Source organism: Phodopus roborovskii, unplaced genomic scaffold (assembly GCF_943737965.1).
Source record: "Phodopus roborovskii unplaced genomic scaffold, PHOROB, whole genome shotgun sequence".
NCBI lineage: Eukaryota > Metazoa > Chordata > Mammalia > Rodentia > Cricetidae > Phodopus > Phodopus roborovskii.
Genome location: NW_026125059.1, coordinates 4,451,437 through 4,521,076, shown reverse-complemented (window position 1 = coordinate 4,521,076; position 69,640 = coordinate 4,451,437). Strand labels below are relative to the sequence as shown.

The 69,640-nt window shown below is 50.2% G+C and overlaps 4 protein-coding genes across 5 annotated transcripts in view; 2 read left to right on the top strand and 2 right to left on the bottom strand.

The window, feature by feature from the left end:
* The first annotated feature begins 17,159 nt into the window (after nt 1-17,159).
* On the top strand, nt 17,160-26,988 carry Nelfcd (negative elongation factor complex member C/D). 2 transcript variants are annotated; one of them, XM_051185287.1, is made up of 15 exons: nt 17,160-17,306; nt 20,065-20,177; nt 20,367-20,476; nt 21,579-21,688; nt 22,488-22,595; nt 22,936-23,088; nt 23,256-23,386; nt 23,894-24,059; nt 24,465-24,599; nt 24,911-25,050; nt 25,615-25,729; nt 26,045-26,140; nt 26,221-26,361; nt 26,685-26,814; nt 26,904-26,988. In XM_051185287.1, the coding sequence occupies exons 1-15, from the start codon at nt 17,220-17,222 to the stop codon at nt 26,936-26,938; spliced, it is 1,770 nt and encodes a 589-aa protein (XP_051041244.1). In that variant the 5' UTR covers nt 17,160-17,219; the 3' UTR covers nt 26,939-26,988. The 2 variants fall into 2 exon arrangements, with proteins under 2 accessions (XP_051041244.1, XP_051041235.1); XM_051185278.1 differs by having other exon boundaries at nt 17,167-17,306; nt 20,062-20,177.
* A 424-nt stretch (nt 26,989-27,412) lies between these two features.
* On the bottom strand, nt 27,413-38,271 carry Ctsz (cathepsin Z). The gene is made up of 6 exons (XM_051185382.1): nt 38,018-38,271; nt 37,421-37,584; nt 32,387-32,566; nt 28,525-28,675; nt 28,025-28,190; nt 27,413-27,793 (listed from the first exon to the last, which is right to left on the bottom strand). Exons 1-6 carry the CDS (start codon nt 38,164-38,166, stop codon nt 27,683-27,685), a joined length of 921 nt encoding a protein of 306 aa, XP_051041339.1. The 5' UTR covers nt 38,167-38,271; the 3' UTR covers nt 27,413-27,682.
* A 10,132-nt stretch (nt 38,272-48,403) lies between these two features.
* On the top strand, nt 48,404-56,931 carry Tubb1 (tubulin beta 1 class VI). Its single transcript, XM_051185301.1, has 4 exons — nt 48,404-48,535; nt 53,544-53,652; nt 54,026-54,136; nt 54,245-56,931. The coding sequence occupies exons 1-4, from the start codon at nt 48,479-48,481 to the stop codon at nt 55,339-55,341; spliced, it is 1,374 nt and encodes a 457-aa protein (XP_051041258.1). The 5' UTR covers nt 48,404-48,478; the 3' UTR covers nt 55,342-56,931.
* A 5,788-nt stretch (nt 56,932-62,719) lies between these two features.
* The window catches only part of Prelid3b (PRELI domain containing 3B), a 7,325-nt gene continuing 404 nt past the window's right edge, over nt 62,720-69,640 (bottom strand). The window contains exons 2-6 of the mRNA XM_051185396.1: nt 66,076-66,244; nt 65,097-65,186; nt 64,172-64,242; nt 63,957-64,059; nt 62,720-62,932 (exon numbers count right to left, since the gene is read on the bottom strand). Coding sequence (XP_051041353.1) covers nt 62,810-62,932; nt 63,957-64,059; nt 64,172-64,242; nt 65,097-65,186; nt 66,076-66,244 — 556 coding nt within the window. The 3' untranslated portion in view covers nt 62,720-62,809. The remainder of the gene's footprint in view (nt 62,933-63,956; nt 64,060-64,171; nt 64,243-65,096; nt 65,187-66,075; nt 66,245-69,640) is intronic.

Genomic DNA, 69,640 nt, shown 5'->3' with positions numbered 1-69,640 from the left:
GCTGCCATGTTCATCCTTGTTGGTGTGAGTGTGTGAGGGTGTGGAGTGTGGTGGTTGTGTGTATGCATGACTGTGCATCATGTCTACTGCCCTGGTGGCCCAAAGACGTTGTATCCCACGGAACTGGAGTTATGAATGGTTGTGAGCCCCATATGGATGCTGGGGATCAAACCGGGGTCTTCTTCAGGAACAAGTGCTCTTAATCACTGTGCTGGCTCTCCAGGCCCTCCCCCATCTGAACCCAGGTCCTCATATATGTGCTGCAGGCACCTTGCCCACTGAGCCACCTACCAAACCCTGTGTTTAAACTTTTGTTGATGTGGGAAGAGTATAAAACAGCTTAAAGTGACTTGTCAGTCAAACGATATGGGTAAAGTCAAGATGCCTTTGCCGAAATGTAGGATTTGCATATATGCATGGATTTGCCTTTCTAATTAGTGTGGGGCCATTGAAAACATTTTAAGTACACAGTAAAATCCAATCTCCAAACATTCATTATAAGATCGAGTGTACAAGGGCTCTTCTTGTTTAGAGAGACTTAAATCTTCTCTCCGAGTGCAAACCATCTCAATATAACTTCAGAGCTTTAACAAGCCCTCAAAAATCTCCATGGTAAAACGAGTCAAGATGCTTTACCCGATGTGGACGGAACATCACAGTAGTGATTTAAGTCCACAAGACTAAGCCAGTGTTAACAGCGCTGGCTCAATGCACTCTCGAATGGTTCAAATATTTTCCTGAGAATAACTACTGATAAATGATACAAGTCCCCTTAGGCTTAAAGACCTCACATTTCCGCAGACATCATGTGCCCTCTAAGCTAAGCCTGTTTTGTAGGCACCAGCTGTCGCCCATCTCAGTAGAGTCCACTTCCAACTATATCAATTAACGTTTTCTTTCTCGGCCCTTCACCCTCTTCGTTTTGAAGCAGAGTCTTACTTGTGTCAAACTGTTGACTTAAGCAATCCTCTTTCTTCCGTCTTCCGCAGAGGGGATTATAGACATCCGGCAGCATGCCAGGTCTCCAAGTGTGTGCGTGAGGTACCGGGAAATGAAACCAGGCTCCCGAGTTCTTCACCAACTGAGCGCCAGCCCCAGCCCCTCTTCAGCTACTTTAAAAATACCCTCACCTGTTGTTGTTCCGTGCAAACTATTCATAGAAGCGAATTCCTCAGCCTACACTTCACGGTCCGAATGGACATCTAAGGGAACAGCTGGACATCAAAGTAGACCTTGTGTTTAAAGGACTAGTCGCCATTTTTGATGTGTGCCTGATACTTTCAAAACAAGCTTTGTTTCTTCTGGATACATTTATCTGGCTGTTGCAATCAAATAGTTTTCCATGGACTTAAATGTAGTCTTTCTTGGCTGGCAAATAGATGCTTGCAAACTGACTCTCATGGGGGAGCTTGGTCATTTTTAGGTGTGTATGTTTCTTTATGATGTGCATGTGTGTATGTGTGTTTCTATAAGATGTATATGTGTGTGTGTGTCTATTTTGTGCATGTGTGTGTTATATATATGTGGTATATGTGTGTGCACCTGTATGTGGTGTGCCTGTGTGGTAAGTGTGCATGTTCCGTGTGTGTGTGTGTGTGTGTGTGTGTGTGTGTGTGTGTGGTGGATATGTGTGTATATGTGTACGTGTATGTGGTGTGCATATATGTGTATGGTGAGTGTGCATGTTTGTGTTATATGTGTGTGCAGTTTGCATTTATGTGTGTGTGGTATGTGTACATGTATGCAAATATGTGTAGGTGCACTTCCAGTATGGGTGCACATTGAAACCAGAGGTTTCTCTTCCTTGGTCTCTTCTCCACGTTATGTGTTGAGACAGGCTCTCTCGTTGTACCTGGAGCTTGCTGTTGTTATGAGTCTGGGGACTCATAGCATTTACCCGTGTTGTTTCATCTACTGGTGGTGTTCCAGGCCTATGGTGACATGCCCAGGTTTTTCTGGGCGCTGGAGATCTGAACTGGCTCGTGACTCACTGAGCCATCTCCCCAACCCTCATTTTTAGTTTTGTGAAGAAATCCCACCATGATTTGGCCTTCGATGCTGACGTCTCCAATACCCTATTGGGTCATACTGGCTACACTCCACAAGCACAACAAAGTCTACTTTGGTCTCTTCTTGTTCTGAAGTGAAGGATAGCTGCTCATCTTTTCTAACATAGGGGACACCCAAAATGCCATTAACAGTGACTGTAATGGCACAAGATCGAAGCGGGCAAAATCCAAGCATGGATGGAGCATCCTCAAGTCCCACTCCTACAAAAATCCCAGCATGGATGGAGCATCCTCAAGTCCTGCCCCTAGCTGAGTAGCTAATGGCAACTGAAGGCTGCTGGGATAGTTTTCTTCAGGAATGTGAGCCTGAAATGCTACCCATGCTCCAGGAGACTGTCCTACACCATACCATGTCCGTGCAGCACTAAGGAGACTCGGTGGTCATTAATGTTTGAGCAGGGGATATTGAAATCTGGAGGGAAAAGTTGGGGGCATAAGGGAAGAGCTGGGGCGGGAGAGTGGGGAAGGAGACAGGACTCAAACCCATTCTATGCATGTATGAATAGTAAGTAAAGTACTTAACTAGAAACAAGCAGGCTTCAGTTGACTGCAAACTGAGCCTGCTTGGACGTCCTCCTCCAGTGAGAGTGTAAGGCCCACGGTGGAGCCGGTGGCTAGACCGCACGTCTAAGAGAAGCCTATGGTGCTTGTCTTTCTGGATACAGCTACCCTGCTGATGTGGGGACCTCAAGCCCCACCCCTTTTCCTGACACAGATTCAGTTTGTCTTCAGAGCCATGGTTGAAGAAGAAATAGAGCTTGTCAAGATGGAGTACCCAGGAGCAGAGACGCTGCCACCCCTCGCCCCCACCCCGGTCACCTCGGTGCTTTTCCTTGGGAAAGAACGAGAGCCACCCTCCCACTCCCGCCTAGCCCCATCTGTGCTTGGCTATAATGAAACTCCAATCCACCAAGGCTCTGGAGAGACAGCCACACTAGAGAAGGGAAGGGCAGAGTTGAAGGAAGAGCAGAACCTGCTAATACGGTCATAGGTCTTGGGTTCACTTATGAGGCTGGACTTAGAGGGAGGCTCCGCAGATGTCCTTGTAAGGACACAAGAGCAGCTGTCCTGGCACTTGGCTGTTTGAGTTGATTGAAGGCATCTCTGTGCGAAATGACACAGCAAAGCCTGGCACACTTTGGCTTGACATAGAGAAAAGAATCCGAAGACGTCAGGAGGCAAGAACGCCAAACTGCAGCTGCCCTGTGGTTCCCGCCCACCCCCTGCCCCCAGCGTGGTGTGGTCCTGCCCATTTGCCTTGAGGATTAGATTGGTGGGCTCTGGTTGAGATTCTTTTACCCTGGGACCTGGAGATCATGTCACTGACCTCGTGGAGATGTGCAGAGTGGGTACCTTGGCCCAGGAGGCCTTTGTCTTGTGCCAGAAGCAAAGTAGGCCTAGTTATCATGATTGGCAACAAGGCAGGCAAACTTATTTGGTTTCACAAAATGGTAAAACGCCCAGAGAGCTTCCGCTGTGGTTAATTAATTAAAGAGTTCCCAGGAATTAAAGCCACAGGTGGCTTTTGTCTTCTTCTGACCGTAAACTAAAGGCCAGATCAACTGAAATTCGGCTTCCATTGAGAAAAACAAAACAAGGACGCTAGGACCTATTGTTTAATCCCTTGTGATGGGTTCCTTTAGTGTCGGTTCAGGTCCCTTCGGTGTCTCTAGGTGTCAGGAAGCCTTGATATTCACATGAAGATAAACAAATAGCAGAGTACGTGTATGCATATATCTGTATATCTGTGTGTGTGTATGTATGTGAGTGTGTGTTCGTGTGTGTGTGTGTGTGTGTGTGTGTGTGTGTGTAGATCAGAAGTCAGCCTCAAGCATCATTCCTCTGTAGCTACCAACCTTGCCTTTCCAGAATCTCTCATTGGTCTGGAAATCACCTGGCTGACCAGGGGTCCCCAGGGCTCCGCCTGTCTCTTCTTCCCCAGGGCTGGAATGGAATTACAAGTGTGCCACTGGGTCAGTCTTCTCTGAGGCTGTGACAAGTGTTTTTTCTGGCCCAGCCATGTTCCCAGCTCTGGCACGCACCTTTGTTTGAACAAATACACTTCCCTCACCCAACACAGAGAGGATGCCTGAGGACATGTTTTCATTGGTAGCTTTCTCCTTTACCATCTGTTCTCAAAGCCCCTTCCTCAGCATGGAGCATAAATTGGTCCCAGTGAGCACGAGGGACCGCTGGTAGATGGAACAAATCACACTGGAGGTCAGGAAGGAAAGAAGTGGCGGCTGCCCCGAGAGCTTCTGAGGCCTTTCCACAGCAAGGCGGCGTCAGAGGGGCAGCAATGTGTCTGCTCCTCATCCACCGCTTGGCACGATTTGGGCGGCGCGGCGTTCTAACTCGTCCAGGGCAGTGTAAATTGCACTTGGCTTGGAGTGGGATTACAGTTGAATGCCACAACATTGCTTCCACTGGGGAAAGGAAGATCTGAGTGTTCGTGGGGTAAACATGGGGAAGGTTTTAACATCGAATATGTTGGGATTATGAGGCCATGTCTGTGGGCAAACCTTGGAAGTCCAGGGCAACCAGCTTGGAGCATCAGTGGTTTTGCTGGTTGCCGCTTCTGGGAAATTGTCACCTTCATCTACAGTCAGGGGACACTGCAGACAAGGTTGGCCAGACCTTCTGATCCTGTCACCAGAGCCAGGGCTAGTACAGGTGAGCCCTATCAGCAGGGACACTGTAGAAGGAAGGGTATAGAAAAACCTCAATAAAATGCCTCGTGGAAGGAGACAAAGGTGCCCCACCTCAAATACTCTCTACAAAACATAATGCAGTCAGGTGTGGCTTGCACACCTGTCATCCCAGGAGGCCAAGGTCATCGGAAGCCATGCAGTGAGAGACTGAACTAGCCTGGGGATTTACAGGCCCCATTTTACAAACAAACAAACAAACAAACAAACAAGAAAAGCAAAACCTACACTTAATTTTCAAGTTCATGTGCAGATGACCAGGTAAGGTCATACACAGGGAATGAAGCAGACGCCAACAAATTTAAAAGAATCGCAGAGACGTCCATCAGACTGAAAGTTAATAAATAGACATTCAGAATATTTTTGCAATGGTATGTTTTGTAAAGTTGACATGTCTATTTGAAAATTAACTGGTTTCTACCTAACCCACAAATCAAAGAAAAGTCACAAGGGAATTACAAATATTTTTCAAGTCATTAAAAGAACATACAAACTGTCTGTAGGAGTCTGTTCAAAGCTTGGGGGATCAGAGAGATGACTTAGCGGGTAAAGGTGTTTGCCATCCTTGTCCTGACGTCCTGATTTCAATCCCCAGAGTCCACATGGTAGGAGAAGAAAACTGTTTTCTTAAAGTTGTCTTCAAATCTCCATGTGGGTGCACGTGTGCTGTGGCGTGCATTCCCTCCACACACACACACACACAGTAAGTGTGAACATTTTTACTTTAAATAGCTTAGAGGAAAATGGAGAGCATTAAATTATATTGAATTATCTCTAACCAATGACCTTAGCTGTCAACTCACAAAACTATAGAAACAGTAAACTAAACTCAAAGTTGGCAGAGAGCAGTAAACAATATAGAGTGAAATTCAAGGAAATTGACAACAGACAACAACATAGAAAAATCAATCGAACCTAGAACTTGTTCTTGGAGAGCCTGATGAAGTCTATGAAGGCCGGGCATGGCTATCAGCAGTAGAAATCCTTGCACCTCAGATCCCAGATGCTAAAGGGTCAAAAAATGTTGGCAGCACTGTCTGAGGAATTAGACAAGTTGGGACAGTTCATGAGAACCCATGAACTTCCCTAGCTCCTTGAGAGAAAATCCATTTGTTAGGGAGTTCTATACATGTATATAAAAGGAATTTAATTTGTTATTTCAAAAAGTCCCCAGTAATGCCGGGCAGTGGTGGCGCAGGCCTTTGATCCCAGCACTTGGGAGGCAGAGGCAGGTGGATCTCTGTGAGTTTGAGACCAGTCTGGTCTACAAGAGTGAGTTCTGGGACAGACTCCAAAGCTACACAGGGAAACCCTGTCTCGAGAAACAAAACAAACTACAACAACAAAAATGTCCCAATAACAGGAAAACTCCCGGCCTCGCTGGCTACAGAGATGCATCTATTAAATACAGAGGGAACAGAGAGCACAGATTTTTGTACTTTCTATATAATTAGGACGAATGCTTGGGGCCTGTTGGGATTGCTCAGTGGGTAAAGCCTGTTGTTCAAGCCTGATAGCCCATCTCTGATCCCTGATATCATGGTGGATGGAAAGAGATGATTTGAGGGTTTTATTTTGACCTTTACATATGTGCTGTGATGTGTGTTTGTGTGTGTAAATGAATCCAACTTACTGAAATCAGAAAAAGCAATGCTTAGTGGAAAATCGGTCATATTAAATATGTATTAGAACATCATAAATTCTTCTTATAAGAATATTAGGAAAATGTAAATCAATACTCTTATAAATTCTTCCAGAAAATTAAAGAGAACGAAGTGCTCATCAACCTATTTTATGAAGCTATTATACAAATGTCGGACAAGTAAACACGGCCAGAACGAACCCTCCAGACCATGATCCCTCATGAACACAAAGACGCTCAATGAAATACTGACAGATTATATTCATCAATCCATTAGGAAGGACAAAACATGGAGCAGATGAGATGGCGTGTGAGTAAAGGTGCTTGCAGCTAAGGCTGACGGCCTGAGTGCGGACCCCGGATCTGCGTGGTGGAAAGAGAGAACCAATTCCCTATGGCTGTCCTGTGACCTCTACACCACTGGCACTCACGTTACACACCCCTCCCAAATAAGTTATAGACATTTACACGTATATGAGTACCATGTCAAAGTGGGGGCAGTTACGTCAGGGATGCAAAATCGGTCCAATGCTCAAAAATCAGCTAACGTAATGTAATCAACCAGAAATGGGGGAGAGGGAGGGGACCATTTCAAAAGAAAAAAAAGAAAGATAAGTTAGTAAAATTAAACATAAAGTCATTATTTTAAAAACACAACTCTACAAATTAGGAATAGGAGAACTCCCCTAATCAAAAAGGGGGCAATTGTGAAACCCCATATTTTGATGTTAAAACAATAACGGAGAGATTGTTTTCTAAAGTCAAGAACAATATAAAGCACCTTGGAATGGAGCTCAATGTGCCAGGCCTTCTGGTTGGTTCCGCCAAGATGTTGTCTTTGTCGATACTACTCAGCTTTACATCTTGTGTTAAACATGGTACTGGAGACTTTGGAATAAAGCAAGCAAACAAACAAACAAAACACTAAAATGATAAATGTTTTGATTTATAATGGTAAATAACATACTTTCCATATAGACTGGTGATCAATTAAACCCTTGACTCGTAGATAACGTGACTGTTTACATAGAAAACACCAAGAAGCTTCCCTTTTGAAGCTTCTTAGAACTGGTGCATGCACTTATCAAAGGAACTTCAGTTAGATAAATTTCTAGTCAGTCATGGTGAATAAAAAAAATTAAAAATTTGAAGTACCATGTCCAACAACTCTGGAAATAAAGAAATACACAGTCTCAATGTAAAACAGAAAACCACTAAATACTGGTAAATGCAATACATTGAGACATAACATTGGTGGTGTTCATTTCTCCAAAGAAGCCTAACTTCACATTTTTTTTAAAAGACCAGTTGTCACTGTGTATCCCTGGTTGGTCTAGAACTTGCTATGTAGAGCAGGCTGGCCCCACATTCACAGAGAGCCACCTGCCTCTGCTCCTCCAGTCCTGTGATTAAAGGCACGGGCCACCATGCTTAGCACCTTTATCTTTTATGGATGACTTCCTTGGTGTTATAGCTTAGGCAATTTTTTCTAACTGGTGGTCACAAAGATTCAGTCTGCTGTTATGGAAGAGATAGTCTGTATTCATGATTAGACTATTCAAAATTATTAAGATGTACATTCTCTCAAAAAAACATGTAAGTTCAATGTGATGTCAGTCAACTTCCTAGCAAAGATTCTGCAGAATCAAATAAGCTGGTTCTCAGACTGGTATGTTGATGCCAAAGAACTAAAAATGCCCAAATAGTTCTAAATTAGACAAAGGTAGGGAACACAACTTCATGATCTCAAAAGTTACTTGCAAGCTCTAATAGCCAATACTGTCAGCTACTAATGTAAGGATAATTGGGTGGATGGGTGGGTAGGTGAATAGGTGAGTGGGTGGATGGATGGGCGGATGGATGGGTGGGTAGGTGAGTGGGTGGATGGATGGGTGGGGGGATGGGTGGGTAGGTGAGTGGGTGAGTGGGTGGATGGAGGAGTAATGGGAAAAAGTTACACAGAGATTGCCAATTTATTTTTTTATGCAGATACAAAAGGAAATTCAATGGAGACATGATTGTCTCTCCAACAAATGATGCTGGGATAATTGGCATTTTATGAAGAAATATGAAACCTCAGCTGGATCTTACATCATAATCAAAAATTAACTCAAATCGATCACAGATATAATCACAAGACCCAAAATTACAGAAGTCCCAGAAGACTTAGGAGAAATTGTATCTTTCTAACTGGGAGCCAGACACAGAACACAGAACCTGTAAAAGAAGGTTGGACTTCATCTTCTTGTCAGACTTCTTGAGAGTGAGTGTTTAACAGAGAGGGTGCCGCAGACTTGAGGAAATATTTGCAAAACATGTATACGATATTTAAAAAAAAAATCTTGCTTGTGGCTATATTTTTTAAGCTCTGCCATTTCAATAATAAGAAAGCAAATCCCCCATTATAAAAATGGACACAATGTTTGAACTGAGTGCTCAGATTACAGATCCTGTACCACCACACTCCACCCATTGCATCCATCTTGTTTCTGGTGGATTCGTATACACTAGTAATCATGTGTCTGACATGTGAAACCGCTCCTGGCTGTGATTTGTTGTTAAGTCTTCAGTTCTGCCTGTCGGACACTCACGTTGAAACTGGATTCTACCACTGATACCTGCATCAGCAGATCTCCATTTGTGTCTTTGCGTTTTCTGGGTTTTCATTACAGACAGCATACTGTTGGATCTTTGAAGTTTTGGATGTTTGCTATGCTCGCTTCTAATAGGAGCCCTGACGTGGTTGGATTTATGCTGCCCTTTGGGTCTTTGTTTTTATGTGTTGTGTCTCTTTTGTTCCCCACACTGCTTCACGTTGAATGTTTTCACAAACCACTTCCATCTAATTGTTGAGTTTAAACATCATTTCAGTTTTTCCATTAGTGATTACTCTAGAGATTCCAACCTTAACTTGGTGTGGGCTCCCTCAGAGCAGTGCTAAATTAATCTCCGAGAAATGCGGAAACTTTTCCTTCATGCATTGCATTTCTCCCCGCACGGTCTTGACAGTATCCACGCGGCAACACAGGCCTCCACATACTACTGTGATCAGCATCTATGTATGCCATTATTTCTGGTATTCGTTAACTTGTTGCGATTTGAAACAAGAGCTTGAAGAACTGCCTTATCTTCTTTGTAAGGGGCGTTCAGCACTGCTTGCTCCAGGCTCGTCTGTTCTGCCCTCAGGTGGGATATCTGCTGGGCATGGCATTTGGCAGGCAGCGCCCTTCATCCAGTGTGGGGTGATGCACGCGCCTCTTCCTTTAGCCTCTGAGGCTTCTGTTGAAGCTCTCATCATCTGTCCCTACGTGCTCTCCAGAACAGGCGCCTATGCGGCAACAAGGCCACTGTTCCTTCTTGAGTTGTGTTTGGTGCAGGGGCAGAGCCATGGAACATGTTTGGAAGCTCAGAGAGGTCAGCGCCCTTTCCTTCCACACTTACCTGGGTCCAGGGATCAAACGGGCCACTGGGCCTGAATGGCAAGCATCTTCACCAGTTGAGCCTCTATCACTGGACAAATTCACATTTTTTTTTATTTTTTATTATTATTATTTTTTTTTTTTTTTTGCTAAACCTTTAGTGGTTTTGATGAATTAATGCCTCTTGGTGTGTACCACGTTTTGGTCCACCCCCAGAGGTCCAAAATGCTAAGTTTTGAGTTTCCACCAGTCCTTATGATCGCTGATTTTGAGAGGCAGAATTTGACAAGCTTATAGGCATCCTGCCAGGCAGAGACACGGTTTGTTTCTTCTAAGTGACATAGGGAAGTCACTGAGGTGAATTTAACACATGGACCATAATCTCATTCCTGGGTTTTGTCTCTCTGTTTGCACCACTAGGATTGAATTACAGGCTTATGTGGATAGGCAAGTGACCTATAACTGAGCTATAGTCTCAGTCCCCAAATTGTGTTTTACTTAACATTTTATTTATCATTACTACTGTATTGTCCACACATAACACATGTGTGAAAGTGAAGACACACATCACAGGGCCTGTATGGAGGGCAGAAAATGTATTAGGGTTCTCTCTGGAGATAGATGTATAAATATAGATGATTTAGATAAAGGGGATTTATTGGAATGGCTTATAGGCTGTAGTCCAGCTAATCCAACAATGGCTGCTTATGAACAGAAGGTCCAAGAATCCAGTAGGTATTCAGCTAGAGATGCCTCAGCTGGTCTGCAGAATCCTGAACAAACCGGGAGGTGGCACATGCCTTTGATCCCAGCATTTTGGAGGCAGAGGCAGGTGGTTCTCTGAGTTTGAGACCATCCTGGTCTACAAGAGATAGTTCCAGGATAGGATCCAAAGCTACACAGAGAAACCCTATCTCAAACAAGCAAGCAAGCATACAAACAAACAAAACCAGGATCCTGAACAAGTAGGCTCTAATGCCAAGGAAAGAATAGGCTTCCTAGCAACGGCAAGAGCAAGTAGGCATACAGAGAGGAAGTCCCACATTCCTTATATAGGCCACCAGTGGATGTGGTTCAGATTAAAGGTGGATCTTCCTACCTCAGAAAGGTCTGGATGAAAGGTTAATCTTTTCACCTCAAAGATTCAGATTAAAACTGGGTCTTTCTACTTCAAATTTAATTTAATTGAGAAAAGGGTCTCTTGCATGTGTTCCTGTCATTTGGGTTTAGTTCATTCCAAATGTGGTCAGTCAAGTGAGGATGTTTTAGAGGACAACCCTTGGCAGTCAGTTCGCACCTTCCATGGTGGGTTCCTGGGTTTGACTCAGACCTCCAGGCTTAGCAGCAAGCACTTTTAGTCCCCTTGCCAGGTCTATGGTTTGGTTTATTTGTTTTGTTTTTGAGGTAGCTTTCCATTATCTATAGCCTAGTCTTTCTTTGAGCTCACAGTAATCCTCCTGTCTCGGGCTTCTAAATGATGGAATTAAAGGTGTGTGCCACCCCCACCTAGCTTCCGATTTATGGTTTAAACAAACACTTTAGATACCCATGTGAGTAAATTATTGATGCATAAAAAATTATCCCTAAACCTATCTGTTTAAAACAACAAATATTTTTATTACATTATTTCTGTGAGCCAGGAATTTGCAAGTAGCCCAGCTGAATTGCTCTGGCTAAGAGTCTCACAAAATTGCAGAAAGATGTCAGCCAAGCTGCCACCAGGTGTGGAGACCCATCTCAGGCATGCTTAGGAGTAGGGGCTAAACTTTCTGGATGCTTCTCAATGGGTTTTTTTTTTCCCCACAAATATATCTGGCCTCCTCTGACTTGACTAGTCCAAGAGTCAATGGCCAAGATGGAGGTCACATGTCTCTATATGACCCAAGCCTCCAAGGCCTTTCTTTGCTCTAGTCCAGCAAGGGGAATTTCTAGTCAGCACAGGCGAAGGAGACTGAGATTGAACACCCCCCCCACACACACACACACTTGAACAAGTAGGTAAGGAATGTCGAGGGTCTAAGTTGTAAGTCACTATGTGGCTGTTAGGAGCGTGGAAAGTAATAAAGCCTAGCTTCTCCTTTGTAATTATTTCTTCCTTTTCCTAGGTTATAATTTAATTACACCATTTCCCCTTTCCGTCTCCTCCCTCTAAAGCATTCCTCCTCGAGCCTTTTTAAACCCATGACCTTTTCTTTCATTTCTTGTGGTTACTTACATTTATGTATATGTACATACACACATATGTACATACACACTTCTAAATGCTCAGTCTGTAAAATGTTACTAAGCGTATGCTTTCAGGGCTGACTGTTTGGTATTGGATAACCAGCTGCTGCGCCCTTCCCTGGGGAAGAAGACTGTTTCTTCTCCTCTAACATTCTATAGTTGCCTGAAGTTCTTTGTATAGGGTTGAGGCCTTTTCTGTCCACTCTGGCTTGTCTGTCTGTCGTCCTTGTTCAGCCCATGTTCAGGCAACTATGTTGATGAGACTTTATGGGTGTAACTTCTAACATCACTAGGAGAGACAACCTCACAGCAAGCTCCCTGACCCTCTAGCTTTTTCTGAAATGCTCCCCAAGCCTTAGAAGGGGGGTTGTTTTGTAGATGTATCTGTTAGGAGAGGGAGACCAGCTCCTTAAACTGCAGTAGGTCATGTGCTGTCAAGGGGATCACATAACTGAAACTGGGTGCCATGAAAATAAGGGTTTCAAGTTCTCGACGGCCAAAAAATGGAAGTCAAATTTCGAATGAATCTGATATTTCTCACAGACTTCACCTGTACTGCGGCCTGCAGCATCGCTCTGGCCTTGAGTCTGAGCACATGGTACGTACCTTGTCAGCCATTGTGCCCGGCGCTACACAGACACACGCTGCTGTAACAATGAATCCGGCACTACACAGACACACGCTGCTGTAACAATGAATCCCAGTTTGAGACTGTGGTGTTATAACTGCAATGTTTTTACTACCCATACAACGTTTTCTGCTTATAGAAATGGAATGGTTTAATTAAGGAAAATAAAGACAGCATTTTTCTATGAACATTCCCTAGCCTGTACCAGATTAACATATTTGGGGATTGTGCTGTATTAGAGTATTTCATTTTAAAAATTACTGCTTAGGTTGCTGACCTGAGTCTCTTTCTCTCTTTCTCTCTCTCTCTCACACACACACACTACTTGAAAGATTTTGAGATGGGAATAAGACGGAATTCACTACAACTTCTGAAATGGCCCTACGCATACTTCCGCCTCTTTGTACTATGTATTTACATGAAGTGGTGTTCTTGGCATTGACAATTATGAAATCAAAATACCAATCAACTCTGGAAACACTTAAAGATACTCTACACCCTGTAGGATCAAACCTTCAGCCCAGATTTAATTTCCTATGCAAAAATCAACAAGCACAGAGATCATGTTAGCATGCAAATTTGTTTTCATCTTAACAAATGCTAAAAATCACAGTACACCAAAGAATTGTTTGTTTCCGAGGCAGGGTCTCACATAATCCAGACTGGCCTTGAGTTTGCTGTGCAGCCAAGGGTGACACTGAGCCTTCTATTCCTCTAGTTCCATCTTCTAAGTACTGGGATTATAGGTGTGTGCTGACACACCCTGTTTAAGTGCTGGGGGGTGAATCCAAGGCTTCTGGTAGGAACGACAAGCATTCTACCTGCTAAACTATATCCCTGGGCACCGAAGAACTGTTTTAAGATAATTTTATGATTACTGTCAGTAACTGGCTCATGAACTCGGACTCTATTTCTGTCCTGCCGGCCAGCTCCCAAATAATGACACAGAGACTTATTAGTAATTATGAGAACTCAACCTTAGCTTGGGCTTCTCCCTTCCTCTTACAACTTAACTTAACCCATATTTTTATTAATATACATTCTGTCACATCTCCCATCCTGTGTGTCTGACCCATCCCACATCCTGGCTAGCTCCTGTGATCCTCTCTCTGCCTGGAAGTTCCACCTATCTGCCCTGCCTAGCTACTGGCTGTTGAGCTTTTTATCACCACACACCTATGACACCTTCACACAGCGTATACACGGTGTATTCCCACAACACGGGGGTCATGGGGAAATGTCTCCAGTGAGAAGAGGAGAGGGGTGGAAAGCTTAAGTAACCAAGTTAACAGCAGAGCCAGGGGCTGTGTGTACCAGATCAGTGTGAGCTCAGGAGTCACACAGCTGAAAGCTGGTGTGAACCCTAACCGAGGTAGTGACGGTGACGGTGGAGACCTGCTTAGGGTTCCCATACAGATAGATGCCGCGGTGCCCTTGAGATCCCTAACAATACTCAAGTCCTGATACCTGAGAGGATGTGAAAATACAAACGAGAGTTCACGGCATACAGACAGATGGCTTGGAGGATGAGTGGCGGGCGTGGTTCCCCAGTAGAAGCAAGTGGAGAGACCCACAGCCAAGTCTCAGGCCCAAGGAGAATGCCAGCACGAACAGCTGGCGAGACACCCGGGAGATGATGCTGCGGGCACTTCTCTCCCCTCGCCCTCGCCCTCGACGTTCGGTCATTCTTCCTACTGTAAACTTAAACAATTTTTAATGTACCTAGTGGGGGAGGGGTGAGAGGTCAAGCTGTGGGGTCATTTCTTTCTTCCCACCATGTGGGGTCCAAGGATCAAAATCAAGGCCTCCGGCTGGCCACAGGGCCTTCGTCTGATGGTCGAGCCCTCGGGCTGGCCACAGGGCCTGATGGTCGAGCCCTCGGGCTGGCCACAGGGCCTGATGGTCGAGCCCTCGGGCTGGCCACAGGGCCTTCGTCTGATGGTCGAGCCCTCGGGCTGGCCACAGGGCCTTCGTCTGATGGTGGAGTCCTCGGGCTGGCCACAGGGCCTTCCCTGCTCACCCACCTAACAGGGCTCCTTCCCTCTGCTCTATTCTTACTTTATCCTTCACTTAGGGACTTAAGTCTCAGCATTTCCCTGGAAATCCTCTGCGTGACCTCTGTCTGGGTTTTCTGCTTCTCTTTTCTCTTCTGCTGCTTGAGAGGCTACATCCCCAGCGGGGGTAGCTCTTAGCCCAGGACCCCCAGGACCCCCATGAGGCACTCCGTAAGGATTTCTTTAATGGAGTAAGTCCACTCCTCACTCCCTTGCTGTCTTAAACAAGGGAATGGATAACTTTGGAGGGTTAACTGTCACTAATGAAAGCTAATGACGTCATTCTAGATGAGTCTTTCCAGAAAACAACAGGTCGATAGTGTCTGAGGAGGCAAGGTCTGGAGATCAATTCTTGTAGCAACAGTGATGTATACTGAATGCAATGCTCCCATTAGGGGTTGTCTGTTAACCCGTTTCACAAGAAGTAAGCTTTTGGTTGAGGAAGAGGCGAGTTAGACAGTCCTAGGTACAATTAATTACTCATGCACTAATTTGTCTGCTTTCTACTCAGGCAGTATTTGTTTTTTGTTTTAAGTCACATAGTAGGAGTTTAACAGGCATTTATTATTCCCAACATTTTCAGAAAATAAGTAAAAATGGGGCATGCATGAACTGAAAATGCCTTTGTTGGGTGAGCTGGATATACAGCCATTGGCTCGGGATCTGCAAACTACCGCCATCACCACCCACAAAGCAGCCTCCCAGAGCCACCTCCAATTCACCAGGTCCCAGCCTGATCTCACCATCATCCCTGGAAGAACCTACTCTCTTGCTGGCCCACCTGTGGGTACACAGACTGGAAGTCTAGGTGGCATCTTACCAGACCATGTCCCTTGCTTGCCCCCCCCCAGGCCTCTCTAACGTAGCCCTGGCTGTCCAAGAGATTATATGTAGACCAGCCTGGTCTTGAATTCACAGAGATCTGCCTGCCTTTGCCTCCTGAGTGCTGGGGTTGAAGCACGCACCACCATACCTGGCCTCCTTGTCCCCTCTTCAGCTCCAATGCTGTCAAATTCTCTGCACTTTGCCTCAGTTTCACAGCCCATAACTGGAACTCTGGTCTCCTCACGCCCCTCGGTCCCTCCTCCTCCGCGGTAGCAAATGGCTAGACACACCAGGTGTATCTGTCCCATCACTCTCCTTCAACAACCAGGGATCCGGAGGCAATTTTATAACAGCTAACAGTCGCTGACAACCTGCTCACTCGGTGTCCGGTGCTGCAATAAATACATCAATGGGTTACAACCTCCCAAGTATCCCGTGGCGGCTAATCTTGGTTGTCAACCCGAGTGGGTCTGGAATCAACTAAAGTGCAAGGTGCCACAAAGTCCTGCTGGGTAACTTTCTTCATCGGATCACGTGGAATGGGAAGACCCAGCCTGAGCGCCTTGGGATGGGATCGTCTCTTCTTTTACTACAGAGTATTGGCACACTTGTCAATTCCTCTCATTCCTTCTTTCCTGTTTCCACACTAGCAACGGTCATGTCCAATGTGTGTGTCGATGAGCTCTAGGTGTTAGCTAGGCGTGAGCCAGGCACTTAGGAGTTACTCAACAAATACTTTTTGAGTGGTGGTAGGAAGGGATGACTAAAACAGTACCTCAACCATCTCTGCAGACATCATGGCTGATGTCTGTACTGTAGGGCTCTTAGACAGACCAGCGATTCTCAACCCGTGGGTCGTGACCCCTTTTAGGGGGTCAAATGACATTTTTCACAGGAGTTTCGCGTCAGTTATCTCGCATGTCAGATATTTACTTTATGGTTCAAAACAGTAGCAAAATGACAGTTATGAAGTAGCAACTAAAGTAATTTTAGGGTGGTGGTGGGGTCACCACAATGGTGGCAGAATTGGGAAGACCGACAACCACTGCTCTAGAATCTCATCATCAACATGGTGTCACTTATTTGAGGCCATCTGCTCCCTGCCAGGAATCCTCTCCAGTTACCATCAGCCTTGGTCTCCTTGGCCTCTTCCAGGCCCCGGTCATGGCTCTTGTAGGCTGTATGACCGCCTCCACCGGAAATACGTTTTAAATCGTGCTCTGCACTGCCCGGAGTGCTTTTTGCCTGTGGTAAAAGAAACCAGAACCCTTCTGTGAGCCCTGGACACTATCCCCGGGAGATGGGTGCTCGGTTGGTAGCTGTACTGGACAGGCAAAGCTAAGCTGGCTGAAGAAGGTTCGAGGCCTTCATGACCAATCGAGACCAGCTTGCACTTAGGAGTGAGATCTCGGAAAGGAAAAGACGATGACCTGTATTGGAAGTTTTCTGAAAGCTCTGAGACTGCACCTTCGGGGCGGTCCCTCAGCCTAGCAAGCCAAAGCGTCGGCCACGCCCCTCCAGGCCACGCCCCTCGCCCCGGCTCCGCCTCTCGAGCCCTCCGCGAAGCCTGGGCGCGCGGTCGGGAACCACGCAGGCGCACTTTCGTGGGTCGGCCCCCGCGCACGCGCAGTGAGGACTCGCGGCAACTATGGCGGGCCCAGCGCCGGGTACAATTATGGCCGAAGACTACTTCGGGAATGCGCCGGAGTGGGGCGAAGAGGCGGAAGGCGGCCAGGTGAGAGGGCAGGCAGCAGGCGGCCCGCCCGGATTCTCTGCCCCGTTCTCGCGGCGCCCGCGCCGGCCAGACCCGAGCACGGGGGCCGTGGACGTGGGTGACAGCCGGCCTGCTGACCCTTGACTCCCTGACCTCCGACCCCGGGCCCCAGTGCGCGTTAACTCCCAGTGACTCCCGGGCTGACCCCCTGGTGACCCGGGGCGGCAGGACCGACGCACGAGCAGAGTGATACACAGTGAACAAACTCTTAGCTCCGCACTCCAGCGTCCCCGGGTGTCGGACAAACCAAACTTTTTTGTTTGTACACATTCGGGTTGATTTCACCCATCCTGAGAGTACAGGACTGGAAGGATCGTGCAGCCCCGACTGTCCGGGGTTTGCAGTGAAAGATGGGCCAGTGGGGGAGCGGCACCGTTCAGTTTCCCAGCAGAGACCCATCCAGGTGTGAGATTGACTGGACAGTGTGCAGGGGGCCTGGGAGTTTGCCTTTTTCTTTTTTCTTTTTTTAGCAGGAAGCAATATGGGCTTAGAATGAATGTAGGATGCAGTTAGGTACACACGTAGAACAGTCCCTTGTGGGGATCCTGGGGGAATCGCTGAGCTCCCTTGCCAGCCAATCCAGCCTAATCAGTAAACTGAGTCAGTGAGAGGACAGAGAAGGAACTGGAGAGAGGCTGCAGAAGGCACCCAACCTTGACCCCTAACGTTTATACACAGACAACATACACACGGAGACACCACACACACACAAGAAAGTACACTGTGGATTAGCTTGGTGGTGGCTGTTTTCCGAGGGCCAGGAGTTGCAGGGTCTGGCCTAGATGCCACCAAATGTCAGCCTTTGTTTGCTGTTGGTTTTGTTTTTGGAGGCAGGCTTTCTCTGTGGAGCTCTGTAGAAGACCAGGCTGGCCTGGAATCCACAGAGACCCGCCCACCTCTGCCTGCAGAATGCTGGGATTAAAGGCGTGCAGCACTACCACCCAGCCCTGAATTTCAGTCTTAATTACATTGGTTTGGCCCCTGTATGAGTTTTGTCCTGATGAGAGTGATGCTCTGTCGGAGTGTCCAACCTGAGACTTCTGTGTCCCGAGTCAACGTGCTGGTAGATGAGAAGGTTCTAGTGCAGTGTGGAAACCCTGGCACTCTCGCATTCACACACACTTACTTCACCTTCTCTGTGCTTGGAGAGTTGGAGGGCAGCGCCATGAGCTGGGTTCTCCTTGAGTCTGGATGATGGGAGCTGAGAGCAGTTGGTTGACAGATCTGATGATAGTTGGGCTGCAGGTCCTGACAGGTGAGGCTGGATACATAGGTAATCAGCGCAGAGGCGTACTGGAGCTTGCGTCTATGTATGAAGGAGATGGGGAACTTTAAGCAGCTAGATGAGATTTGTGGGTAGCATGATTTTGAGGGATGACAGGTGGAGGCATGTGGAGGTATTGCTACAGAAAGCCAACAAGAAAGAAGGGCAAACCAGACCCTTGTTTGGGAGATGGGATCAGGGGTCTTGTAGGAGTGAGGGGAGGAGAAACTGAGGGTGCTTCCAAGGCTTTGCAGTTTTGTGAGCAGATCTTTTTCCAGGGAAGGCAGGGCGGGTTGGACATCAGGAGCTTGGAGTCCTGCTCGAATGCTGAGTGGAAAGAATAGTGTTGCATGCTTGAATCTGCAGTGTTCAGGACAGAGGTTCGGGTATAGCAGGAGAGGCGTGAGCAGGCGGGTGGCCTGATGTCAAATAATGTTGGGTTGGGGACGGGGTAGAAGCCTGACGACGTTGACACACTTGAGCAACTCTCAGGGTGAAGCACAACCTGCACAGCACCCTGTACGCATGCAGCCTGAGAGAGGAAGTCATCAGGTCCCGTGTGCCCCAGCATGTTGCTTTCAGACAGTCCAGAGAGTTCCTGTAAAGAGCCACGTGGTAAATGCATTATTAAGTTGTGTGGGGCTGTACCACAGCTCCTTACCAACCAGATAGGGAAAGGATAATGATACACAGCAAAGTGGGTATAAATGTGTTTCAATAAATCTTTATTTATAAGAACAGGTAGAGGGATGAGTTTGGCTGGTTTTCACCAGTTCCTGGCTTGGCTCCCACCTCATTACATCAGTTGCCCGGAGGTTGATCTAGTTTGTGAATTCCTTCCAGGGAAACGCTTCCTCTTGTATTTTCTAGGTTCGCGGTCTCAGTCCAGTCATTGCTACACAGCACCCGCTTGCTGTTAGGACAGCTTTACAGACAGACCTGGGGTCACTCAGTCTACCATACCACATAGTTGTCAGCCTTCGTGGATTTGGCCCAAGGTTCTGTCCAGCTCTAGCCAGGCCTGCTGATTCGAGGGTTAGTGATCTTGACTTTCTAAGAGTAGCTTGGTGGCTCTTACCCTCAGGATCACTTTGTTGGCCTTTGTTGGAGAGCACATGTGAGTAGCAGTGGTGACTGGCTGTCGAGCTGTCAGGTTTATTCTTACCCTCCCGTAGGTCAGCTTGTGGGGCCCTCACAAGTGTTGACTGGTGTGGCGTTTGAGTGTCTGTGTAAGAGAGGATGCCATGCATAGACTACCTGGTTCACCACCGTAGGCTGCTTGGTGCAGTTCCGAACGCTTTGAAGCTGTCCCTGTCCTGCCCACATCATGAGGTTGTAAGAGTCAGGTGAAGTCACATGGGTGACACTTTGGACCGCATTACACGTCTTCCAAGGCCAGAGTGCAGGGTATCGATACTAAGGGACACCTCTCCGGGCCCTTGTCTTTCCCAGCAGCAGGAAGACGATTCAGGAGGAGAGGATGATGCTGAGGTGCAGCAGGAATGCCTGCATAAATTTTCCACCCGGGACTACATCATGGAGCCCTCCATCTTCAACACTCTGAAGAGGTGTGCGGGCATAGTGTGCAGACTCGGGGACTCAGGGACAGTTTTGCAGTGCATGTGACCTGGTAATGGAAGGCTTGTACAGTCCCTTGGCACCTTGGGAGAGCCTTAAACCTGCCCATGCCTTCCTCCTGTCCACCCTGGCTCCTCTGTGTCCCCTCAATGTAAAGGCCGCCATTTTCCTCTTCCCAGGTATTTCCAGGCAGGAGGCTCTCCAGAAAATGTCATCCAACTCTTGTCTGAGAACTATACAGCCGTGGCCCAGACTGTGAACCTGCTGGCTGAGTGGCTCATTCAGACAGGTGCTTGACAGGGTGGCCCTGTCCTGGCCACTCATCCCTCCAGTGTGTGTGTCCATGTGGTGCCATGCGTGTTTGTGCATGTGTCCACGTGGCTGTCATGCGTGTTTGTGCATGCTTGTGGAGGTCCCAGGTTGGTTCTGAAAGTCATCACAGACTGTTTTATTTCCTTACTTGTTAAAGTGGGGGCTCAGTCAGGCCCAGGGCTTACTGATGTGGCTGGTCTCAGCAGCCAACTTGTTATGGGGGCCACCCCCATACCCGTCTGTCCCTCCAGAGTGTGCTTACTGATGGGCTACCGTGCCTACCTGGTATTTTCAAATGGGTTGTGGGTAGTACTTTAAGCCCTGAGCCGCCTGCCCTGCTTTTTTACTCAGTCTCCTCCGGGGGACCTCTGGGTCCTTACAGTGCTAATAAATTAATTCTGAGCATTCTTGGTCCCCAAAATCCAAAGGCGGAAGGATTGACTCCTCCCTGTGTGCTCAGCTCTGAGCTGAGTCAGTCCCTGGATTGCACTTAGCCCTTGAACGGAGCTCTCATCAAGCTGCTTCCGCAACCATAGAATTACAGGTCAAACTGTGTGCGCGGTGTTGCCTTTCAAGAGGCCTGTTACAGCCAGCTCTAATCGAGGGGTAATTTAGGACTGGCTCGATGATGGCTTTTAGCTAATGTGATCAAAACAGAGCCTTACTGTAAATCCACTGAATTGGGTCCACTGACATCACTCAAGCACTGTCCGGAAACCGGCTTCCTCCCCGCTGGCAGTGTGACTAGCTCCATGCATGGCTTTGGCTGCACCTCCTCTCTCCACAGAGGCAGAGTGTACTACTCTACAGCTCCTCACCTGTTAACTCTGGCCCTGTGTCTTTGATGAGTGAGAGTTTGAAGATGTCTCTCTCCCAGCCACTCAGGAAGGATGGCTTGTACTGTGTTTGTTTCTTTTGGGGTGTCACCACTGAGTACATCTAGAAACTGTTTCTAAGGGGCCCATCACCTTCGCCACTGCGGTGGTCAGGGGCAGCTCTGTGACACTGGCAGACTGGCCATGCTGTCTCTGTGTGTGGTGGGGTAGGGGGCTGCAGGTAAAGTTCCCATGTTCTCCCAGGTGTTGAGCCACTGCAGGTGCAGGAGACCGTGGAGAACCACCTGAAGAGCTTACTGATCAAGCATTTTGACCCCCGGAAAGCAGATTCCATTTTCACTGAAGAAGGAGAGGTGAGGAGGGTTGACTGTTGACCCCACACTCCAGACCTTTGCTGCTTCCTCTCTGCATCCTCAGGGGCGGGGCACTTGCGTGGGAGGCTGCCAGTGTTCAGGCCAAGAGAAGGCCCAGTGCCTCCCATCAACCCCTGGGTGCAGGGGTCCTCCAAGAAACAAGCACTAATATGGCATTATGTACACAGGAAGCCATGGCGCAGTTCTTATCCAGAATGTGCATAAATCCAGGCTGTGGGTCAGCCCCCGAGGGCAGAAGGGCAGGGTAGGAAGGGAGATGTAGGAAGCATCTGAGACTGTTGCAGCTCTCGGGCCTTCCCTCAGGACCCAGAAATGGTCCCAAGAGACATTGTTGTGCCCTGCTGTGCTTAGGCACTGGCGGGGAGCAGCCATGGGAGCCTGGTCATGGCACAGCCCATCACTCACACAAGGGAGCCAAAAGACACATTTTCATGGGCAGAACCAGCCGTGCTATATTCCAGTTGCCTTTCTTTCTCCTGCCAAGGGCACGGGGCTTGGTAAGCATGAGTTATCTGTACATGATGTGCCCAGGGACACATGCTCCATGGGACTTTACATGCGTCTCCCAGAGAGCACGTTTCCACACCTTTCTGAGAAGTTAGGCAGATCTTTCAAAACCTGTGAATGGGCATTCAGAAAGCCAACTGCATGAACATAGCAAGCCCTGCTTCCCCAGAGCTGGGGACACCCCAGGTCTCTTCCAGTTGGAATGATTGCACATGCAGCAGACTTGCTAGACTAAGGTGAGGCCTTTGGCCTTGCCCCTTGTCTCTGGCAGACCCCAGCGTGGCTTGAGCAGATGATCGCACATACCACGTGGAGAGATCTGTTTTATAAGCTGGCTGAAGCCCATCCTGACTGTTTGATGCTCAACTTCACTGTGAAGGTAGGGTGAGTCCTGGAGTGGAGAAAAGAGGGCCCGCTTTGTGGTCTTCCTGGTAGACCTTCCCTGCGGGCTTGCCATCCTTTCCCGTTTATTGCCCTCACACTGAGCAAGGGGAGCAGAGAGTGTCTGTGCTCAGGTCGCCATGGCTGTTTCAGGATGCCTCAGGCAGCCCAGACCTATCCTCTTCTTCAGATCCCAAGGCCCAGACGTTGGCATGGCAGGAAGCACAGGAAAAGTTAGGGATCGTGACCGAGCTCACTCAGGACCGTGGTGGGCTAGCTAACCCCCTCTGAGCGTCAGGTCTCCAGACGCTCACCTTGGCCTTTGGGTTATATGGCAGCTCATCTCTGATGCGGGGTACCAAGGGGAGATCACCAGTGTGTCCACAGCCTGCCAGCAGCTGGAAGTGTTCTCCAGAGTGCTCCGGACCTCTCTAGCCACAATCCTGGACGGAGGAGAGGAAAACCTTGAGAAAAACCTTCCTGAGTTTGCAGTAAGTCCCTCTTAATCCCCGGTGGAAGGGGGCTGCCCGGGGTCAGGCCATGCCGGATGCCCTCTCTGCAAAGCGCCTCAGATCAGAGAGAACCCTGGGCAGAGCCCTTGTTGTCTGCGTTTACCGCTGTGACCTGACCTGACACTCGTCTCCCTGTAACCTTCTAGAAGATGGTGTGCCATGGGGAACACACATACCTGTTTGCACAGGCCATGATGTCCGTGCTGGCCCAGGAGGAGCAGGGCGGCTCTGCCGTACGCAGGGTCGCTCAAGAAGTCCAGCGCTTTGCCCAGGAGAAGTAAGAGATGCCCTTCTTTTTCCTCGGAAAGACTGTGTCCCCGTCCACAGCTCAGCCTCCAGCCCCATCCGTTTGGGGTCAGTTCTCACCCTGTGGAGCTGAGTCAGCGTAGCTTCTGCTGCCCCGGCCTAGTAGAGTGCTGTGCTGTTGGCTCTTTGCTAGAAACATGGTGTGTACAGTTGTGCCCGCTTGTGCTAGGAGACTCTGACAGCAGGGTAGCCCTGGCCTGGCCTCCAGCTCTGCTTCCTATGGAGTCCAAGGCGCTTCATTTTCTGCAGCCAAGTCTTCCCTAACGAGGCATGCAGGGTGCGAGAACCCTCGTGGAGGTGGCAGATGCATCAGAGTCATTCATAGCTCACTGTAGCTGGTGTTCCCGGGGGTCAGTTGGTCAGAAGAGTAAATGACAGAACAGTGGGAAGTCACCGGGTCCCGCCAGCTCAGCAGTGACTGTTTAAGAGCGAAAGGAAGGAGAATGCTGTTAGTGATGCTGTGTGACTTTCCAACCAGAGGCCATGATGCCAGTCAGATCACGCTGGCTTTGGGCACAGCTGCTTCCTACCCTCGGGCCTGCCAAGCTCTGGGCGCCATGCTGTCCAGGGGAGCCCTGAATCCTGCAGACATCACAGTCTTGTTCAAGATGTTCACCAGCATGGACCCCCCTCCTGTGGAGCTCGTAAGCTGCGGTTTGGGTTCTGGGAGGCCTCCTGTTCCTCTCATTCTCCTAAGGCTGTGTCTGCTGGGCCCCGTGGAAATAGTTTGCATTGTTGTTAGAGACAAGGCCTTACTCTCTGGCCCAAGCTGATCTCAGACTGGGCTGGCCGTCCCGCCCTAGCTTCCCTGAGGGCTGGAGGCATAGCTACCCCTGGCATCAGCCCTCCTCCCGACCCTGCGGGTACTGCTGGGATTATAGCCAGTGCCTGTCACACTCTAGGCCAATGTTTCTCCACAGAGGTACAGCCTGTGCTATCAAACTCTCAGGTTCCACCCTTCCCTTCAGCCTTCACCCTGTCAGAGCCCTACAGGTAGGGGAGCTCTGCCTCCCTCCTTCTAGCTCACTCCCAAGTGTGCCTCTTCTTAGATCCGGGTGCCTGCCTTCCTGGACCTGTTCATGCAGTCGCTGTTCAAGCCCGGAGCCAAGATCAACCAGGACCACAAGCACAAGTACATCCACATCCTGGCTTATGCCGCTAGTGTGGTTGAGACCTGGAAGAAGGTACTGTCAGCGCTAAGAACCCGCCCAGCATTGGGAATGCCCTTACCATTGCGTACGAGATACTGAAAGAGCTCAGTGCCCGCAGGAGCTGTGTGGTGTCTTTTACGCTAGCACTGGCTGCAGAGTGGAAGGGAGTTTCCCGGTTTCCCGAGCCTCCCACCCAGCAGCCTCTGAGTCCCGGTTGCTGTGGGCTTGTGACTGTGCGGTGTGACAGTTGAGTTGCCTGTTGACTCTGCAGACAGGGAAGGGGCCACCCTGGGGTCCTCACAGCAAGGCCACATCCCCATTCTCACCAGCTTGTCTGGTTTCAGAACAAGCGGGTTAGCATTGGCAAAGACGAGCTGAAGTCCACGTCGAAGGCTGTGGAAACTGTCCACAATCTGTGTTGTAATGAGAACAAAGGAGCCTCAGAGCTGGTAGCAGAGCTGAGCACACTCTATCAGTGCATTAGGTGAGTGTGCCACCCGATCCCCTTCCTGTCCCTGGAGTGCCGGCCCTCCTGTCCCCACTCTCATGAGGAGCTTGCAAGAGCTTGGCTTTCTTGCTCTTAACCGCACATGGGCAACCTCAGCAGCTGCAGCAGCATGAGCGAGTTTAGGTGATTTCTGGCCAGAAACCTGTTCAGCAGACCCTCACAGAGCAGAGAGAGGGCATCCAGAATAGAGGACTGATTTGAAGGAAGAGTTCACTGGTAGTAAAGTTATTAAGCTGAGGCTCTGAAGTAAAGGGAAGTGTGAGCCCAGGCTGCCAGGGGCCAAGCTTTGTATTGGTGTTGATCATTTCCTGTGTGATTATGGAAGGGTTTGAAGGGGCTGAAAAGCAAATCCCTTCTGAGAGGGGTTGGTCTCATCAAGCCACTTCCGCAGAGAGCCACTCCTGCAGGGCCGAGTGAGCGGGGGTGCACTGTTTCCTCAGACTCTTTGTCCTTGCTTCCCAACCCTTTGTCCCTCGAAGTATCTCAGCCTCCTTTCCCCCGTTCTTGGTCAAAGGAAGCCTCGTCCCTTGTCTGCTGTAGGTTCCCAGTGGTGGCAATGGGTGTCCTGAAGTGGGTAGATTGGACCGTGTCAGAGCCAAGATACTTTCAGCTGCAGACCGACCACACGCCAGTTCACCTGGCCTTGCTGGACGAGGTAGGGGCAGAAGGGCCACTTGTCAGTACCCAGTGGTCTGTGTCTTGGACCTTTTTCCTGACATGAGATAGTAGATGCTCTCGTCAGAGCTGGGGTTTGTGTCCGTGTGAGGTTGTCCTTTCAAGGACCCTGTGTCGGTGACTACAGATGTGTCTATCAAGTGTTATCAGCAGGGAGGCCCAGAAGCTGACAAGTGCTGTTGCCATCAGCAGGAAGCCCCCTTGGGTGGCTGTGACACCCCGTGCATTCCCTGTGTGCTGCTGGTGAGCCCAGAGAGCCAGCAGGAGCCTTAGCCCCTCCCTTGGTTGTCCTCAGATCAGCACCTGCCACCAGCTCCTGCATCCCCAGGTTCTGCAGCTGCTCGTTAAGCTTTTTGAGACCGAACACTCCCAGCTAGACGTGATGGAGCAGGTGAGCTGTCCGGGGCTGCTCGGGGCTTGGGAGAGTTCCAGCTCTGACCTGCTCCCCTGGCCCTGCTCTCTCTCCCACAGCTCGAGTTGAAAAAGACCCTGCTGGACAGGATGGTCCACCTGCTGAGCCGTGGCTACGTGCTTCCTGTGGTCAGCTACATCCACAAGTGTCTGGAGAAGCTGGACACTGACATCTCACTCATCCGATACTTTGTCACTGAGGTCAGTGCGCCCTGGCTTCAGAGCTCACCCTGCCCACTAGCCCAACCCTTCAGGCTGGATGTCATCCGTGCGGTTCCCAGCCCTGAGATCTGTGCTCGGTTCCCAGCCCTGAGATCCGTGCTCGGTAGCCGTGTGACACTGATGGTTTATCAAACGCATCTCCCTGCGTTCCTCCCTGCGCCTTGGAGTTGGAGGCTGGGGTGTCCCAGGGAAGCCCCAGGGGGTGGGGCCGTGTCACAGAGCTGGCCACCTCACTGCCTGCCTGCTGTTGAGTGCTGCGCCCTGCACTGGGAGGTGTGGTAACGCTGCGGTCCCCACACTAGGTTTTGGACGTCATCGCCCCGCCTTACACCTCAGACTTCGTGCAGCTTTTCCTCCCCATCTTGGAAAATGACAGCATCGCGGGCACCATCAAAGCAGAGGGCGAGCATGACCCCGTGACGGAGTTCATTGGTAAGGCCCCCGAAACGTCCCTTTGCTGTGATGGCCCAGCCCCCTCCTCACCTCTTCTAACCCGGCCGCCATGTGTGTGCCCTGTGCAGCCCATTGCAAGTCCAACTTCATCATGATGAACTGAGAGCATCCGACCAAAGCCGGACCTGCTGGGCCCTGTTCGGGGGGACCGGAGGACTGGTACCGGAAGCTGCTTGTGAAGAGGTCAAACCAGCCCCCCCCAACCTCCCCCCACCAACCCCCCGGACGAAGCAGGGTCTGCTGGGAAGGAGCAGACAGCTTTTCTCAAAATGACTGTGTGTGCAGTGCCCAGAAGAAGCTGCCGTGGTGGACAGTCCTGCTTGCTGTCAGTGTGACCCTGTGATGTGTCACGTGCAGGAGTCAGGTGTATGCACCTCTGGGGGGCACCCAGCAGGCCTCGGGGTAGTGAGGACGAATCACTTCTAGGGCTTTCTAGGGCTTACGTAAGTTTTCTACCAGTGACCCAGGTGGTTGTTTGTCTTACTGTTTAAATTTGCCACGAGTAACGATGGGCTGGGCGGCATGTGTCCACACGCGCTATTCTATTCCCATGTAAATAAAGTGCACAGACTCAGAGTTTGGGGGAAGCCAGATACTTTATTCATCACTTAGGCCACCTGGAAGTGTTACCGTCTCCCATAGATCCCAGGTTGTAGACCACAGCTGTCTCTGCAGGGGGCCGAAGGCAGGCTCGGGCCCTGAGGGCCACAGTGACGCGCTCCCTCCCCACCATCCCCTCTTGGGACGGCTTCTGTGGTCCACACTCTGGTCCTAGCTGTCCACTGTCTGGTGTGGATAGTCGCCCCACCCCTGGCATGCTCTGAACACTGCTTCCAGAGACATCTACTTAAACAATGGGGTCCCCATACGTGCAGGCCTTCTCGATGGCGAGGTTGTAGCTGGCGCCTACCCCTCCTTTGTAGGTGCTGGTCACGATCCTCATCCAGCCCCTCTCACCCTGTAAGGAGCAAGAACTCTGCATTAAGGCTCAGGACATGCCCTCTGCTCACTGCTCTCCTCTGCAGACCCAGGCCCTGCTCTTCGCCACCATCCTCAGCCCAGCCCTGCCCTGCAGAGCGTGGGGGTCCAGTCAGAGCTCTGACACGGAGACAGCTGGAGTCAGCTCCCACTCCACTGCTAGGGAGAGGCGTGGGCTCTGGTCTGACTTTAAGAAAGGGAATTCTCTTACCCAGGGTTCGCCCCACGAATTACGGACAATCCAGTACTCAATCCCATTGCTGCTGACACCCCAGCCGGCCACAGAGATGATGTGGTTGATAAAGGTCTCGTCCTGGTGCTCGGCATAGATCCCTCCAGTGTAGTTCTCCATCTTCTCCGTCACCATTATCCCGCAGCTGGAAAAAGCCATCGGGTATCAATGCCAGAAGCGCAGCGGCACTTGTGCTGGTGGTACTTGGGTTACGGTAATGAGGCCCGCCGTGGGAGCCTCACCAACATTCTAGATTCACCACAGCCAGGGCCTCTCCACCTAGCTTACACAAAGTTCCCTGGGATGGACTGGCTAATACCTTCTAAGAAAGCCACCATCTTTACGGGCAGAGATGAGTACATGGTGCTCAAGCGAGGGGGTCAGACTGGCCCAGTGGAGAGGGTGAACAGGAAGACCCAGTTGCACGCATGCACACAGACCCCACGTGGCCTCGCCATCTGAGGGGACCACTTGCTCACCTGATGGGACCATTGGCGTATATCTCTGCCATCATCTTCTCCCTACCCGACAGGGAGCCGTAGTCACCCACCCTCCAGAGGGTGTAATTCTGGATGGTGTGACACTCATTGAATTCGGTGCAGGTCCCACACTGGTTAAACTTGTCACAGTCTAGAATACAAGAAGTCAGCATGACACGTCTCCTCACTAACCCTGATGACAGCCGCCCCTTTTCCTCTCCGCTTCTCTGATTTCGCCCGCCGTGGCAAAGCAGAAAGAGCAGAAAGAGCATTGGTTACTACACACTAGGCCCTCAAACGTTGCCCCTCTCATCTCCTGTAGCTGAAAACCCAGCACAATCAAACTTAAACTGTAACCAGGTGACTCTACCAACCAGGGACTACACAGGCCATTGTACTCAACTTAAAGAAACATTGTTACTTGGCTTGAGAAATACCAGAATTCAGTTTACCCTAAGGAGTATGAACACTGCTTGAGGTGTCTCAGTACCTGACCTTAAATGACACTACAGAGCTATAGTGACAAAGACTGGTACTGACATAGAAACAGACAGAACAGAGAGCCTGGAAATAAGTGACAAAACTATTCCCCGTAATTCAAGACACAGGAGGCAAAAACAGGCATTGGGGAAAAGAAAAGAAAAAAAGCCTATTCAACAAATGGTGCTGGTAAAACTAGATATCCACCTAAGAAAAAGAAAATTAGATTCGTACCTTTCATCCTATACAAAATCAATTCACATTGGATCAAAGACCCTAAAACCTGAAACAAAATTCTAGACAAAAATACAGGGAATGTCCCTCAAGATGCTAAGGTAGGTTAGAACTTCCTGAATAAAACAACAATAGCACAGGAATTAGCACCAAATAGCAGATGAGACCACTGGAAAATAAGACATTTCTGTGCAGCAAAGGGAACAGACAAGCACACGGGCCACGGAACAGGTGTGCACCACCTTTAATCCCAACTTGGGAGACAGAGGCAGGTGCATCTCTGGGCTTGAGGCCTGCTCCACACAGTAAGTTCCAGAACAGTCAAGGCTACATAGTAAGACCCTGTCTCACAGAGGAGGAAAAAAAAAAAAATTCAACATCCCTAGTCATCAGGGAAATGCTAATTAAAACTACTTTAAGAAACTACCTCACCCTCGTAAGAATGGCTATCGTTAAGAAATCTGACCGCAAATGTTGGAGAGGATTTTTGGGAAAAAAGGAAGCCTTATTCACTGCGTGTGGGGGTGCAAATTAATACAGCCATTATGGAAATCAGCTTGGAGATCCCTCCAAAATTAAAAATAGAATGACCACATGGGCCAGCTGTTTCACCCCTGCGCATATACCCCGAGAACGCCACAACCTACCACAGACGTACTTGCATGCCCACGCCTATTGCTGCTCTATTTACTGCACCGAAGAACTGGGAAACTAGTTGTCCATCAGATGAGTGGATCATGAAAACCTGGCACACTTAAAACCCGAATGCTAGTCCGAAGAAAAGTGAAATTACAAAATTCGCAGAAAGAATGAAGGACGCAGCGTATAACATAAAGCGAAGTGACCCAAACTCAGGAAGAAAACCGTTCCCCTCCATCTGCAGACCCTAGCCCACCACGTACACACATCCAAGTAAACCCGTGCACATGTGTGTAATGTGGAGAGAACAAGAAAGGATAATTTAAAAAGGGCAAAATGCTTGCTAATGACATCACATCCTGTAAGTCCTGTGAATTCCTTCCAAGGAAACACATTTGTTTTTCTTTGCAGTGTTTTGAGACAGAATTTCTCTGTTGAGGCCCTGGCTGTCCTGGAACTCGCTCTGTAGACCATGCTGGCCTCGAACTCACAGAGATCCACCTGCATCTGCCTCCACCACCACCACTGGGTGGAATCACACATTTTTAAATATAATATGTGCCCTTGATTGGGAGTGTTCACTCGTGACTTCACAAGGGGCCACTGCCTCAGTGAGGGATCTGAATTGTAAATTATGTTTGTGTACAGAACACTACTGTACGGCATAGCTCTTTTGTTTAATGAATGTCAGCCATGTATTCAATAAACAAGAATTGCAGTTGTTCAAATAACAATGTCAAAGTTGCTAAAAATATGTTGATAATCCTAATTTTGAAATTTCTGAGAATACCTGGGAATAGTCATTTATTGCGCGCACACACACACACACACACACACACACACACACACACACACACACCCCAAAACTAAAGGAGTAATAAGTTGGGAATTTGGAAATACTCAGAAACATGCTATTTTCCACTGAATGTTATATTTATAAAATGTATCACTGTTGCTGAATAAATGTACATTTTTTTTTTAAATGAAGGAAAAAAAAAAAGACAGGTTTAAGGGCTGGGGAATCTGTCAGTAAAGTGCCTGCCATTGTAAGCATGAGGACCTGAGCTGGGTTGCTCAGCACTCAGGTGAAGTCAGCATGACGGCGTGTGTCCGTAACCCCAGCCCTGGGTGCTGAAATCACGTTGGTCTCTGAAGTCCACTTGCCAGCCAGGCTAGCAAGACGGATGTGCTCCAGGCTCACTGAGACAGCAAGGTGGAGCATGACAGAGGAAGGCACTCATGAGGGAGGCTGACCTCTGTGTAAGTATACCTCTGTCCAGACCCTTCCCTGGGACAGTAAACTCCTTGAGGATGCCATCATCAATTTATTTGTCCCTCAGTCACCAGTGCTCAGTGTGAGATGCACCAGGGATACAGTGGCTCTGGGGCCACCTTTGCTCCTACAGGGAAGAGACTGTTGAGTGGTTCTTATGAACCCAGACACCTGTGAGTCTGGGGAGACCAGAGGGACCTAGCCTCAGCTGGATGACACCAGTTTGGGGGTGGAGGAGGACGGATAATGCCTCAGAGACATTCCACAAAGCAGCCCATTGCCTTCCCTCCACCCTGCATCTATTCCCTTGGTGGGGGTATCTGTCCTTGGGCGGGTTTACCCATCCAACACAAAGGACTCAACCAAAGAGGCCAGAGAACTCTTTAGGTGAGGCAGTAAGGTCCATGAGGGAGGCAGGCAAGGGAACACCACCTACAGGGGTGGTACAGATTGACCAACAGCCCTCTAGGCACCTCTGAGACCGCCAGAGCATCCTGCTGTAGCCATGGGGGAGAGCTAAGGATCAAAGCTTACAGCTATGAAGCATGGACTTGGGTCCAGGAGTTAGTTTCCTTTCGGGTTTCCAAGGAAAGTATCCCCAAAGGGATGTGCCAACGTGGGTTTCTGCGTCAGGCTGCTCTGCCCATTCATGATATGTTCAGGACTGCCGGGGCCGGAACCAGGCTGGTGCTCCGCCCCAGCTGGGCAGGTCACCTTGCAGCTCAGAGAGCAGCCACATCAACTGCTCTCTGTTCCAGATGGTGGCAAAGGGACACCTCCTTCCATCAGCTGACCCCCCTACCGCCCCTTATAAAAGGCCGATAAAGCCATCCAAATGCCAGGTATGAGAACTCACACACCACACCCAATCCTAGCTGCTGGGGCTGGAGATGGAGCCTAGGTCCTTGTGTATGGCAGGCAAGCACTCACTGAGCTACATCCCCAGTCCAGAGTGCCGTTCTTCTGGTATCTCTCCATGCTAAACTCCACAAGGACCATGGGCTCCAGCTTTCTGTCATCTGAACCCCAACCCACCAGGTCCAAAGTGACATCAGATAACCCTGGAGCCCAAGCCAGGAGCCATGCAACTCTTCCCGAGGGCTGCAGTCTCCAGCCCGACCCTCTTCAGCATCCCAGCCACACACAGTATGACAGATGCGTGACGCTTGCGTTCTCAGCCACGCTCCCTCGGAAGAGCGAGGGCTGCAATGTGGGCCGGGGCACAGCACAGCCTACCTTGGTCCTTGGCCTGGTAGTTGTTGCAGGTCTCATCAGGGATGCCATGCTTATGGGCGTACGCCCACACCGGAAGGTCATTGCCTCCCTCACAGGAACCAGCGTTGCCACAGTCGATGACGTTCTGTACTGAAAGCAGGGTAGAGGGCCACGCGCCTTTCCTCTTGATGTTGATGCGGTCTGCAACGGTCAGCACCCTGGTCAGTACCACCCAGGCTCCCCAAATTCCGCCCACCGGTCCTTCTATAGGGGAGGCCTCAGCTCAACTGTGGCTACAGAGACACTCGGGCACCCTGATGTCTGTGTGTGCGCTCAAGTGTCACAAGGCAAGGCCAGATCTGGAGGTCCCAAGAAGCACCTGCTACCTACAGGACGGCAACAAAACCACCTGTGTGAGGAGGCTAGAGACCAGTTACAGACCATACATCTGGCGTGGCTTAAGCCTGGCGTGGGCATCTCCAGGGAAAAGCACGGCCCAGGGAGACAGATGAGCCCTAGCGAGGGGCCAGACAGCAGCGCTCAGTGCTCATGGCAGGAGCCACACAGGGCAGCTGGGATCACAGCATCCACCAGGGCGTGGCCGATCTGTATCCTGAAAAAACATCTTGCTCTTCACTCCCAAGCTGTACACACAGCACACGCCAGCTGTGCTCCCCAGGCGCCTGTCTTCCACAGCCCCTGTGCTCCTCCCCTGAAGCCAAAGCCCATCTTCATTTTCCCTCCTCCCTACAGATCTCAACCTCGACTTGCCTTCCACACACTCCCACTCTGGTCCTGCTCCACAAAGCTGCCATCGAACAGCACAGAACCTTCTAGAACCACCTCTCGCATACCCCGCACACACATGCTTGATGACCTCAGCAAAAGTAGATCTTGTCACCATTTAGACCCGTTCCTGTGCCCAGAATGTACTTGCTGTGACAAAGACAAGCAGCCTCCCGGCTGCCCAGCGCGCAAGGGCTACCCCTCGGGTCTCCTTTCTCTTGCTTGGCTCCCTGTAGCCCTCCTCCCTCTACATCCCTAGCAACAGTCAACCTCTCGGTGAGGGGCACCCGCAAGCCCACAGACCTGTAGTGAGATATCTACCCTGCACAGTAGGACAGCACGTCCAAAGTCAGTGGTTGAGGTGGGGGCAGTTCTTTGCCCAAGAGGCTGATAGCAGGAGAGAATGAACTCCAAAAGGCGTGTCATCAGTGCCCAACATATACCTGGGAATACCTGGGTGCTGTCAGGAGCAATTGTGTCTCATGTCAATGGAGTAGTAACATGAAAGCATTTAAATGCCATATTCTGCAGGTCTATGAAGTGTTTGAAGCTCAAATATCTGTGTCTGACTGATCCCATAGATAAGAAACATGGGTGGTAATAATCTGTAATTCTCAGGAACGTAGTTATACAATGGCTGAAGCGTCCCAAAATATTTCAGCAAGGACAATGGGTTCCAAAAAAAATATAACTATATACATATATGTGATTCTCAATAACAGAGATAGAACTGTAAAGAGCAATATGAAGATATCCTAAGCTGTATCAATATACAAATGTATATACATCCAGATAGTCTTACATTTATGTGCAAAATATTGTACACAAGTAGAAGACCCTATACAGTCAACATACAAGAATCTAACAGTTTAGGTTATCTGTAGCTAATAGTTGCTAAAATAGTTTACAGGAAAATATGTTAGTGTACCAATATCCCATCCTAACCATACCCTTCCCACCCAGACCCTTAAACTTATCTAAAAGAGATACCCAAGTCTGAGCTGCTCTTGTCAAGGTGCCTATCCCTCCCATTTTAACCCTTCTCCACTCACATCCGACTGCCTCTTCCAGAGGGTCAGCAGAGGGGACACTCTAGCCCCTGGAAGTGCCTGGGGTGCCTCTTCCGCATTCAACCCTAGCAATGTGTTTCCTGATGCTTGCGGAGAGCCCTTTCCTCCTCATCTCTGGTCTCTCCCTTCTGGTGACCTCAGCTAAGGCCGAGAGCAGTGGCCGGCTGGATAGCCTCAGGCCTGGCGTCTTCTACATCTGACATAATGTCTCCTTTCAACCTAATCAACTAACTGGCTCCAGACTTTGCAGGCTTCTTGAGATGACCCTTCTACACAATCCACTCTACCCCTTCTGACTTGGCTTCCTTTTCATTATCAGATTTCTGTTCATACCGTCTGTGTGCTGAGCGCCGTGCCAATGGCAGAAGTAAGCCAGCAAGCGCAAGCTCTGCTCTGTGGACCTGTACCACGGCATAGGAGACAAGCCGGCGGGCAAGCAGAGTAGCGCTGCAAAGGGATGTTCTGGAGAGCATCCAGGACCTAAGGTGCCTAGGGGAGCTTGGGAGATGACCATCTGGGGTGATGTGCATGAGAATGGCCCCCACAGTCTCACGTATGTGAACGTGTGGTTCCTAGCTGGTTGACTGTTCGGGAAGGATGGGGAAATGTGGCCTTATTGGAGGAGGTTGTCTCTGGGGCTCGGCTTTGAGGTTGAAAGAGCCCACACCATGGCCGGGTCTGCCTGCCTCCTACTTGTGGATCAGATGCTTCAGCTACTGCCCCAACGCCATGCCTGCTGCCAACGCCTCCACCACGAGTCGCCCTCGGAAACTGTAAGCAAGCCCCAGGTACATGCTTTCCCGTTGCCTTAGTCATGGAGGCCCTTCACAGCAACAGACAGTGACTAAGATGCCATCCCAGGAGACACATGAGGACAGCGACTTGCACACGAAGGTACTTATGCCTCACCAGCTGGTGTGAGCACGGGGTGGAGGCAGAGCCAGACTGCAGGCCCTGGAGGTCATTTGTCTAAGTGGAATCCTGAGACGTGTCAAGTAAAGAAATATGATGGGATTTAGGTTTAATGGGCACATTCTGGGAATCTCTAGTCTGACACCAGACAGGAGCCAGGGTGCGAGGAAAGACGGCGCCTAGCGCCTTTATTAAGGACTAAGCGATCAGCTAAAGGCCCAGGTCCTTCGGTTGGTAGGAGCAACACAGGATGAGAGTCGGATAACCTCTGTGCTTTTTGCCTGAGCACCCTCAGGGGAAGGATGGGCTTGGAGGTGGGAAAGATGGTAAGGACGACATGAACGTCTGGGACTGGAGAGCAGGGATGCAGGCCAGAGGGAAGCAGCAGACGGACACGGAAGTGAGCCTGGGAAAAGGTCACAAGCCGGAACACGGAGCTCAGAAGACGCCAGGGGAGGCAGAGAGAGGCCACACGGGAGTGTGGTACAGTGAGGGCCTCACTTCTCCCCGACGGGAGGGGGCCTGGGTACACTGACTCAAGGGTCCCAAATGCGCGCGCGACAAGGGGTGGAGCAGAAGTGAGCAGGTGACAGAGAGGAGGGGGAGGGGCTCCAGATAACCCAACCGGAGCGGAGGAGGGGGAGGGGCTCCAGATGACCCAACCGGAGCGGAGGAGGAGGGGGAGGGGCTCCAGATGACCCAACCGGAGCGGAGGAGGGGGAGGGGCTCCAGATGACCCAACCGGAGCGGAGGAGGAGGGGGAGGGGCTCCAGATAACCCAACCGGAGCGGAGCAAGTAATGGGAATAGTGAGAGGGGTAAGCAAGGGGCTCCTGCTCCCCTATTGGAAGCGAATGATGAAGGGATGAGATGACTTCCTGTGTTGAAGCTAGGCGGCCTCGTAGAGAGAAGCTTGGATACTTAAACACCCAGGGATGGGGAGAGGCAAACTGGCCCCTCTGCTGCCCTGGCACCTGGCCAGGGCCTTGTGGAAGTCCCCTTTTGGTGTCTGCCCAGAGAAAGAGGAAGCGAGGCCTTGCCTACTGATGAAGATGTCAGAGATGGAGGGAGAAAGGACGAAACAGTGGCTTTCCCAGAGACGTTCCACTCTTGCGAAGGAGCAGAGGCAATGTCAATGCGGCTCAGTACCCACCCTGTGCTCTGCTAAGAAGTTCTTGTCACTTCTCCAACACCAGCCCTGTGGGCCCCACTCCTAAATGGTCTGGACGGTGCTCTGACTCTCCGCTATGGGCCTTCCCCTAACACCCTGCCTACTTGACAAGCGGCCCGTTGGCCCTTCCCATGCTGAACCTTCCCAGGCTACCTTTCCTTCCTTCCTTCCTTCTTCTCAGGGTTCAGCAGTGCAGCCAGAGGTGCCACCGCTACACGCTCTGGGGTACAGACTGCACCCTCAGCCAGGAACCCCTCACCCTGAAGAAAGAGTCCAAGCTGACGGGATGAACCCCAGCTGTCACTCATCTCACAATGGAGTCTGCTGACCTGACAGAGGCTTCCTGGTCTGGGAACTGAGAACCTACTGGCAGGCAAGAGGCCTACATAGGCCCTGCAGTCATGGGCACCACCAATTCACCGTTAACCAACCCTCAACCCAGGCTCCACCCAGGCCAGAAAGATCCCAAATCAAGAGAAAGGACTGCCTGAGTCACTCCCCCAGACAGGAGCAACCCTCCCCACTGGCTGCCAGGGCCACCTCTGGAGATGGCAAAGCTGAGTCTACACACCACAGGCTGGATGGCTCTTCCTGGCTGCTGCTCCCTCCACAGGGAAGGGCACAGCGGCCCTCTGAGGGTTATCGCTTCCTCCTGCGCCTTCTTCTCGCACTTGCGGTGGCCAGGCTATGATTTAAGGGAGGGAACTGGCTGGGGGGACAGGTTAACCCCAAACACCAACTGCTACGGAGAAGCAGATTCACTTCCCTAATCCAGACATAAGCTGTCAGCTCAGTGATTTTGCAATGTTGCCTCCATCTCAAAGGCTGAACTCACAAGTTCTGGGGGACAGAGGGTACCCAGGAGCCACTTCACAGGGTTCCAGCCCAGGCCTGTCCCCCAGAGGCCCTAAATGATCCAACTCCAGAAAGATGCAGTCACCTCACTCTGGCAGAGGGGAAAACAAACCCAGCCTGGATCCTGGAGTGTCACCGGGCCCCATCACCTTGAACTGTGGTAGCATGGTTCACCTCAGGCACTGGGCCGTGAAGTGCGGCCTCCACCTGGCCAGGGTACTGGCCCTGCCTTGGGCTCATCATGGGGTCCCAGGCCACTCACCTGCCATAGCACTGGTGCTACCGTGAGCCCAGCAGGAGCCACAGTACTGTGGGATGTGCTGGTTCCTTGTGACGCTGACATAGTTGACACCATTCACATTTCTCCAATCCCAGCTCTTGGGGAGATCCGATGGGGACAGGTACTCGTGGGGCCGAGGGTAAGTCCTGGGAAGAGGTTACTGTCATGGAAATCAACTTCGGAACACCTGGGGCCTCCCCTCCCCCACCGGGGCCACAGACCCAGACAGCCCTCCTGGAGCCTTCTTCCTTTCCCCAAAATGTGGAGATTCCCCAGCTTGGTGCTTCATCACCAGAAGAGCCACCAGCAGAACCCAGCACTACTGGAAGCTGATGGGGATAGAGCATCTCTCTAAATACACTAGTGCTCACCAACCAGGGCCAGAGAGGTGAGGAATGCCCCATCTAGCAAACACCAAAGCTCCCCGGATGTGAAAATCATTCCCAAAGGAAGGGATGGGATTTCCCAGGCCAAAAGAGGCAAGGGTGGCCCCGAGGGAAGCAAGGTCCCAGGTGGCAGGGTGCACGCGCCTGGCCCAGAACTGTAATCTCTTTCTCCCAGACACAGCCCAGCGCCCACCTGCGCCCCAGCTGAGCAAGCTGGTCCCCGCGAAGGGGCCGGTAGCAGGTCCGGCCCGGACGGAAGTAGAGGCTGGCCCGCGCCGCGCTCGCCAGCAACAGCATCAGCAGCACCAGCCGCGGCTGCTGCACCGACCCCGACGACGCCATGCTCCTGCTCCGGGCCTGCTAGGATCCTGGATCACGCGCTGCACCTTCGACCCTTTGACCTGACCTGCGAACCCACGCGATCTGGCAGCCCCGCCCGGTCCTTTAGGAGGCGCCCAAGTTGGACACACCCCGAGGGCGGGGCCTTTCTGCTGCTCCTGCCCCGGCCCCGCCCGCCCGGCAGCCCCCCGTGGCAGAATCTGCTCCCCAGCAATCAAAGGGATTAGCAGAATTTAGGGTCACGCAGGAGGTCACACAAGCAGGCCCCGGGCCTGAGCGTTGTCACCAGCCACTGTGAACTGACTGAGCACCATTGTCAAATTACTCTCAGAGACCCGGGTACCCTGGATCAGGGCAGGGCTCTGCAGGCCTCCGTGGCCCACCCAGCCCACCATTCTTTTGTCTCCCTATTCTGGAGCGATCATGCAGTTTCAGGCTAGGCCTCCCCTAGGAACACTCAGAGAAAGATCCCACCGAGTCCGGAAGAGAGAGGTATGGGTCATCTCCAGCGCTGGACCCTAGCCTGGCTTTCTGAACTCCATTCCCCAAAAGGCCCAGGCTCTCCTCCACAGAGAGGAAGGCATGACCCTTCTGGAGTTGCTCTGGAAGGGAATTTTCACTCGGCACATATATCGTGAGCCCCTGGCATTCTGGGAAAGGGTCCCTGTAACCAATGAGGAACAGAGAAACAAGTAGGGCCCACGTCCAGGTTTTGTAATTGGAGAATTTCCCTTCCTCAAGTGCTTCATGAGTTATAGTCTGCAGCCCCATGCCACAAAACCGTCTCGTCTTCTGTAAGGAAATCCCTAGTATTTCACCTCAGGGTGGTGGCTGCGCGGCTCTCGTGGGGTTCCTCTGCCCTGCCTGGCAGTCAGAAATCAGAATGGCTACCTTGCTGCCTGCCTTGCCAGACCATCCAGCAGGACCCGGAGGCCCGCTGGATACCTCCTGTCAGCGCAGAGCAAGGCCTCACAGGCAAATCTGGGGTTCCGAGTAACAACACACAAGTGTTGGTCCCTGTTGATATCTTTCATCTTGGGAATGGTTTGAATGTGGCCCGCTCAGGTCCTATCGAGATTCACTCCAGTCTGAACCCCCTAAGGCAGTTCTCCCCAATGGTGGCCACGCATAGATAGCCTTAGAGCCTTGCCATCCACTCTGGTAGAGAGTGGAGGGAATGCCATCCCCCACAGGGACCCCACATGGGTTCTCTTTTGCCTCCCTGACAGAAGGGGAGAGTCAGTCTTGGTAATTCTATGACGTCATTCAGGTAAGGGCCTACTGAAGTGGGCAGGGATTGGTGCCTTGGAAGAAAGCGGAGGCTAGCTGGTAACATAGTTCATCAGGAGAGCTTGTACTTAGCATGCTCGCGGACCCCAGTTCAAACCCGGCACAAATAATGAATGAATGAGTTTAAAAAACGTTTAAAGACTTATTTTTACTAATGAGTGTGTCTGTGTGTCTGTGTATTATATGTGCACGTGGGTGCTGGTACCCTTGGAGGTCAGAAGAGCGTGCCCAGCACTGTGCAGTTACAAGCAGTCGTGAGTCTCAGATGTGGGTACTGAGAACTCAACACTGGTCCTCTGGAAAGGCAGTCTGTGCTCTCAACTTCGGAACTAATTAACTCATTAAAAAGGAAGGGAGGAAGGGAGGGAGGGAGGGCTGAAAACACATTGTTTGTGAGTAACAGAGGTTGTCACCAACCCCCAGAAGCCAGCCAAGGGTGTGCAGAGTCCACACACACATTTCAAGGCATTGTTATCAGCTTGGAGTTATCAGGCAGGAAGGCCCGGGAACTGAACTCACGTGTTGTCTGATTGACAGGCATCACGATGCTGTGAGCATTCACCCTCAGCTCTCGGTCACATGATGTTGGCAGCCCTGGGGTGCTGTGAGCACTGGCACTCTCACAGCAAATGCACTGTATGTAGGGGCTACTTAGCTACGAAGGACCTGCCACAAGGGCAAACGACCCCACAGTCATGCAGGGCCCCTGGCTTGGGAGGGTTTGCTTTTCTATGGCCCCAGAAAATTGCACAGCAGGTATGATGACCTTAGTGTCATCTGCCTCGCCTGCAAAGGTCACAGAGGCTAATGGGCACCTAGAGTCTTGTTCTCTAAGTCTTTGTCGCAAGGTAGCTTTTTCTCATTAACCGCTCGCAGGGGTGGGGGTTGGGAGCTGCACTAGTACAGGCTAATGAGGTGTGGTGTCCTAGATGGGTGAGTTGAAGCCCATTGGAGCTTCCCTAACAGAGAAGGCAGGAGATAAGAAGAGAAGTAAATTGGGAAGAAGGGGGGTGAGGAGCCCAAGATCTCAAGCCAAGAAGGAAATGGGGCCGTGACTCACAGCCTGCATGTTGTTTCAGCCCCTTGTGATGGGACAGAGTCAGCACAACCAAGCCGCAAGGGACCTTCACCTCCAAGTTCAGTGCCATTTGTGTGGGAGGCAACTGCCCTTCACCCGCAGTCGATGCACGGGCCGCCCTGCTTTATCCTTCTCTGAGTCCATGCTGGGGAACCCTTGGCTCCCTTTGGCTGTTGTTGTTGTTGGAGTGCGTGCGTGTGTGCATTCTGTTGCAGGGACAGGCACCTATCAATCAAAACTCCAATTTTACTGCGGCTGTTTCCAAGGGCACACGGACAAAGGAACGCGGCCGCTAGGTCCTGGGAGGTGTAGTACACGTGGTCTGCCCCTGCCCTGGTCCCATGCACACTGGAGGCTGAGTTCATCCCTGTAGCCGTGTCTCTCTCTCTCTCTCTCAAAGCAGACACACCGGCCTGGCAGCACAGAGCCACAGCCCGAAAGGTGTGTCCCTTTTGACATCACTTCAGGTGTCAACGGGGTCATTTTGGGGATAGTGACTCATCTTCTAATCTGGGCCTGAAAGGAAGGAGGCTCAGGGAAGGGCCTGCACCTTCCTGCCTCCGAGGCTCTTCTTACCCACGTGTTGCTTCTAGGAGCTGTTTTATGAGTAGTCGTGTGTCTCTGCCACCCAGGCTTGGGGCACAGTAAAGCAGGTATTCATGAACCGGGCATGTCTCTGGAAACGACGGCACAGCTCTCTGCCTGAGTGACTGGCCATGTGCCCTGGGTTGTTCTCAGAGGCGACTGAGGCATCCCAGCCGCAGGTAACTGAATCCTCCTCCTTCAGATCTTCATCCTATGTGGGAGAAGGTAAATGCACTTGGGAAGACTACACTTCCAGTCAGGACAGGATTCAGCATGAGGCTCGAGGGTACAGATCTGAATCTGAGGGTGTGTGTGTGTGTTGTTTTTTGGTTTTTTTTTTTTTTAATCTTCCATAAAGTCTCCTGGCAAACACATGATCAAGGCCACAGACACAAAAGAGTATTCATTTCTAAAAATAAGGTTGATTTTCCCCTCGTCCTAATAAAGAACAACATGGGTATTTTCGAGTGAAGCCAGGGTCAGCCCACCTTCCTAACCCAGTGGGAGGGTGGGCCAGAGCTCGTGCTTGGTGGGGTGGCCTCCAGGTCTCTCCTCCTTCCTTTGTGCGGTATTGTCTGGCTCCCACCCTGGCGAGGTGGACTCGAGTTCGTGCATGGTGGAGTGGACATTTCCTATTATTGCACATTCCTGAGTGGGGCCACATCCTGGAGACAGCATTTGTTTTGATGGCCGCTGTTCCAGAAGCAGGCTGGTTTTGCAGGGTACTGTGCTCTCCCCTCGCCAGCCACAGGCCTCCTCTTTCTCCCCTCAGTCAATGGCCAGAGGCCTGTCCTAACACACAGTCACTCAGGCAGAGAAGGTCTTCTGGTCTGGTGGCTGAGCTTTGTCATGGACCCTGCCACTGTCCCCAAGACTATCTCGCTTCACATCCTGACTTGATGTCGGCACGCGCTTGCCGTGAAAGTAGCTTCCTGGAGTTGTGTTCATGAGGTTGGTTTCAAGGCCATTATTTCCGGGACACGCTGCCTGCAGCCGGGCACCTAGTGTATGTATAGCTGACCCGCGAATCCACCCTTGAGGTCTTTCAAAGGGAAGCTTCATGTTTTGTGGGATAGAACTCACTCACCCTCGAAACCTGGGCACCAGCACCTACTGGGTGACACTTAGCGGGATGGGGCTGCCACAGCGAGGGGATCTTGATTCCCACAAAGCAAGGCTGAGACGAGGCGGTGCCAGACAAGTGGGTAAGGGCTTGAGTTCCTTCTCGGAACCCTCCCCTCAAAATCTGGCCATGAGGAGATACTTGTAGCCCCAGTGCTGGGCAGACCGAGACAGAAAGATCCCTAGGACTCGCTGACCTGAGCTAATTGGCAAGTCCAAGGACAATGAGGGAACTTGTTTCAAAAACTGAAGTAGATGGTACCCGACCTCCACACACACTCACAGGGCAGGGGCAAGCTGAGGTACTGGGGTCTTCTGAAATCATTTTCTTATCGTGTGACCGGGGATTGAGTGACGAGGCCACGGTCACCAGCTGTTCTGGAGGGACACTGATGCAGAGGGGACAGTGTGTTTGTCCAGGCTTTGGTACATGGAAACAGCTGGCAGGTGTCACAAACCAGAGGACACTTGTGGGAGGTTTCTGAAGAGATGTCAGACCACTAGGCTTCAGGGAAGAAGGCCCCTGCCATCTGCTGCCACACGAGTGCCTAAGAGCCAGGCCTGTCCATCACTCTTCCCTTGCCTTCTCTGTCCCTCTCCACATTGCCCACTCAGAGGTCTTTCTGTACCCATCTCGTGACAGCGATGCAAGGGGCGGCTTGCCTCGTCGTGGGATGGCTAAATTCTTGATTGCCTACTTGACAGACCTGGGTAGAGTGACCCTCAGTTGAGGAATTGTCACCAACAGATCGGCCCGTGGGCATACCTACAGACCCTTTTATTGGTTACTAATTAGTATAGCAAGGTCCAGCCCAGCATGGGTAGCCCAACCCATAGGAAAAGCTGGAGGAAGAGAACTAACTGAACAGGAGCCCAAAAGCTAAGCCAGACAAGTTTCCCACATGGCGTCGGCTTCAGGCTTCTGCCTTAGGTCCCTCAGTGGTGGAGTATAATGTATAAAATGAAAAGCTTCTCTGGCCATGGCATTTGTCACAGCAAGAGAAACCAAACTAAGACATCCCGGCCGTCCCTGGTTTCAGGAGAATGGCTGAGGGAGCCTGGTATCTGATGAGGAAGGGCACAGTCTACTGGGGGCTAACTGGGATGCCCTGCACGGGAGGGTTGCTGGCAGTGGATGAAGGCTTGCCTGGGAGAAAGAGGTTCCGGGAAAGGGCAGGGTGCAGCTGTTCATCAGAGGGGAGGAAAGCAAGCTCAGAGGACTCGAGGCCCCCAGGATGTCTGAGCGGAAGCCCTCTCTCCAGCCTGTCTTCTGACATGGTTGGACTGAACCCTTGACTGGGGGTGTCTGAAGACCTGCTAAGCTTTCTGAAATTGGGGCGAGTCAGTTTCTCCCAAAGCCCCCATTTCTGGGCCTCAGCAGAGAGAGGATGCCCCTGTTAGCCTTTTCTAAGGTCCCTCTGATAATATTTGCTGAGTAAATAGATCTTTTCTGAGACTCATACACCAGTTCACACAGACAAACCCCAGGCTTGAGGAACTCTATATTTTTGTTTGTTTTTGGCTCCAGGTGCTAACGGCTGTGAGCTTATCTCTGTTTCCACCACAGATCACTGTTTATCAGTGGCTGTACACCTTGGGAGATGGAAAGTGCAATTGAGAAGGCTCAATATCCATTGCCTTCAGAATCAAAGCAGGTCAGGGGAAGTGGTGTGTGTGTGTGTGTGTGTGTGTGTGTGTCCCCTCACATGTCTGTCTGTTAGTGAGAGAAATCTTGGCTCAAGAGGCCCGTGTCCGTGTACCCAATAGGTGTCCCGGTTGATTCCTGGTCTGGGGTTTCTGGCTGGCTGAGGAGCACGGCCCCCACTTCAGCCTCAGGGGAGCACGATGGAAGACTCCTGTGCAGAGCTGGAAAGCATGTCCATCTTACAGCCCCTCTCTGTTTGAAGTGACTTATTCCTCCTGGAACCTGGAACTTTCTTTTCAAGTTAGAGGGATGTAGGGAAGGGGGGGGGCTAAAGAGGGGAGCTGGGCTCATCAGAGGGGCTGCCCACACCGGCTGAGTCACTCACAATGGCCTCGCGGATGTCATTTTCCTGCTAAGACACTAGGAAGATGTTCTGCTCCTGAATCGCAAGCAAACACTGTAATTCAACAGTCTTCCCTTGAGGGCTTCGAGGACGGCCAGTGCTTCGGGAGGGTGAAACCCATGACCTCTCGGGGGACCGCTCGGGGAGTTAGTTCCATGTGACCCCAGGGCACAGCTCTTGGGGGGAAGTCTGAAAGTGGCTGATTGGGGGGTCTGTGTGACACTGCCATTTTCTTATCTTCTTGGTTCCATTCCCATAATAGACCCCAGAGTCATCCAGGAAAAGGCCTGCTACAACCACTTTCTTGTGGCCTGCCGATTGTGGGAGCCTGAAGGGGAAGGTGTTGCCCGGGAGGGGCTGACTGTCCCTGTTTAGGAATCTCAGTGCCTCTGCTTGGTGTCCCACCTTGAATGCTGAAAAGGCCCCCTGCTTGTGCCCTCTGTGACCCCACAGCAACATCAGGTGACACTGTGCACTAGAACTCAGTCATCGCTAACCTGCCCTTGCCATATCCCTTCCCAGGGGCCAGAGAATGACTTTGTCATTCATCACAGGGAGCTACCCTTCATCACTTGCCACAGTTCAGGGCTAAGGGGTCATTTTCAGACTGGCAAGAGATCCGACCTGAGGGTGACACAGTCCTCTCTGGGGACACTGCTCACCTGCATCTTGAACAGGGCAGTTCCATTGGTCTGAGACGTTGCCATATAATCACCCCTTGACTGGCATATAACAAAGTGGCATTGGGAAGCTGTCTGCCTGGGAGAACAGGTATCCTCATGCACAAGGGTGTAAGGCACTATGCTCTTCAGAAGTTCTATGCATGTGTTCCTATTTCTGGCAGTGTAGCTCAGCACTCTGTACCTGAGCATCAGGGATGGCCAGGAGGCTGCGCCCACAGGAGGTGCCCACACAGACCTCCATCCCGACCTCCACCAACCCCTCTGAGGTGTTGAGGTCAATCTCACTGCACTAATTTCTCCAACGAGACTTGTGACTTTGATACTGTTAATCTGGGTTTAGCAGATGGAGAAATTCTCAGCCAGGGAGGAGGTGGGCCCCTCTCAGGGGCTGCCCTGGGTACCTGCCAGGCCTCTCTTGCCCAGCATCTTCCCCTACCCCGGCCTCCCTGCAGCCCAGCATCCAAAGTTGAGCACTGGACCGAGACTGAGCAAACCCTGCTGATGGTACGGGAACGAAGCAAACAAGGCCTCTCTTTTTGCCAGCTGCCCCATTAACAGAAAAGCCTTTTAAGGGACCATCTGGAAGCCAGGCTTTCCCCCTCCCTAAGCAAACTGAGATGACCAAGAGGAATGTGCTCAAGATTGGGCGGCCCCAGGGTCCTGGCTGTACAGGGAGGAATGAACACAGGGAGATCAAAAAGGGCTGTTGGAGCCAGCCCCGAGGTCCGCACGGCCAGGCAGCATGCAGCCACACGGGGCCCCTTTCAAGGGTTCTGCACAGAAGCCAGGGCCACCACGGACATGGCTTCTTCCCACAATAGCTCACTGTGGCCGGCTGTCGCCCGCCCAGCTGTGCCCGATAGCCAAGTTTCTTGGAACACTTTCTACTTTCAGCTTAGACCACCTCTCAGGGGGTGGAGGAAAGTGTCCATGAGCACTGCGTCCCCACACACCATTACAAGGGTACACTACTGAATGAATACATTATGGCCTTTAAAGAAACCTGCCCTTCTCAGCCAGGCTGTCCAAACTCACCCATCACTGACAAACACTGCTGAGCTGCTTGCTGTGCCTCGGGCAATGTAGGGTCTCAAAGCTGACATGAGACCAGCAGCCCCCCACCCAGTTGGCCAGACAATAAGGAGTGCATCTGACTAATGCATTTGAGTAATTAGCATGGCCACTGCACACTTCTCATCCTAAGGATGTGAGGGCCTTCAAGGGCAAGACAGCTGCCTCTGAGCCATCAGGTCCCAGAGACAAGCAGGGCATTAAGAGCCAAGGAGAGAGGCTAGAGGGTGTGCTGGCTTCTGAATTGACCCTCTGTGTGCACTTATTTAATTAATTATATTTTTAGATAGATTTTGTGGTGGTGGGGGGGACATGCCACTGTGCATGAGGACGTCAGAGGACACTTTGTGGGAACTAGGTCTCTCCTTGTAGCATCTGAGGTTCTGGGGATTGAGTTCAACCATCCATCTTGATGGCCACTGCCTTCACCTGCTCATCCATCTCCCTGGCTCTTACTACTTTTGAGACAGGATCTCACTGTGGCCCAGGCTGCTCAGATGCTAACTTGTGGTAATGCTCCTGTTTCAACGTCCCTCGTTCATGGGGTGACAGCTGTGTACCAACACACCAAACTTGTGTGCATTTTTCCCTTTCATTCTCCTCCCCTCTCCCCGTGTGTGTGTGTGTGTGTGTGTGTGTGTGTGTGGTGTGTGTGGGTGAGTGTGTGTGTGTGTGGGGGGGTGTGTGGGTGTGTGTGTGGGTGTGTGTGGGTGTGTATATACTTGCCTGTTTTCCTGTGTGTGGGCACACATGTGTGCACATGCCTGTGAAGGCCTGGTTCTAATTTCAGGCATCTTTATCCATGTTGTTCTACCGTATTATTTAAGGCGGGGTCTCAGTCTAACCCAGAGCTTACCAGTCAACCTGGCCTTCCTAGCCAGCTTGCTCAACTACTGAACTGGCTCCCAATCCCCCATGATTGTTAACGTGTGAAAGACGCTGAGAAACACATATGCACTTTTACCTCCCAAGTGTGCGCATCCTCCTTCTCTTGGGGGGAGGGGACATTTGAAAATCGTGTGGTCACTAAGACTGAAGCTTGCACTGGCTTCACAGAGAGGCCCGTTCTCAGTTCCGTCTTGACGGGTTTGCTCAGGGCCCCCTGTACATGGTCGCTTTGTACGTGCTCCCCGGTGGCGTGTCTCCTGCCACTCATGGACCACGACTCCACAGCCAAAGCCAAGAGAGTGTGGACGTGACCCTCCGGCAGTAGGCACAGTCTGTATTTGGATTCTGTGGGCAACCCTAAGTTCTCCCAGCACAGCAGCCTCGTCTCTACTGGTGGAATTCCTCTGGGAGTGGAGTCTGGGAATGGGCACGTTGGTCAGAATGTAGAACTGTGTACTTGACCTGCCCTCTGGAGACAGGGTCTTTCACAGGGTTTCTCTTTGGCTCAGAGCCCAGGCCTCTCACGGGCTGATTTAAATCATGTCTATCCCTCATGCATCGTTTCCCTGACATTGGGGGCCCCATTAAGCCCTTGCCCAGGCCCTTGAGAAATAGAATGTCAGGTTTAACCCCATCAACACCCCTGGTCCAATGTAGGCAGGCAGCAGGCAATGGATGGCGAGTCTTAAATCCCTTGGGTCCACACTCTATGAGATGGCTTCTCGGGTTCCTGAGGATCAATCCCTGGGAAGGGGGTTGGAGACCAGGTAGCCCAGGCTGGCCTTGCATTCACTGTGTGGCCAAGGATGTTTCTCCTGCCTACACTTCCATTTGCTAGGATTATAGCTCTGCACCACGACGCTCGTTTATGCGGGGCTGGGGATCCGTCCAGCACTTTCTGTACCCTAGGCAAGCACGCTACCAAACTGAGCCATAGCCCAGCTCCTCATCATCTCTCTGGATGTGATATATTGCTGTTTTACTTTTAACTGTGTACATGTGTGTGTGTGGGGGGGGGAGGGATGGATATGTGCACGTGTGAATGTGAAAGCCCTCAAAGGCCGAAAGGTTGGAGTTACAAGTGTTTGAGAGCTGTCTGACCTGGGTTCTGGGAACCAAATTCCAGTCCTCAGCAAGAGCAGTTCTCGCTCTTAACTGCTGAGCCTTGTCTCGAACCCTGTTCAGCCATAACCCATGGATGTCACCCATAACCCATGGATGTCAGTGACACCACCATGGCCCTGTTGAGACCAGGCCTGTGAGAGGGGCCAGTTCTGGGTTCTACACAGAGGAAGCCTCAGTCAGACTCATATCTAGGAAATGACTGGGCAGGCTCAGGACAGACAAGCACCCCTTACCATGACTGTGGAAAACGAGGAAGGCCTGGGGTGGGGCCTTCAGCCAGATACACCCTTCAACCAATTGGGAGATAGGTTGGGTGGGCTGGTCCCACCAGGTCCATGAAAAGAAACTGCAGTGCCCAGCTTGCACTGACAATCCAGGTTCTCCCAGGCTCTGAGACCTAACTAATCCTTGGGTTCAAGGCCAGGATGAGGGAAATCGTGCACATTCAGATTGGCCAGTGTGGCAACCAGATCGGAGCCAAGGTAGGTAATACCAGAGCAGTTTGCCATAGGTTGCACCAAACCAACAGATGCCCATGTTCCTGGGAGGAGGGTGCCCTGCTAAATACTTGCTAAATAGATGGCTTATTAAACAAGGTCTTTTAGCGAAACCATTAGAGTTAGAGTGTTAATTAATGTTAATTTTGCCTGTAATTATATGTGTAAATGGGTACAGGAGCCATTTTGCTTTTAGCATTTTAAAAAAAATGAGTTTTCCAAATCTAAAACCAGTAATTTGTTTCAAGAATTTTCTGAAGCTTTTTGGGAATTTTTTAATTTAAATTGTGTTTATTATAATGTGTGTGTGTGTGTGTGTGGTATGGTATGTGTGTATGGGGGTGTGGGTATGTATGCTGTATGTGTATGTGTGTGTGTATATGTGTGTGTATGTATGTGTGTGTATCTGTGTGCATGTATATGTGTGCATGTATGTGTATGTGGTTGTGTGTAAGCATATGTGTGTGTATGTATGTGTGTGTATCTGTGTGCATGTATATGTGTGTGTGTATGTGTATGTGGTTGTGTGTAAGCGTATGTGTGTGTATGTATGTGTGTGTATCTGTGTACATGTATATGTGTGTGTGGTTGTGTGTAAGTGTGTGTGTGAGTATGTGTATGTATATATGTGTGTGTGTATGTGTGTGGTTGTATGTGTGTATGCGTGTGCAGACATGGTGTTCCAACACACATGTGGATGTCAGAGGACAGTATTCTCAGTTGCTCGGCTCCTCCCACTGTGGGCCCCAACATCAAAATCAGGTCTGACAGCAGCCCCTTTACCAGGTGAACCATCTACAAAAGAGTATTTGAAATGTTTTTAAAATGTGAATTGTTTATTTGGAAGGGTGGGTGTGTGCTACTGTGCACCTGTGATGGTCAGAGCACAACCTGCTGGGGCCGGTTCTCTCTTCATCACAGGGGTTGAACTCGGGTCATTAAGCTTGGTGGCAAGACTTTATCCTGCTGAGCCATCTGGCCAGCCTTCCTGGAAGGTTTTTTGTTTTCGTTAATACCGCATCACTATAGTGTGCCTTCCACCTCCCAAATGTTCTTTTAAAAATCTATCCTTTGGCAACTTTAAAATTTATTTAATTAATTAATTAGTTAGTTAATTTGGATTTTCAAGACAGGGTTTCTCTGTGTAGCCCATGTCGTTCTGGGACTCACTCTGGAGACCAGGCTGGATTCAAACTCAGAGATTCACCAGCTCCGCCCCATCTACCTCCTATCACTGTCCCTGGACACTCTGATATATCCATCTCCTGTCTCTCCCTTCACACACACACACACACACACACACACACACACACACACACACAGTTTTATACCCACTGAGATGGATAGGTGCTGTTTGCTCGGCTGTTAATGAATCTTGGCTTGATTTCATACAGGCAGTAACAGATTCTGGGGATCTGAGTACAGTGGTCATGCCTTGTCTGGAAGACGTTTTCCCAGTACCCTTTCCCACCCCCTGACTCTTACACCCTTTCTGCCCATTCTTCCTCAATGTTCTCCGAGCTGTGGCGGGTAGGGTGGGGCCCATGCTTACATTACAAAGAAAAATTAGTATGCAATAGAAACTTAAAGAGGCAAACACAGAGATGGGTAATTAAAACATTCTGGTATGTAAATGAGTGTTCCTCTCAATCCTCCTTCCTGTTGCAATCCTGAGGGAGGCTCTTGACTCCGTCCCCTGGGGACACCAGGAAGGCAGGTTCCTGAGGTCAGGATTGACCTAATTTTAAGATCAATAACAGTTGTGTAGCACCTATGGAGAAAACTCCCTGTGTTACTTTTGAATTACTTTCATGTGTATAATTTATGTGCTTAAAAACACCGCCAAGAAAGACCTTTGTTTCTTCAAAGCAGTATCACTAACAAGAGGCAGAAGGGTGGGACCAGGGGCCCGGCAAGATGGCCCAGTGGGTGGAGACGCTTGCTGTCAAGCCTAATGGCCTGAGTAAGACCCTTAAGACCCACGTGGATAATACACTCTGACCTCCTTTTGTATGGCATGTGTGCCCCTCCTACCCACCCACAAAACAAATACATACACGTATAAAACACATTACTCTGTTATTTTATTATAATGAAACCTTATGGAGCTTTAAAAGGGAATTCAAGATCTTTTTGATGTAAGATGTATGTGCTGTGAAATCCTTGTCTTTTTTTTTTTTTTTTGCATGCAAATTCAGCAGTATTGAGTGTAATGTGTAACCCACCTTCAAAATCTCTTCCTCAAAAAGCAAACAAACAAACACATCTTTCCACTTATAAAGTGCAAACCCTGCCCTGTTGAAACTTGACTTCATTCCTCTCTCACCCCCTCCCCTGACAAGTGCCACTCCACCCCAGGTCTGCGTGCGCGTCTGCCCTGCTAGACAACCTTGAGTAGATCCATGTGACGGCAGGGTTGGGGGCCCCTTCATTTTGAGCTGAGCTATACCCTCCTGTGTGTACGGATCACATAGTGTTTATCTGAGGGATGGGCATTGGGTGTCTACTGTATGGACGCAGCTGTGGAAAACTGGAGAAGGCCCTTTCAATTTTCTGGTTTTACTTACTTGTCACATTTTCACCCAGACCTGTATTGTCTCTTGGGTGTCTCCCTCTACTCCAGCCCATCCTTCCCTTTCATCCCCCGGGGCCAGTTTCACATCTGCTTTTATCTTATGTATACATGCATGATTTTATATGACTACTCACACTCCAAGACACATAGATGAGAGAAAAACATGTCAGATTTGTCTTTTGGAGACTAGGTTAGTCCTCTTAATACAATGGTCTCCAATTTCCACCGTTTTCTGGAAAATGACAAAAAAAAAAAAAAAAAAAAAAAAAAAATCCACTGTGCTTCATCAAGCACTTTCCTTGGAGACTGGCAGGTTGACTCCGTTTCTTAGTTGCTGTGAACTCTGCTGCAGTCTACAAGGACGTGTGTGTGTGTGTGTGTGTGTGTGTGTGTGTGTGTGTGTGTGTGTGTGTGTCCTGTTGATTTGGAGACCTCTGAGTGAAGGAACACCCAGGAAAGCCAGAGCTGGGTTGGCTTTAACTGAAGGTCTTGGAGCCCTGAGGCAAACACTACCATGGCTTGACAAACATCAGTCATTCAGTCATGCTCACATGCCACAAGGATCAGACCTTATAACCAACAGAGAAGGGGGTGGGGAGGGATCAGGGAGACAGCTCTGACCTTAAAGGATAAGGTGGCCTTGGCTAGGCCCCAGCAGGAAGTGAGGGGAAGGATAGGGGATCATTAGCTCGCACTGCCTTCAGGATTGTGCCATCTGGTGGCTGGAGTCCCGGCCGTGACTTCTTGTCCAGCCTATAAGAATTAAGAAACATTCTACACTCAAGAGATGGCTTAACTGGTAAAGTTCTTGCCACTGAAGCAAGAAGATCCAAGTTTAGATCCCAAACATCCACATCGAGAGCCACGGGTGTAAACCCAGGCTCTGGGGAGGCAGAGGCGGGCAGGCATCTGCTTGGAGCTTGCTGTCCTGACAGCTTGATCAAAGCCAATGAGCTTGGATTCAGTGAACAGCCCTGTCTTTGAAAGTAAGGTGAAGAGTGAAGGAGTAACCAGACCTCGACCTCTGCCCTTCACATACATGTCCAAGCTAGCGTACGTGCCCAGCAGGCACATGTATGCACACTCATGAACACATGCGCACAACCCTAAGACACGTTTCATCTGCACTGTCTCAGAACTTCTTCCCACTAACTCTCCCACCCTTCAAAGCCCATCACAGCACCATACTGTTTTCTAAGAGTATGGCTGGGACTGAGGTACCGCTTACAAAGAGGCTTGGGAAAATACCCTTGGAGATTTTTACTCAAGGGAAGGTATTTTTATTGTACTTTAATATAAGAGCTTTTCAGAATGGTCTAATGAGACCATCCCAGTAATAAATGCATAACCTCCCCTGTGTTAATAAATGTTGTAGGCCCGCACGTTGGTCCAGCAGGTAAAGGTGCTTGCGACCAAGTCTGATGGCCTGAATTCAATCCCCAGGGCCCTCATGGTAGAGAAAATTGACTATCAGTAATTGTTTTTGTATACACTAACAAACATACATCACACATGAATGAATGGATAAATAAAAGTAATAAAGCGCTTTTCTCAGGAGGGCATGGTGGCGCACGCCTTTAATCCCAGAGTTTATGAGGCAGAGGCAGGCAGATCTCTGTGAGTTTGAGGCCAGTCTGGTCTACAGAGCGAGGCTGTATCTCAAATGCCAGGTGCATGATTGGGAACACAGAATGTTCCAGAGAGTTCCAAGATAACAACTATGCATAAATCTGAATTGCAAGTATGTCTGATGGTCAAAACACGCATTATGTCAGGTCATGCAGGAGGGCCCTGGGGATGAACTTCTGAGGTGAAGTTCATGAAGAAGAAGAAAAAAAATCCCCAGAGTGAAAGGAGATACCATTGTGAAATCAAATAAGAATCCCGTTTGTTTTTATTTCTTGGGATCAGTACTTCTCCAGCTCACACTAAGGCAAGGTGAAATTGGAGCTCCCTCATCTGAAGTGAGGCTCTGACAGGGCCAGATGTAACACACCGGGTTAATAGCAAAATCCAATTAATGTGTTATGTGTTTGACATTTCACCCCAGGAGTTCAGATGGATCTAAAGCGCAGACAGCCTCCATATCACACTTAGCGGGGCCAAGAAGAGGAAGGAAGCGTTGGGCAGAGTCAGGCAGCCCCCAAGGCAGCCACACCCTCACGGAAGCCATCCTACCCCATCTATTATTGTCTTCTTATTACGTCTATTTATTCGTTTGTGTGTGGGGGTGCGCGCGTGCCTGCAAGAGTACACATGCCATGGTATGCATGTGGTGGTCAGAGGACAATCGTAGTAGTTAGTTCTCTTCTTCTACCAAGTGGGGTCCCAGGGCTTGAACTCAGGTCATCAGACTTGGTGGCAAGCCCCTTTACCGGCTGAGCTGCTGAGCGGCCCCAATGGCTCTCCTGCTTACAGTTCTGGGAGGTGATCGGAGAGGAACATGGGATTGACTGTGCTGGGAGCGACAGTGGGGCCTCTGCGCTGCAATTGGAGAGGATCAGCGTGTACTACAATGAAGCCTACGGTAGGACTGGCTGCTGGGTTCGCAGTCCGGTGCCCACTCCGGTGCAGGGGGCGGAATGGGATGCAGTCACCATGCTAGCCTCATACCCCACGGGAAGGGTGAGAACCCATGGTCCTTGGCGAGGCACGGAATCAAGCACACAGTAATGAGAGAGGTGCGGTTTTAAAAAGGTGTTTTTGTGGATTTGTGTCATGGTAGTCTGGGTCAGGTATTGCCAGGAATCGGTATTAAAATGTCTGCCTACCAAAGACCACCTTCTAGAATACTCATGGTTTTTGGAACAGTGTCCCAAGGACATTGAGGGCGTCTTGAGGACGCATCAACTTTCAGAAAAGCAACTGAATGCTGAACCAAATGCTATTAATCTCCACAGGTAAGAAGTACGTGCCCCGAGCTGTCCTTGTGGACCTGGAACCCGGGACGATGGACAGCATCCGCTCCAGCAGACTCGGAGCCCTCTTTCAACCTGACAGCTTTGTTCATGGTAGGTTGGTTTTTGTTTTCCCAGAAGCTTCCACCAGGAGGAACCGAGGATGCCTCCTGGTGGTGCTCTGCTCACCTGTCCCTCCTCCCATCCTTCTCCTGGTCACAGGTAACTCAGGAGCTGGTAACAACTGGGCCAAGGGCCACTACACGGAGGGAGCCGAGCTGATCGAGAATGTCATGGACGTGGTGAGGAGGGAGAGTGAGAGCTGCGACTGTCTGCAGGGTTTCCAGATCGTGCACTCTCTGGGTGGGGGCACTGGCTCAGGCATGGGCACCTTGCTCATGAACAAGATCCGGGAGGAATACCCAGATCGGATCCTGAATTCCTTCAGCGTCATGCCGTCCCCCAAGGTGTCGGACACGGTGGTAGAGCCCTACAACGCCGTGCTGTCCATCCACCAGCTGATAGAGAACGCGGACGCCTGTTTCTGCATCGACAACGAGGCCCTCTATGACATCTGCTTCCGCACCCTGAGGCTGACGACGCCCACCTACGGGGATCTCAACCACCTGGTGTCCTTGACCATGAGTGGCATCACCACCTCACTGCGCTTTCCCGGCCAGCTCAACGCAGACCTGCGCAAGCTGGCGGTGAATATGGTGCCCTTTCCTCGTCTTCACTTCTTCATGCCCGGCTTCGCCCCACTCACGGCCCAGGGCAGCCAGCAGTACCGAGCCCTCTCAGTGGCCGAGCTCACCCAGCAGATGTTTGATGCCCGCAACATCATGGCTGCTTGTGACCCTCGCCGTGGCCGCTACCTGACTGTGGCTTGCATCTTTCGGGGTAAGATGTCCACTAAGGAAGTAGATCAACAGCTGCTCTCTGTGCAGACAAGGAACAGCAGCTGCTTCGTGGAATGGATTCCCAACAACGTCAAGGTGGCCGTGTGTGACATCCCGCCCCGGGGGCTGAACATGGCAGCTACCTTCCTGGGTAACAGCACAGCCATCCAAGAGCTCTTCACCAGGGTGTCGGAGCACTTCTCAGCTATGTTCAGGAGGAGAGCATTCGTGCACTGGTACACCAGTGAAGGCATGGACATAACTGAATTCGGGGAAGCTGAGGGTGACATCCACGACCTGGTGTCTGAGTACCAACAACTTCAAGATGTCAAGGCAGGGCTGGACGACAGCGAAGAGGGCAGGGAGGAGGAGGAGGAGGCGGCAGAAATGGAGGTGGAGGCAGAAGATAGAGAAGATTAGCCAGGAGAGAGGCCATAGGGCAGCCATTACCAGAAACGTCTCCAAAGGTTTGTGGCTGCCCTGAAGCCCGCGGAGCCTGGCCTCACCTTGGCACAGCCAAAGTGGTGGGACTGCAGGCGGACGTGGTGGTGATGGCTGGAGGTGGCAGGGCCTTTGCCCACAGTTACTAGCCAGGGTTTTGACAACCAATGCATGCTTTTTTTCTTCTTCTTCTTACATTTTAGCAAGTGAATTTACTGTAGTGAGCCCCATTTTTAACTAACTGTAGGTAGGCATCCAGATGGAGTGTTTTGTGTTTGCCAGGGGCCCTTTGCAGCTGCTGGTCCCTCTTCAACCCTTTAGCAGCATTGGTGGGTCCCCGATAACTAGGGCAGCTAAGATGCCTCACAGAGTCCCTCTTTAACAAAGCCAGCAAAGCCAGGTGTCTGAAGAGTGTGTGGGAGGCTCAGGGCCAAGGTGAGTGTGAGCCCGCCCCCAGGGCTGCACTGTGCGGACCTTATGTACTGTTTGACAGGCTGACTGGAAAAAGACAAAGGGGAGCATGAAAACCATGTCTCTCCTCTCAGCTCCCACCACCCAGAAGACTAGCAGAATTCCGGTCCTCGGACCTCTGTTTCCCGGTGACGGGCTTCCAACGTCTTCCTCTGGGTTTTAAGTTTCTTATTAGCACTAGATGCCAGTAGTTCACTAATGAGCATCCTTGGTCTTCCTCTTACAGGCTGTCTGTAGGTGCCCTTTTCATTTCCCCTCAGCAGTCACCCCTGACGCTCCCGGACAGCCTCCCCATTCTCTGGGAAAGGGCATGGCATGCTCAGCAACCATTTGAATGCAGGAACATAGCCGCAATGCCGCAGTGTCCTCCTTGGTGACAGAGGACATGGTCTCATTAGGGAACTTTTAGTTGATTAATTTGCAGAGGCTGCCATAGACATTTGCAGGGTGACACAGCTTTAACCATTGCATGGCTGTAGTCTAGCATCACAGCAAGACTGAGCACACAGGAGGCAGATCCCCTGCAATCTCCTAGGTCTGAGGTGAATGGGCCTTAGTGGCCTGCTGGGATCGTTGAGGGGCTCTTTGACCTCTCCAAAGGCAGTTATTTGCATGAAACCAGGTTCTAGTGTCTTTGCTTGTCCCCATGGTGCTAGGGATAGAACCCAGCGCCTTAGGGTACGCTGGGCTAGTGCTATGTCACCAGCTACTCCCTTATAATCAGTAATAAAGTGGCAGATGGATAGCCCTCTCTTTGTATATGCACTGTGAGGAAATAATTGCAACTCATATCTGGAGAAAATCAGGCCCCATTATTGGTATGGCTGGCCAGGCTCCTGCTTATATAATCAAAAAAAAAAAAAAAAAGCACAAAGTATTTTTTCCACTTCTGTATGGACCGAGAAGCAGTAGTATTAGTGAGACACGTGCCTTTCCACTCTTGGATGCTAACAAAGCTGCATGCGTACCTGGATACCTTCATTCTGAACCTCAAAAGGAATTACACAGATGTGAAAGATTTACATTCTTCCTAAAATGTTTATGACTGAAGGCTTGTTCATTAGTAATCAATAAAGTGCAAATAAATACCATTTTAAACGACTAAGCCGTTTTATCTCTGACTGTAAAATCCTTTTCATGGAGTCTGACCGTTGTGCTGTGTTTCACCTCCTAACTGTTCTCGTGGCACAAGTAGACTAAACCACCAATCAACTAAAAGCCTAGGCACACTTGGTCCCTTCAGTGCTATGGTTGCCACGGATACACTGGTGTAGCTGAAGTCAACAGAGTCCTAAGATTTCAAAGTTCCCTGGATCCCCTTGCTCTATGACACCACTGGCTAGTGTAGTATCTGGCTGAGGACTCCATCGCTTGGCAAGTTGTCCTGTGGCACTCTGAGGTGCTGGCCTGAGTTTATTTCATCCTAGTGTTAACTCAGTGTTTAATCTTATTAGATCAGACCCTCAGAATCTCCGATGGACTGACTGTCCTGTCCATCCTCAGACCCTCAGAATCTCTGACGGACTGTCCTGTCCATCCTCAGACCCTCAGAATCTCTGACGGACTGTCCATTCTCAGACCCTCAGAATCTCTGATGGACTGACTGTCCTGTCCATCCTCAGACCCTCAGAATCTCTGACGGACTGTCCTGTCCATCCTCAGACCCTCAGAATCTCTGATGGACTGTCCATTCTCATTTGCTAACTTTAACCCAGTGGTTCCTCCAAGTGATTTCCAAAGCTAGAAATCCTTTAGCCACTTGCTTATTAGCTAGCCTAATTGTCCTATGGCCTGTGAGTCAGCTATTTCCATTCTTGGTAATGGGAGATGCTTCTTGGGACATTAATCTTGGAGAGGTGGTATGAAGCTGCAACTGCCTAACAACAGGACTTCAATCAGGCAGATTCCAAGGCTCCTAACCTTTCAGAGCCATTACTGTCCCATCCATCTGCTGTCTCTCCTTGAGCACCCTGTGGCTGAGAATACAATAAAACCCTTAGGTGAAGTGTGTTGAGGACATGAAGCAGTCCCCAGAAGCCAAGAGCTAAGATGCCTTATTTACCTTCAGCCTCATGTGAGCTGAAGAAGCATGGATTCTAGTTGCTTCTCTGCTCTCCAGAAAGTTATAAGCAGTGGCTCTACTCAGCTAAGAGTGTCCACATTATAATGAAAGCCAAAACCAAAACACTTTGTTCCTAAACATTTAACAAATAAATGGCCATTCAAGTATCATCAGATTGTCCTATTCACTGCGCCCAGACTGGTCGTTAAGAATCACAGGTTTTAATTGCGTCAACACAGGATACAAGGTATTGACTGGCTCTGCCTCATTCCCGGTGAGAAATGCACCCAGAAAATAATAGAAGGTGAAAAGCATTTTGTCTAGATAAAGTCTAATGTTAATGGCTCCTCTCTACAGTTTTGTGTGAAGTGAGATGAGTTATACAATTTGTTCCTCTAGTGTGTGTTCTAATTGTTTTCATTTGGGTTAAGGGCTCATCGGAACCACCTAGAGCCACAGCTTTAATGTGAATTCGATTCAAGACACCCACCATGCCAGTCAAATTTTCATCAGTGACGCTACGACAAACACAACTTTTACTTTGATACAGTTAAGCAGTGTCCTTCCTACTGGTCATCAGGTAGTAAGCACTTCTAGCCTTTTCAGAGAGCCTGATTCATGTGGTCATACTCACATTACTATGTGGATACTCCTGTTTAAAAAAGAAAACAACAAAACCCAGCAGAGAGCGAAGCATGTCAGTTTATTGTCATAGTCAAATTATCAGCAAGACTGGGGGGTCTTGCTCCCAGGAGGTGAGGTTGATTTCAATCTGCCATAACATAATAGGTGCCCACATCTTCTTCACCTTGAAGGCTCGGCAGGTCATGCTTCAGTCAGGGTCTAGGAAGGAAAAAGAAAACGCAACAGTTGCTAGTTTGCATCCACCATGAACAAGAGAACCTACTTGCGTCAGCAACCGTGTGAATAAATACGTCTACTGTGACAGGACAGCTTTGTCCTATAGCCCTCTGCCCCCGTGCCAGCGGACTGGGTGCTCCCTGTTGCAAGGCATTAGATAGGGACCATGCCAGACATGCCTTGCTAACCCCAAGGCTCTGACAATGTCACAAGAGGCAGTCACAGATGGACAGTGTGACTGCAGGCAGGTGAGACGTTCCTTCTCATTCACTCAGCTCGCTGTGGAGAACCAACTGCCCACATACAGAGGTTTAAAGACCCAAGGACAGGGATTCCATTCAAACACTGCACTCCCCGGTTTGTAGTAAAGCATTTGCTAATTCAAGATGGACGTGAAAAGTGCTCAGGGGAAAGAGTCTCTCCATCAGGCAGACTGCTCATAGCACAGGCCTTGGAGCACGGATACCACCGGCTGTGCTGCTGCCCGACTGACTGATGCACTGCAAAAGCAAAAGCAGATGAAATATGAACACTACCTGATAACGTGCCTTGCTTATCTTTGAAATAACAAAGTAAGTAAAGCAGCTGGGAGATCAAATCAGTCTGAACTCACCGTGCAGAGCTGCCTAGTCAAGGCACAAGATTGCAATTGTACATTCCCAACAGCTCTGTACAGAGTACAACCAACTCAGCAGAATGGGGCTCACCCAGGGCTAGCAGCCCTTCTTGCTTAATAAAACACCAAGACCCTGCCTGCAGGTGTGCCCGTATGCTCAGGAAGAAGCTGTGTGAGGGCACCAGCAGCTGTGGGAAAGGGACTTGCGACAGACTGCCATCTCTCATGCTCAAGGCCCGTCCCTTACATAACTCCAACAGCAATTACAAAAGGAGAGCTTCTCCTCCCAATTATTTGATTTTCTGCAGATAGATGAACCGGCTTTAATTAAAATAAGATGGCTTTCTATCCGAGGATTGCTAACTGCACTGGAAATCAATGTGCCAATTATTCTGCTTGTCAAGGCTGCGCAGGGCAATCTTTCATCATGCCAGGAGATGTCTAAGACCAGTCCACTCTAAATCATTGCCGCACTAACCGGGGTGCGCAGCCATCAACTGAGAGGCAGAGTGTCAAACTAAAGTGAGTTTTGGTAGGCCCTGAACACTTGAAGAGGTGACCCCTAACAGAGCCAGCCACTCACCAGCTACTCCTTCTTCACCTTCACGATCTTGATGCTGCTGCCGGAAGTCTTCTCGGCGTTTGCCTTGAACTCGGTCTTCAGGGCATCCCGCACTGCTTTTGCACAGATCTGGGAGAACCGGATGTAGCTAGCAAAGTGAGAGAGGATGCAGGGCTTGTCACCAACAGCTACACAGTACTGTCATTACCCGTGATACCCTGGCTTTCTTTGTGTCCTCTTAACTTTGGTTGGTTACTCATCACTACGGCAAAACTGGATTGAAAACCGCACAACACCCAAACTAATCTATACAAAGGGGGCGACTAGAGATGTGTCCTCAGACTGGCTGGTATTCGACGGAGAGGTTGTAAGTTTTCTTCTTGGCAGTGTATCTTTTCATATTAACTTAAAATGAAGGATTAAAAAAAAAAAAAAACTCCCAGTGTAGGAAATATAGCAAAAGGTGAACATCGTTCCCACATGATTGGTTCTCTAGCTCATTTCTGTATTTAAGTTGTTCTAACTATTCCACTATTTTGAATGAGTATGTGTGTGTTTATAATTTTAGTTTTCAAGCAAAACAGTGATTTCTATGGTCAACTACCAAAAGGCGTGCGGTCCTGAAAACTTGAGACTGCTGCCTTTTGCCGGTCACTGAAAACACCTCCCAGTGGACTAAAAGTTCTGGGCGAGCATCACACCCGGCCGCGGGGCTCAGGCAGCTGCCTGTGTGGTGGACAGAGGTCTGCCACCACCTTATCCCCAAAGACGTCAGTCACTGCGCACACTCCCGGCCCCTTCGCTGAGGGTGGGGGCTCACTCGGGCTTCACGGCCGGGAGAGGTCACCGAGGGCCGCAGGGCTCCCCCGCCGACGAGCGCACACCTCAGCCTGGGGCCCGTGACCCATGACCCCGCGGCGTGCCTTGTCCACGGCGACGCCATCTTGGCGGGTGGCCGCGCGGCCTGGGTCGCTGAGGCCTGCTGAGGGCGTGCGTGCGTGCGTGCGTGCGGGCTCCCCAACGCCGCCCGGGCATACCTGAGTCCGGCCTGCCGCCAGTACGCCACCATGGTGTCGCGAGCGGGGCGTGTCGGGCAGAACCGCGGGGTCGCTTCAGAGCCGCCTCGGCCGGGACCGGCAGCAGGAAGGTCAGGCCGCCGGGTAGCGGAAGGGGCGGGGCGCGCGGGCCCGTCACTCACCCCGGTCGCGGCCGCCCATTGGCCGAGCGGCTGCCGGAAACCGCGGGCGCGGGGACACCTGGGAAAGCGAGGCCGCGGCGTCGCGGTCACCTTCGCAGGTGCAGCGGCGGAGGGCGGGGCCTCCGGGAAGTGGCGGCCAGCCAGCCAATCCGCAGGCAGCGGTCCCCGGCCCGGCCGCAGAGCTCCCCAAGGTTGCTGGCTGGGAAGTTAGTTATTCACGCCTAAGAGGGCTGTAGTGCCAAGTGAGGGCTTACACACTCGCAAACTAGAGCCTAACTGTAGAAACCGCTGGGGCACCAGACCCTGGCCACGCAGGCCGGGCGTGAGCCGCAGAGGCCACACCACACGCTGCCCACACTAAGTTTTAGTAGGACATTTTACAAATGCCCAAAGGATTCTTCAGCTAAGCAACCTTTTAAAGTAGGAAGCCAGTATTTTAACGGCATTTAAAAGTCTCTGTGGTTTTGTGTGGCTGTTAGCTGGGCTCTAGGAAAACCAACTAGAAGCCCATCCCATAAATGGCAAAAGCCAACCAACCCCGACAATACCATATGCATCAAAGCGAACACCACCAGTGGCCCACAGCCTGTGGCTTTTTTGTAGCCATTCTCTGGCACCCCAAAACCAACGCTAGCAGGTGTTTCCCTCAGGCCACCTCTTCTGTTCCTCCCACACAACACCCCGGTGTTAAGATGAAAGTTCCAGGTATCTAGGTGACATCTCAGTAGCCTCAAATGATGGACAGCTCTTCACATAAAATAAAAAAGGCTGTTTTGTGGTCATAGTTACCTCCAAATGTAATTATATTCAAATAACTTGACTAATCATGCCTTTGATAGACCATGAGTTTGACATAAGTAAATGTGAAATGTAAGAGATGTCTCAGGGTTCTGTGTAAGAGTGATACAACACTCAGGTAATGATTTTATTTTTTCAGTTAACATAACCAGCCCACAGTACAGCAAGCGAAATCACAAAGTACAAATTCAAGGAAGGGAATGCCTTTACTAAGTCACAAAACTTTGGCAAATTAATACAGTACCCGTTAATACAATAAAATACTATTTTTTTTTGCTGGAGTTATATATTACACCTTAGCACTAATTTGTACTCCAAAAATATCATTTAAGTACCAAATCCAAACACTGGTTTCCAAGAGGGCAAGTTATTTTATACAAATTAAAGGCATTTGAAATTACACAATTTCTCTTTTTAAAGTGAATTCCTCAGGTAGGCGGCTCCAGTTCACAGCAGTGGGCAACTGTGTGGACGTGAGGGTGGCTGGCTTTTGTTCTGGTTGGTCCACAGCCAGATAGTGTTCCAGTACCTGACAGGCTGTAAGAGTCTACCTAAGGAGACTTGAGATCAACATCAGTTTCTTAGAAGTACTTAAACAGCAACAACAAACAACCCGTGAATCATTCACATGAACACAAGACTTTCCAGTCAGCTCCCTCAAGTCATTCCACCTCAGACGATCACTTTGATTTAGAAGTTCTCCATCTTTTGTTTTGACCAAAAGCCACAGCCTTATCCCAGCTCCCAAAAAAAAAAAAAAAAAAAAAAAAAAAAAAAAAAGTTATAAAATCTACCTAAAACAGCTGTATCCTTTAAATAATAAATATGATGTCAGCCTGGAGAGTCCTGGGGGCCCTGTAGCTGCACCTATTTCTGCTGTCATTTTTCCACAAATGCTGCGGCGGCCGCCATTGGTGTCCGTATGCCTCCTCTTGCTGATGCTGCCAATTCTTCAATCTCAGCGTTCAGTTTATGTATCACCCACTCCATTGCTTCTCGGCCCTTAGAAAGAACAATAAACTTACTGTTTCTGTGAGCAAAGGTGTACATGAAGATATGGGGGGGTCTGCAGGCTAACTAAGTCTCAGGGACAGATCATTGTCCTTGTTTTCTTTTTCTTTTCATTATTTACCAGATACAAAATGCATTGAGTAAATGGCTTGATCCAGAAGCCAATTTTTACTTTGTATGCAGAAGATGTTCTAGAAGAATGTACAGTTGAGTGCAGGACGTCTCATTGACTGTGACTACAGTGGTGATGCCCCTTTCTTTCTGTATCAACACTGGAAATCATGCACACCCAGGATCTGGTCCTTGGCCCCCACCCCGCCTTCCCGAGACTCTGCTGTCTGAGGAATGAAGGACACTTCCTGCTTCCCGTCTAAGGGCCTCTGCATGTGCCCTCCCCACACCACCCCAATGTTCTTCCTGGATACTGCTCGCACCAACTCCTTCCCTCTTAGCACTTGGCAAAAACATCAGTTACCAAACACTCATTAAATGCTCACGCCTGCCTTTACTTTTCCTTTCCCAGCAGAGTGCTGTGTGATTAAAGCTGCCTTCCTGAGGCCTAGCAGGGCAAAGCACACTTGGCTTGCTGGCCAAATTCTCTCGAGAATGCCTCGATGAAACGTCTTAAAGAAACAATGTGTTAGGTACCTTCCCCCCAACCTTTCTGTTTTAACATGGGGTGATTCCCAAAGGAGTAACTAGACACACATGTGGCATGTGCATCAAATAGTTTCATGAGGAAATCAGAAGTAAAAAGCGATGGGCAAACAAATACTGCCCAGGACCAGCACTTTTAGCAGACATGGCTGGCTGTTCATCGTCCAAGTGTGTCTATAACATGCCCTGAGCTGCTAGCAAGTGTGAACAGAGGTGTGCTGGGCTGCAGAGCCCACCCAAATCACTGCCGGCTGTTCTGCCTCTCCCAACAGAGTGGCCCAGTCAGCTTCGGAACCAGCTACATTCAGGTAGTGGAGCCAGGGTAGTGAGCACCGATAGGCCGTGCCCGCCTGCTTACTTTGTTAGCATTGGAAGATATGGTGCTGGCCATGAGCCCTTCAAGGTAGCTGCTGAGGCTGACCCCTTTCACGGTGATGATGGCTTCCTGGGTCAAGACCGTTCTGGCAAAACAACCACAGCTTTAGATGACTCATGGCTAATTTTCAAGGAGCAATCCACCAAGGAACAAAGTGGTTCACCAACCAAGGCCACCACCCATCCCGCCTTACTTACTTCTCTGGGTCCTGGGGGTGTGGCTTGTATGTGAGCCTCTCGTCTACTGAGACCATATTTGTAAATGAGATCTACAGGGTGAACAAAAAGTCAGGCACTTTGGAAACCAAGTTTAGAAAGATTTCTAAAACCAACACACAGCTCCAAATCTCATTTGCTAAACTCATACCCTCCCCCCCAAAAAATCTTGGCATTACTGGGTAACTCTAATTTAAATTTATACTTAAATTTCACCAAACTTTTATTTGGGCAGGGAGGTGGCCAACTCCTAGTAGGTAAAGAGAAGTGCTTCCCCTAAGCCTGGCAACCTAAGCTCTATCCCCTAGTAGGAGAGCCAACTCCCATGGCAAGCTGTCCTAACCCTTCACATGGTTTCCTGAGTATGCTCCCCTATACTGTAAATGTAAAAAAGAAAATGAATTTAGGAAAGTCAGGTTAGGGAGTATGTAGCACCTTTCCTCCTCTGTTATTATTTATTTTTAACTTCGTGATGCTAGGGGATTGGACTTCAGGCCACGGCCATGCTAGGCAAGTACTCTATCATACCCCTAGTCTTCAAGATAAATAAACTGGAAGGTGGTGGCACACACCTTCAATCCCCGCACTCCAGAGGCAGAGGCTGGTGGATCTTTGAGTTCAAGGCCAGCCTACAGAGCAAGTGCCAGGGCTAACACAGAAACCCTGTCTCAAAAACAAAACAAAACATAACCCCAAAAGTACGTATGTATAAAATAAGGGGGCCTCTCCCTATGTTGCCCCAAACAGCTTTGAATGCAGTCTGCAGTCTATGTTGGCTTTGAATTTGTGATTCTGCCTCAGCCTTCAAAGCAGTTGGATTACAGGTATAGACTACTCTGCGCAGCCAGGTACTGCCTTTCGACAGCATACGTTCATTCATGTTTCACTTGTAAGAAAGAACTCTCACGTTGGTGGACTTGAGCTCCATAGTCTTCTTTACCGGGTCAACCACAGAATGCTCCTGCACATATGTTTTCGTCCTTGCTGCACCTATAAGCTACAGGCAACACCACAGTTAGAACCAGAGAGCTCCCATCAAGCAGGGCCATCTTTCAGGTGAAGGCACAAATGCGTGAATTATGCTGAACAAAACCTGTTGGTGGTAACGGACTTGTACCCAGAGGACGCCAGGACTGCATAGGCCCTACTTAAGAACCTTCCCCAGAGGCAACGGGTGACCAGCTTGATGACACTGTGGTGTGTGACGCTGGAGCAGAGAAGGGGATATCTGGAAGTCAGAAGACTCCAGAATGCACCATGTCCCTGGCAGAGTTCAGGAGCACAGATCAGTCAGGGGGAATCCCCACTCCCCCACTGGCTAGATGACAGGGCACACAGCCAAGAGGGTACATCCTCAATGAGCATCCTCCTTGGGTGTGTCCCAAGCCCACCCACCTCTGCTGTGTTGGAAAGCAGGCTTCCTTTCTGTTCTGAACAGAGAGGCCCAATGCAGATGCCTGGCTCCAAGCACCACCAGTCCAAAACACCAACTGACATTCTAGTTTCTCACTGGTTCTATTAGCTCACTAAAGCCTGGTGGTTTGTCACAGAAACAGAACTACTTCTAAACGTAGAAAGTACCAGACCATGGCCTAAATGCAGAACAGCAAGCCAAACAGAATTTTTGGTACTTAGTGTGCACAACCCACAAGGGTCTAATGTCACCTAATAGCTAGGACCTAACCATTGTAAATTCCATGATAGGCTTCAGTCTGGACCAAAACCAGGAAAAGATTGTAACCCTGTCTACCAAGCCAGCTTCCTACAGCCATGGGACTTTCAGGAGGGCTGAACAGTATTTCCAGGTCACCAAGCACTCCTACCTACTTTACTATGGAAATGTGGTAGAACACTCTAGCACATTTCTCCAGACAGGGCATACTTACAGACTTCACAATGGAAGGCAAGCCCCACTCTGTGCTGAGGAGTCTGTGGCTGTGCAGTTTTCCAGAGGGATCAACATGTCTGTCCAACACGTCAACGCCGACCACGCACGGGTTCATGGGGTTTGGGTATTTCTGCATTGCAGCCGTGGTAACCATTTCCCATGGGTGGCTGCAGACAAACCAAAAACCAAATATGCAAAATGGCAGGCGAGGTAAGCCATTCTCCTAGCACAGGGGGTTGTGCTCTAGGATGGCGATGAGCTGACGTACGGCAACAACCTTTGGAGACACTGAGTGCTGATGGTTTTAACTGTGCACAGACAGCATGCGGAGCACTCTCACAGAAGCATGTGCCCCTCTCACGGCAGTCTGCAGTCTTCCTACCTACCCCTACCCACAGGTAAGAACAGTCAACCCCACACAAACGTACTCAAAGAGCATGTTCAGAGAAACAAGCAGGAGATGGCAACATAACATTCATTCTTGAGTCTGACCACAGTTCTACAGCTATAAGAACTCCAGGCACTGTGGCAAGAATTAGGAAAGATCTTACTATCAATTTATGATTAAGCATTTTCTGTTTTGTTTTATTCTTTTCTTTTGGTGATGGGGTTTCTTCGTGTAGCCCTGGCTATCCTGGAAGTAGCTCTTTAGACTGGGCTGGCTTTGGGCTTAGAGATTCTCCTGTCTCTGCCTCCTGCGTGCTGGGATTAAAGGCGTGCGCCACCATCACCAGGCTGATTAAGCATTTTCTTTAACACTTGCCCTTTGTTATAATCCACTGCTTTCCTCCAAGTCTGGCTTCAGCTCTGAAATGTCACACACTAGGAAATGCCAAGGCCCTAATAACTTAGCATGGACACCTGCCATCACTCCAGTGGCTGAGAACTTCAGCTTCTTTACTTTCTTGAAAAAGGCCACATACTATTCAAAATATGCCACACTGGCACCTGCCTTTTGGGAACAAAAGGCACTCACTTCTCAGGAAGCCCTGACTGAGCAGTCAGTACCAACGCTGGATGGTCCATCTGCAGGCTGAGCCCACCCCTTTCTGCACTATTTATGTGTGCATCCTTGAGTTCTAGAGACAGATTTCAAGCTAGGCCCACGAACACAAACCAAAGCACTCGTTTATCTAAAAGCAAAGCAGGCAGACATTCATCCATTTCAACTTTCTGGAGAAGCCAGACTGACAACTACACCTTATCAACAGAAGAAAAGCCTCAACCCATTAATTTTCCAGAGCCATAGACAACCAGTGACATGGTCTTTAATGTTTTCATTTAGTCAAAAATATACAACTGAGCCTTTTAAAAATTTAAATTAGAAACTATCTTATTTTATATATCACCATCTTCCCAAGCCCCCCACCAACCCCCCATCTCATCCCCCATCCACTCCCAGGGAGGCCTTCCATGGGGGATCATCAAAGTCTGTCATATCATTTGGGGTAGGGCCTTGGCCTTCCCCTGTGTGTCCCTTTATGGGGAATGGGCTCTCAATGTCCAAGCCCTAACTTCTATTTAATCTCAGGCACCATTCCACAGTCAGTGCAGGTGTGAAGCTTCATAAATCTAAGCTGCCCACAATGGTAGTGATTTATTTGGTCCAGCCCTCTGACTGTCACAGAGGCAACTACCTAAAATGAAAATCAGACGAGGCTCCCTTTGGTCCATCATCAGCCCGGAAGCAAGGTTAGCTGCCTTCTTTGCGCTTACCTCCTATGCCTCCCTTTCTGAGAAATTAAAACACGGCCTGAGGTTACTGTACTTTACTGTGACTTGCCCTATCTGAGTTCTCCAAGCCAACATTTAACAGCACTGCTGACCTAGCTCGAACCTCAACCACGATTATGTGAAAAAGGCCCTGGCAGACACTGACGGAGCGCCGAGTTGGAGCTGACGCACCCTGGCCGCAGCTCACTGACCTGTGCATGGGAGCACTGCTAACCGACAGAGGTGGCAACAGTTATTTTGGACTCTTATCAAAGCTGTGCTAGGACATATCGTACACTCAGATGCTGGAAGGCTCAACAACTGACTCCACACTGAGTGCTCATAATACTCCACGTCTCAGAAGTGCCCCCAAACCAAGATGTATGCATGAAGAATGCCTGGGATCCTGCTTGACAGAGCAATGTTCTCAAGATGGAGCCACAGAAATGGCAGCGAGGCAGCTGGATGGAACTCAGGCCACACTGTGAGCTCAGCGGGCAGCCATCTTTGCCATTGTTTTCTGAGATTCACCTTTCCAAACAGTCCTCCTGCCCAGCACACACTATGTAGCTCTATGTTTAGGCTAGCCTCAGACTCACGGCAATTCTCCTGCCTCAGGCTCTCAAGTGTGAGGGTTATAGGCATGCTGCACAACCTGCTTGAGATACAGATCTGGGTGCCATGATCGTGTGGGTGTTGGGCCCCTGATTGGGTGGCTCTGTCTATCCGGAGAGACAGCAGTTCCAGGCATCCTCCCAGGGCAGGGACAGAATTCGTTTGTGGATCTATCATCTAGGAGACAGGCCCCTGGAGCATTCATCCAGTCCCAGACGTCTGTGACAAAAAAGGCTAAGATCATGAATAAAGAGTAAGTCAGGAAGGCCAAGGACCACATTTCCCCCGAACACACACACACACACACACGCACACGCACACGCACACGCACACGCACACGCACACACAGGAAAGGGGGAGGAGCAGGGTCCAGGAGTGGGGAGAGGAGACAAGCTGAGGGAAGGGTTGACCAGAAGGGGGGACACGTTCTAAGCAGGAGACTTGGTGCCAGCAACTCTTAAAACATTCAGATCCAGAAGAGGACTGGGATGTAGAACCCCTTCTTCTCAAACAGACTACTAAAGGCACCCCAAGGACTACAGCCCCACCGCCCCAGAAGTGTTAGAAGTGTTGACTCCTTTCTAGTTCCAGTACTCTGTCCTTAAGGGCCACAGAAGACCTTCGAATGCATCTGATTCATCATGCAAGAATCCCCACAACTTCTTTTAAAATTGCCCCCAGTAACACTATTGGCATGCCTACATTAAAACACACCACAAAGCTACACTACTGGAACAGTGTGGCAACGAAGTCAAGCGTGAAAGAGCCCAGATCTTTCACAATGGATTCACAACGTTAAGTCAACAGTAATTACAAGGTGCCATTTTACAACAGAGACCAACGGGTCAGGGCCAGGAGACAACCATTTACGTGGGTGGAAAGCCCCGTGGTTCTTGTGTGTGGCCCTGTGAACCCGGGTGGTGTAATGCCCGACACCCCACAGGCTCCGGTCCTGTTTCCCGTGACAAGTTCAGAGAACCACAAAGGTACAGTGATGTGATGGCAGGGGCTGGCAACTGTTCCCCAGGCCGGCTGCCACCAGGGTTCGGCACCAGGCTGGTGAGACCTGAGCTCGCCGGGGAAACTAGCCCTGGCTGGACGGCGGCCTGGATGTCCATGGAACGGGGGCCTCAGTCAGGGCACCCCAGGCCCTCACGAGGGGCCCGGGGCTCAGAACACTCCACCCAGGCCACCCTGAGGCCGCCGGGGCCGAGTGCTCTGCGACCCCTGGAGTC

Excerpts from the sequence above, each read along its gene's own strand:
- Tubb1 (XM_051185301.1), top strand. The coding sequence starts at position 48,479 with ATGAGGGAAATCGTGCACATTCAGATTGGCCAGTGTGGCAACCAGATC. Across the intron at positions 48,536-53,543 it reads GCAACCAGATCGGAGCCAAG|TTCTGGGAGGTGATCGGAGA; the intron begins GTAGGTAATACC and ends TCCTGCTTACAG. Across the intron at positions 53,653-54,025 it reads GTACTACAATGAAGCCTACG|GTAAGAAGTACGTGCCCCGA; the intron begins GTAGGACTGGCT and ends TAATCTCCACAG.
- Ctsz (XM_051185382.1), bottom strand. The coding sequence starts at position 38,166 with ATGGCGTCGTCGGGGTCGGTGCAGCAGCCGCGGCTGGTGCTGCTGATG. Across the intron at positions 37,585-38,017 it reads CTTGCTCAGCTGGGGCGCAG|GACTTACCCTCGGCCCCACG; the intron begins GTGGGCGCTGGG and ends ACCTCTTCCCAG. Across the intron at positions 28,191-28,524 it reads TACGCCAATGGTCCCATCAG|CTGCGGGATAATGGTGACGG; the intron begins GTGAGCAAGTGG and ends GGCTTTTTCCAG.
- Nelfcd (XM_051185278.1), top strand. The coding sequence starts at position 17,220 with ATGGCGGGCCCAGCGCCGGGTACAATTATGGCCGAAGACTACTTCGGG. Across the intron at positions 23,089-23,255 it reads AAAACCTTCCTGAGTTTGCA|AAGATGGTGTGCCATGGGGA; the intron begins GTAAGTCCCTCT and ends GTAACCTTCTAG. Across the intron at positions 26,362-26,684 it reads TCCGATACTTTGTCACTGAG|GTTTTGGACGTCATCGCCCC; the intron begins GTCAGTGCGCCC and ends TCCCCACACTAG.